Raw genomic sequence first — 71,841 nt, 5'->3', positions numbered from 1 at the left:
GAAACACGCTGGGGGGCTACAATTACCCAACTTCGCGTTATACTACGATGCGGTCATACTAAATAGAGTGGTGGACTGGACAAGGCAGAGACTGGACAAACAATGGGTCTGGATAGAGAGTTACGTCGCAGGCAAGGCCCTTAAGTTCTCATCATGGCTACACTCACTCCCTAAAATCATCCACCCGACTGTTTCGCCAACCCTAGCTAGATGGGCCAAATTACGCGCGGCTCCTCATATTTCCTCACGACACTCGCCTTTGACCCCGATATTTGACAACCCAGAGTTTCCTCCAGGACTTACTAGACAGACATTCAGATGTTGGATTGGGGCAGGACTTCGCAGGGCTGGCCAGCTGGTGGACGCGTCTGGAGTCTTACCCTTCACCATTCTCCAAGCTAAATGGGAACTACCAAATGCGGAGATTTGGCGATATATACAGCTCCGCCATTTTCTGGGGTCTTCGGAGGTCCGAGAGTCGGTGGGGAGGTCGCTTACCCAGTTTGAATCTATATGTACCACTGCATTATATCCTAATCATACTTTGTCTCTCATTTACAGTATTCTCATTGAACATGCTTATAACCAACAACCTACCTTCATTAGGGAGTGGGAAAGGGAGCTGGCTTGCACGATTCCCGAGCAAGATTGGAAAAATATCCTTTTACGCACTCAATCAAGCTCGGTCAGTGTACGGGTGGTGGAGACACAATATAAAATTTTGACTAGGTGGTATAGATGCCCCAACTTGCTGGCTAAGATGGTACCCGGGATGTCAAACTTGTGTTGGCGATGTATGTCAGCACCAGGTACTCCGTTGCATATATGGTGGGAGTGCATAGCTCTTAGAACTTTTTGGGACGCAGTTCTTTTGATTTCAAAAGAAATAATGGGCGTCGAACCACCTAATTGCCCCAAATACTGGTTATTGAATCTTAATAAATTGACCATCTCAAAATATAAAAAATCAACAATTAAAAACCTCAGCAACGCGGCAAAGGCTGTGATCCCGGTGCACTGGAGATCACAGAATATTCCTACCATCAAAGAGTGGTTTGCCCGTCTAGAATCCTACAGAATAATGGATGACATACTCTATTCATCAAGAGACAAATATAGGGAGTATTACTATATATGGTTTAAGTGGCTTGAATTTAAGGATTCACCACTATATTCTCAGTGGAATAGGTGAACCCCCCCCCCCTTTTCCCCTCTCTCTCATCTCTGATCTATCCCTCCTTCCCTGTCTGTATTCCTCTTGACCTTTCCCCCATCCCTACATGATGTATTATAGTATACTAAATGGTACTTTGTTTTTTATATACTGGTGCAAAGACACACCTCATTCGTGTAACTGTATCTTTATATGCAATGTTTATTAATGACTTTAATGCATCGTTCAATTCAAAACAGATATATTTGTAAAAGCTGTTTAATTTTCTTTCCAATAAAAAAAGAATTTAAAAAAAAAAACAAAAAAACAAGTTAAATTAACCCAGCATGGGGAGGACCGATTCAAAAGTTATGTATGAGGGAGACTTTTTGGCTTTATAGTTTAGGCACAATGGCGCCGGATTGTTTTAATGAAATGTTTAATTTAAATAAATGACATTAAAAAATTGAACCACTTTTTTTTTTTTAACTATTTATTTTTGAAAAATAACACTGATATACAAACAGGAATAAACAATTAGTACATTGCAAAAAAACAGACATAGGTAGATAACAATGCAAAGGCAAACATTCGAATAAAAACAAAAACACATTTTCAATAGGAGAAACAAATGAGGAACAATTGTTGCACCAATTGCTCAAACTCTATAACATTTTCCAAGAATATGAGGTGGGAGGGGGGGGAGACACTGGTCGTCGCCGGAAGAGGAAAATAGAGTGCAGAGGAATGTACTTCACAAGAACTCGAGAAGGGGGACAACTCCGAAGAGCAGACAACATAAGAGCCGCTCGCTCTTATGGGGGTTCACTAAGGGGGTTCACTTAAAGGGAGGGAGCTGGTGAAGCAGCTAAGGGTTTACATGTAAAGTCGGGGAGCCCAAATCTGGTCGAATTTATCATCCTTATTGTGTAAATGGTGTGTGATCTGTTCCATCTGGGCATTGAACCATATATAGGAGCGTAGGGCCGCCATAGTGGGAGACTCGGCTTGTTTCCATGACTTGGCCACTAAGCATCGCGCTGCAGCAATGATGTGGGAAGCTAATTTTGTGGATTGTCTGTCATTGTCAGTCAGGGGATAGCAGAGAAGAAAGGACTACGGGTCTTTTCGGACAGGACACGGAAGGAGGGAGTAGAGGAGGGTCCTAACTCGGTCCCAAAAAGATGATATTTTAGGGCAGGTCCACCATATATGTAGAAAAGATCCCATCTGGCCGCAACCCCGCCAGCATAATGGAACCACTTTTTGAACAACTTCCAAGTCTCCCTTATACATACACATGTATTTTCATGGTCTCTTGATGGCTGGGTACACAGTGCAGAAATTTTCGACCAATGTGGTATCAACGACTGAACAACAAAAAAAATGCAGATTTCTGTATACAAACTATACATGTTTTAAAAGATTTACCCTCAGATCTGTGCTCTTCCACTGTCATAATCGTCGGCTGAAAAGATCATGACTCTGTAAACTTAATGGAGATCCTGATTGCGAGTGCATACACACTGCACAACATTGGAAAGATGACATCCCATAGCTGAGGGAGATTTTAAATTCTGCTGAACAATCAAATGAAACGATGATCGGTACTTTGGAACGACTGTCGTTCATCGTGCAAGAATACACACTAATGCGATATCGGGTCACACGGTTGTTTATCCGGTATTTGGCCGGATAATTGACTGAAAAACCTGTAGTGTGTACCCAACCTTATCCACATATATCCTTATGGTTTTCATTGTATCTTTCATTTTATTTTATTTTTTCTATAATATCAATCTTCTGTCCATCCCTTGGTTTGGATGAGAATTGATGTTATATGATAAAACAATGGTAAATATATCATATATTTAAGATGTGGTGCATTACATAAGTAATAAAAGAGAATGAGAGAACTTGGCTTGCAAATCTTGTAATGCTTTTTAAGGGCTAATGGTGGACTAATTTGGGTTGTAATTTTGATTGGTCAATGTGAACTTAAATATTCCTCCCTTTCTCCTCACCTAAATACTTCTGATGAATCCATAATTACATGGGGAAACGCGTGACGTACAACATATTGCTACAATCATACTGCTACAGAACTATACACCACACAGAGAGACAGACTATACTGAGTGCTGCATTGAACAGCACCCGATCCTGCCAAATCAGTGTGGAGATACCCTTTATATCATTATACATTAATCAATCTAGACACAACGATATCGAACTCAATATATCAAAACTATTATTATTATTATTATCATCTTTTTATATAGCGCCAGCAAATTCCATATCGCTTTGCCATCGTGAACAAACACTAATAAAATAATACTGTATAAGACAGAGGTAAGAGGGCCCTGCTCGCAAGCTTACAATCTATAGGACAATGAGATATTGATAAATGTAAGTGCCACATTTTGCATATTCTCCAGCCAGAATGCAAAGGTAAAAAGTTCTTAGTGGGTGCAGCCCCCAAAAAAGTCCTGTAACCAGGAATGTGAGCACTCATCCTTTATGGGTACAGATTAAGAGGAATTGTTCTTAATTAATTTTTATGAGCTATTTTTCATCGCAGCTGCATATTGTATGAGATACATATATTTAGGTCTATAGGTGCACACATTCTACAACTTTTACATCTTGTTTGAATTTTATATTTTTTTAATGAAATATTCCACTTATGTAAACCATCTTCTTTCATGGGGAGAGGGATTCATCTGCCCACGAGGTGCCACGATGTGTTTCCTGAACGGTCTGCAGAGACACATCGAGCGTTTACTAAAACCTCTGCTCATTATCCCTCGTGTCCCATAGACATGCAAGGAAAAGTGAGAGATTTCTATACCGTATTGGCCGGAATGTGCATAGTGGGACACTGAGGCGGTGTGTGCGTGGCGGCACTTTGCGGCCAATTCAATTCCCCCAATGCAATTTTTTTGTAGGGGTAAAACTTGACATCTTCTTTTCAGAGATTTCATACAACTGTGGCTGCTATATATAATATAAATAAAGGTAACACAATCTCTGCAGGATATACATTATATAACACCTTATACATGATAATTGTGTACAACTATTTATCTGCTTAACTTAACTGATTGTAAAAAAAATAATGAATATGGGATGTGCTATTTTATTTTGCAGTCCATATTGATAGTGGAGTACCAGGGGATTTATTCATTGTTGCATTTCACTGATGTGTATATAAAATATATATATATATATATATATATATATATATATATATATTCTTGTATAGTTTGTGTGTGTATATATATATATATATATATACATGTATATATATATATATATATATATACCTACATACATATATACAGGCCTCCTGTAATACACTGTATACCCCACTGAGACATAAATCTATCCATATACATTGTGTGTCTGAATCCACACAAAGCCCTCTATTTAGCTCCTCAGCCAATCACGGCACAGGATAGTCACTGTGTAGCCGCCTCTTTTCTTCACTGACAGCTCCGTGCACCAATCACCTCCAGCTCACAGGCCCAGCAGACGAGGACGCCTGAAACAAAAGGGGCGCGTCCTACAGAACACATCGACCAATCCGCGTTGGCGGCGCTTGTGATTTCATCTTTAAAGGCAAAATCTTTTTTGGTCGGCCAACTAGCTACCCTCTGGCAGGGGCTCTGTGCGCTGCGCGCCTTTAACTGAGGGGGCGGAGCCTGAGGAGGCCTGAGACACAGAGGGTGTTAAAGAGCCAGCAAGAGACAATCCTGGGGTGAGATAAGCTGTTGTGTTATTATAATGCTGTGTGCAGGGTGTGTGTGAGTGTGTCCATAGGGGGTGTCACTGGTTGTGTCTCCATAGGGGGTGAGATCTGGGCCATTGCTGCATTTATATACATTGTACAGTCACTCTGCCGTGTGTATATTTATTATAGTGCAGGGATGGAGACTGCTGTACAGTTAGTTATACATAGCAGTAGCCACATCTCTGTAATAGGTGTATGTAATTATGTGTGTGTATGTGTGTGTATATATATATATATATATATATATATATATATATATATATATATATGTGTGTGTGTGTGTGTGTGTGTGTGTGTGTGTGTATATATATATATATATATATATATATATATATATATATATACATACATACATGCATATTCATCTCGCACATAGCTATGTGTGTGTATGTTGCACTTCTTCCAGGGATACCCCATTTGCTGGGTAATGTACTCCCTGCCTCTCATTACATAATCACCCATATCTGTTCCCCCAATGCACTTTATTTCTAATAACACAAACTAGCTGGGTGGAAGGTACATATAGGATTTTTGAGATCTCTCTGACATATATAACAAATCATTTATATCTCGTGTTCCATTCCTCCATCTCCCATAGAAGGTGGCTGTCACTTCTGTTTTATGCTTTGAGTCCTTGGTATGTTTAATTTGTCGTCTTGAGACTATATATATATATGTATATGTATTCATCATCACCATTTATTTATATAGTGCCAACAATTCTGCAGCGTTGTACAGAGAATATTTGTTGTTCACCTCAGTCCCTGCCCCATTGGAGCTTGCAGTCTAAATTTTATAACACACACACACCCCAAAAGATGAGCCAATTAACCTACCAGTATGTTTTTGGAGTGTGGCAGGAAACCGGAGCACCTGGAGGAAACCCACGCAAAGACGAATGACAAAGGATCTCTTTGTGTTTTTACACATTTTTAAGTTATGTTGTGCTGCATTTTTTGAATGCTGTTTGTTCCATTGTAGCGCCACTACATCAGCGCATTGTAAGCGCAATGAGACGCAGTAAGCGTTTTCATATGCATTCCCATGTGTGGTGGGCTTCAACAAGATGACTCCCTGTGTTATCACAGGAGTATGTTAAATGCAAATGGAAGGCACTTCTAAGTGCATTTAAAATGAATGTTAAACACACAAAATAATTTATATATGGTTTGACATGATAAAAAAAACACATTGAAAATGTCAATGACTGTGCCGGGAATAAGGTATAATAATACTGTACAAAGTGAGAATGATGCATGCATTTAGCCGATGTCTGCTATGGAACATGTCTACAGTAATACAGATATAAATCAGTGGTGGGTGACATCATCTACATCATCATCATCACACACAAAATTGCTATATAGACACTGAATATAATGTGCTCATCCTGTGACGTCCGAGCCACCATCAAATATTTCTAAGGCTCCTTAGTGCAGCAACTCGTACAGCAAAAATAATCATAAATAGAAACAGAACATGGATATATGCGATTGATGGAGAAGGTACAGAACACAAGACAGAGGTCAGAGAGGACCCTGCTCTTGAGAGCTTACAATCTAGAGGACCAGGAAGCAGACTAAGGCTCAGACATTACTATAGTTAAGAAGGGGCAGCATGTTCCACCATTCTGGTCTGCTAGTTGCCCACCTCTGATGTAAATCTTATAAAGCATGTTGAATCTACTACACTCCACCGGCCATGTCCTCCCCAGATTAATTATCCAGGCTTAATAAAGTGTTGTGCTCTCTGTCTGTGATATTTCTTGTTAGCTGGTTGGCTGAAATCCCTGGGGCTATGAAGTGATATAAAGGTAACAGTGAGGGTCCCTGGGGGCCTAGTAGGGGGATTTCTTCCCCTAGTGGTTGCGGTGATTAGAGTTCTCCCTAGGTTGGGTTGTCCTTTAAATTTCCTTTCTTACACATTTTCCCATTGTATTGCTTGAATATGTCCATTTAATGTCGTCTCCAGTTAGCCTCAGATTAATATACATTTTATATAAAATCCCAGTGTGAGTAACTGGCTGCTGTAGGATTTTGATCATGTGTTGGTGAGTGATGCAGTGAGTGCTCGGGGGACAACAGGCATAGGTACTGTGTAGAGCAGTGAGTCCTGGCACCTTGCCACTAATAGAAAAAAAATAAAAAATTGGTGTGGCAAAGTTTAGGACACCCCCTTTTTCTTAAGCCGCACCCCTTTTAAATCACACCAAGAAAACTGTCGGAAATAATTTATATCCCATAACTAGCTTGTTATGCGTATGTGACCATCATTCTACAGCAGGCCTGGCCAACCTGTGGCTCTCAAGGAGCTTTGAAACTACATGCCCCAGCAAGGCATGCTGGGACTAGTTTTACAAACACCTGGAGAGCTGTAGGTTGGCCAGGCCTTTTCAACAACCATTTGACCTGTATGCAGTGCCATCTGCAGCTGATCAGGTGTGCTGCAGGGCTCTGCTGTGGCTGCGCTTCTAATAAAGTGGCGATAGCAGAACCATCTGATGGCCACACAGGATAAACTGTTGATTTGGGAGCTGGATATGGCTACAGCAACAACAGCTAGCTGTAATGTGAAATACACAGCGGCAACATAGGGTTTGTATTAAAATAATTGCATTTGAAGCATAAGGAATGTGGTGGTAGGGGAGGGTGCACAGACATCACCCCGATGGCCACTGTGCACATTGCTGGCCATTATGGTAGGAATTTCTGCTAATTTTTTCAGGGCACATCTATGGGGTGCGAGTAATAATGAGCAGAGATTCCTGTAAAATCTCTGACGCAAGGGCGTTCCGGAGACCCCTTGCCCCCAAATTGAATATGTCATTCTACACAGATAATCTCCTATTACTGTATACTTGAATCTATTAAGTCAAAAATATACAACCATAATCTCCAATGGAAGAGAGCGCCTAGTATACTATTATTTGTGAAAGATGACCGGACGTGGCCTTGCTGTGTAATAACGGTCAAAACAACCATTTTTCAATTAATGTTTCAATATATTTTCCTTTTGAATGTAGTGTCCTTATTTGTGTGTGTACCTGTCACTAATTTTATATCTCCCTTTGTCCTTCAGGTGCTCCCCCACTCTTCCTGCGCTATCATGGACCCCTCTGGCCCTGTCATCCATGTGGACTTTCCAGATGTGGCCAGCTCCCTCCTCGAGAGTCTCAACCAGCAGCGCGTGGAAGGAAAGCTCTGCGACGTTTCCATCCACGCCCAAGGCCGCGTTTTCCGGGCACATCGCGCGGTGCTGGCTGCCTCCTCGCCCTACTTCCACGACCAGGTGCTGCTGAAAGGAATGAGCTGCGTGGCCTTGCCCGGCGTGGTAGATCCAGGGGCATTCGAGGCCGTACTATGTGCTGCCTATACAGGACGCCTGACTATGCTGGCCGATGAGATTGTCAATTACCTGACTGTGGGCAGCGTGCTGCAGATGTGGCACGTTGTGGATAAGTGCTCCGAGCTTCTAAAGGAGTCTCGAGGTAGTGGCAGCAACTCTGTTTGCGGAGAAGCAGCAGGGAACAGCGGTGGTCCCACGCCGCAGAAACCTCACTCCGGCAGAGCCAGTGAGAACCAGTCCCCAAGCAGTAGCAACTATTTCAGCCCTCGAGAGGCACCACCAGAGTCTTGTGCCGAGCGGAGTAGGAGGAGGAGCGATGTTGCTAGTGAGGCTGCAGAAGAGGCCGGTGGTGATGAAGAGCAAGGTGTAGGTGTAGTCTCTGTCGCAAGCTGCACCAGTTACAGACGGCCTAGCATTGTGCCACAGCGACACTGGGTGTACGTGAAGAAGGAACGACCTCACCAGGGTCTGGTGTTGACCTGTGAAGGTGAAGAAGAAGATGATGATGAAGAGCTTGAGGAAGATGAAGAGGAAGAGCAATTGAGTATTAGTGATGTCCGCACTCTCAATGCCCCAGAGGAACAGGTCAATTTCTGTGAGCCTTCAGATGGCATGCCTTACGAAGAAGGATCCGGCAGTGGCTCAGGTTACCCCCAGGGTCCTCCTCTTCTGCCGCTGGACATGCAAGGAAATCAGCTGCTGGTTTTGCCCTCAGGGCATGGAGCCGCTGGGCAAGGTGGGTCAGGGACGAGCCAGGGAGAAGGTGGCAAAATATTCCTGTGCCATTGTGGGAAAGCATTCTCGCACAAGAGCATGCGCGATCGTCACGTCAACATGCATCTCAACTTGCGCCCCTTCGACTGCCCGGTATGTGGGAAAAAGTTCAAGATGAAGCATCACCTCACAGAGCACATGAAGACGCACACTGGGGTGAAACCGTACGAATGTGAAGTGTGTGCCAAGAAGTTCATGTGGAGAGACAGCTTCATGAGGCATCGCGGTCACTGTGAGAGGCGGCACAGGGCAGGAGTAGCAGGAGCAGCAGGGGTGACAGGAGGACTTATCCCTTGCCCAACGCAAGGGATAAGTGAGGCGCCGTCTGTGTAACACAGGCAGGGGGCAGAGAGTGGAGGCAGTGGGGTGGAAGGGTACAAAAACTTTTCCCGAAAGGCCAGGGATGAAGGGGACCTGAGTTTGAGCAGGATGGGGGTTCAGGAGATATAAATTCCTGCTGAGCGACGGAAACAAAGGTGGCTTCTCAAGTGTCCATCAGACTCCGAGACTTAATTCCCACCTTTCATCCTGGAAACAGCAATATTATATCCCTCTTTTACTTCCTGCTGAATCTCCATTTTCTTTTGGCCCCCTAGACCCTCATACCCACTAAGACACAAACTGCCCCCCTCTCTATTATGACTTTTAATCCTTGAATATTTGCACCGATACAGTGATGGCCACGTTTGCGTTCTTGCGTAATGTACGTCGGTTCACAGATGATTACGGGCAGAAGCTAGATGCCCCCCCGTGTAAGGAAGGGAAATTGGCACGTCCCACCTGTCGGGGCCACAAACATGCATATTGTACAGTATTTTCAGTTTCTAAACAAGATGTGCACACACTACAGATCTCCCAAACCCCTGATCCCAGCGACCCCGCACTGTTCATATACGTTGTCCTTTTATTACAGGTATGGAAAGAGGTTTCTAAAAACTGGCGAGTAGGATAAAGAAGGTTGGTAAATTGCTTCAAATGAATGTTCCTCCAGAGATGTGACACGTGTCATTTTTTAAATTGGTGTTTTTACATTTCTACCCCTGATTCTGGCAGTGAAAGGGACGGGTTAAATTTGTTGCGGTACATTTATTATGGTTCCAAAATCAAAACTTTTTAGGGCAACAAATAATCACAGAAATAACCAGGGAAAAATGCCAAGAATAATTGGAGGTAGCGCATCATTTTTAAATGTATCATGCAGGAACATTGATCAGTTTTACGTCAGTCTTTATAAATGTCCCTCCTGGTCTTCTCTCCAGGGAGTAACTCTCACCCCTAGAACAATATATGTTTATAGGACGTACGTAGAGAAAGGGATTAGTCGTCGAACAGTGAGTGTTCGATAAATGTTCAGTTCTGGAGGATGAATCTTGGAGAAGGAGAAATCCAAGCCCTTGATTAAGACTCTATGGTCTCGTGCAGGCCAGGTGTGAAGGATGCCCCCATATCCGTGCTCTTGTGATTTGGTATTCTTCTATACGTTAATAATTGTCTCTAGTGCCACGAATGGAAATCCCCATATCATGACCTGTTAGAATGAGGTCTAATAAAATGTCAGGGTACAGAAAGAGCAACAATGCAATAAGTGACACTTTTGAAAGTGGAGGATGAAGGTTTAAAATGTACCTGTGGACTACAATGACAGCAGCCATTTTATTCCAAAATTCGGGGGAATGCCGTCAAATGATTGACAGGCTCAAAGTGACATCCCTGAGGCACATGGTACATTCTCAAGAATAATGGTTCAGCCCAAAGAATGGCTGCCCCCAGTGTGAGTGCAGGTGATGGGTACGCTTTAAAAGGGAAGTACACCAAAATCAGTTATACAGTACTTTTTTTTTTTTTTTTTTTTTTTTTTTTACTGTTGTTGCCTTTAAAGTATTCGGTTATTTTTATAGATGAGTTCTTGGAGACGATATACATTGTTTAAATGTATCTAAACTTCACTGTTGTGGGGATACTTGTTCTTTCAGGATATATTTAAGGAGTACTAATTAAGAAAACAGATTGACAAGTCTACGAATAGACGTATTAGGAACAAGGTTAGACAATTTGCAACACTTTCCATGTTTCTCTATACAGATGTTGTGCAATAAAGCTACATTATGCTTCTGTTAAGACAAGCAAATATACCGACATGTACTCTGACAATATATCATGTATACACTACCAACGGATTAGATGCAAATACGTGTGGTGGGCAAGGTGTATAAACGGAACGGGAACATAGACGGACATGTTGTGCTACTGGTGTAAAATCAGGATCAATGTAAGAAAGTATTTAGTGCAGTAATGGATTATTGCAATGGTTACAAAACACGTTTCCATGGAGACGTTTATTGGGTACAGAGAGACGGATTGGGGAGCAAAATTGTCTGTTCTGTATTGTATCCTTTATGTCTATATAAGGTATAAGTAGAAGATTGTGAATGCCAAACAGTGGAACAGCGGCCCGGTGACCCGTAATTTAGACTCTCCGTGGCTCCTCTTGTAATTAACTTTTGATCCATTCATGCTTTATTTTGCAGGCTGGGGCTAGAGATATATGTTAGAGTATGGCAAACTCCAGCTGTACTGGACTACATTACCCATAATGCTCAGCCCGGCATTGACTGGTCAACACAGGAGTTCTGCATGAGGTTAAGTGCCAAAAAAGTGTTTGCCCTGGTGCATATCACCCTAGTACCAGGATAAGTACTGGTGTCATTAATCTTTGTCTAGATTAGTGTAGGGCTTTATCTCCAGGCCCTACTCGAAAGGTAGGTCCAGTAAATTACTTTTTGTGAGTTTTAAGTGGAAAGTCTCAGTAAGGGTTTATAGATTGTATAAAAGCAAATTAACCTCCACCTTTAGCAGTGTGGGAAAAACATTGTCATGGATTTGTTTGGGGGAAAGGAAGATCCGGGTGTCTGATTGGACGTACATTCAGGATAGGTCCATCACAAAATGCCCTTTAAGGTCACACAGAGCTCTTCTTAGTACTGTGTCCGTAAATCTGCACATTTATTAACAAGATCAGCGGAGTAATTGTGTCACCTCTGATTCACTGTAAACTGTCTATGTTTTCCATGTGTGTTATATCCTCATCGTTATTGATAGGAGGTGTCTTACTTTGAGGATTGATCACAGTTTGGTGATGTTTTAGTCCACCCATCTCCTGCTCGCAGTGGAGCCTGATCATTCACTAGGAACCTGTGATAGGAATGAGGAATGGGGCACAAACTAAATGAGGAACTGCTCATTGCTGGCTAATCACTTTAGGGTTAGGCTAGACGGGCAATTGTGAATTGTGATCAGTTATGAGACCGTAGGTCATAATTGTGTAAAATAAGTCTCTTGGGGGGGGGGGGGGGGGAATTCAATTTACTGCAAGTTTTTCTTCTTTTTTTAAATTTTTACCGCAGTATTAAAAAAAAAAATATCCTGCGTGGGTTTTTAACTGCTATAGCGACTGTTTTTAGTTAACGCAGAGTTAAAACTCATGCAATTCAATTGCGCGTTAATCATTGGTGCTAGCGAATTTTTAGGGGAGTGAAGGGGAGGGTTTACATTTGCATACATTAGATTACATTACTCAACCTTTCTATTTGATAATATCTGCATACAGTACTTTAGCATATTTTTTTTTATTTCACTATTTCTAACTATAGAATCATCTATACCATATCAAAACACATTCATACATACACATTAGTACAAAAAACATACATAAATATAATTAATTAGTGATTTTCTTAAATTATTTTTATGGGGGCTTCTTAACAATTTTTTTTTTAAATAAAATCAACTTTTTCATGTTATGCATTACTGATAAACATAGTTTATCTTTTTTTTTTCATTATTACATGATTTCAAATAGTTTTCTTAGTTTTTTTTTTTATTTTTAACACACCCCAAACAGGTGCGAGATAAAACAGCATATTGACCTGTTTAACGTGCCGCGTTACCACGCTATAGTTTCAATAGACCTTCTACTAGAGCGCGATAGGACCGTTTTAAGAAAAAAAACGCTGCCTTAAAAATTGAATTGAATCGCGGGTAAAGTTAAGTCACTCGAAAATTATATAAAATTGTGTTAAAATGGTAGGTTAATTGGCTGCTAACAAAATTGACCCTAGTCTGCGTGGCTGTCTGTCTGTGTGTGTGTTAGGGAATTTAGACTGTAAGCCCCAATGGGGCAGGGACTGATGTGAGTGAGTTCTCTGTACAGCGCTGCGGTATTAGTGGCGCTATATAAATAAATGATGATTAACGCGGTGTTAAAAAAGACAACTCGCGGTCAATTGAATTCCCCCCTTAATACTATAACATTCCCATCTGTGTCGCACAGTCCGCGACTGACAGGAAAAAATGTGGCATTCTGCTTCCATCAGTCACAGGACAGGGTAACCCATGTAGGGGGCCCCTAATTTTACATGTCATTGACCCCTGGCCATGTGAAGTCAAAATGCCATGTATCATTAGACTAGAGCATGCCTGGCCAACCTGTGACTCTCGAGGTGTGGAGAAACTACAATCCCCAGCATACCATCACATCTATTGGTTGGCTATCTACTGGCAAAGCATCATGGGGCTTGTAGTTTCACCACACCAGGAGAGCCACAGGTTGGCCAGGCATGGCCTAGAGTTGCATGATAATTATGCCAGTAGCATTACATGTCTGTGGGATATTCCCTGGATTTACACACACATTCAAATACACATAAGGCACAGCAATAGAAGAAGGCTGGTATATATACTCTTTATTGTCAGGAACCTATAGCATAATCATAGATTGTCAATACATTCTGCGCTAATACATCAATTTAGAAGGGGGAACTACAGGTCTCAGCATGCCATTAAGCCTCTGCTGGCGATCCAAACTTGCCTACCTGACTTACGGACATTGGAGAAGTGTTAATCCGAAATAAAAGATAAAGGCCTCACTTTTTAGTCTGACTTTAATAACATATACCGATCTATTTGTGGGTATCCGCACAATGGTACTATCTCCGTACACAATATAATTACAGCTATATATGACTATAGTATACCGACTTGTAGCAGTAGGTGTGAGTAGATGTGTGTGACTATGTATATAGTTTTTTTTTTTACACACATATATGTATTTATATAATATTGTGCCTCATAGAGACACTAAACTATTTATAGGTGTAAGTAGACTGAAAAACGGTACATAAATAAGTATACGCCCATTGAATGAAATGCCATATCTGTTTGTATTGGTATACACATGCGCGTGCATATAAATCCACATTTATTCACTTACGTGTGCACGGCAAGACGTGTGTGTACATGAGTCTGAGTATAGAGGACTTGTATATAGAGCGGTCTACCTACAGTACTAACCAGAGGTCAGGAACACTAATGTGTATACATAATTGTACGAGTGTGCATATACACTCACCCCATCCTTTTCTATGCCATAATTTATTGTAGTGAGGGGCTTGGGCCTCGTTAAGGTGACTAATTACTGTTGGCTTGTAGAATAAAGTGCATTTACCTGAGCCTTTGTGTGTTTCTTGTCATCTGTATTTTGTTGGTAAATTGTGCATTCACCAGCATTGCATACATTAAGCAGCATTATATTGAGGGACACATCCATATATTTAATAATCAAATCTGTACACAGATACTGTCAGTTTAAGGCTTGTTAGTGAACATGACGAAGATAAATTAAGTGGAATCGAACCCACACAAAATTATTTGTAGGTTATTAAAGGAACACACAACCAACACATTATTATTTATTTATTTTTTAAACTGTCTCCTCCACCAACTGATCGGGCTGTTTGGATAAATCACCAGATATTTGGCAATATGGCAACAGCTACTTTAAATTTGGTTATTCAGATCTGACTTGCTTGTGCTGGTTGGTCAATGACACCAAGGTGTCAAATTTGGCTGTCCTAAACCTCTTGTGTTTAAGTAAATCCAAATGGTCATGTTTGGTAATGGAAGGCTCTCTGCTATGATGTGTTGGATACATTCTCTAGTAGAGTGTATCTAATAATTGCCTTTGCTTCATGTCACTCCTATGTCCTTTTTGCTTCCAAAATTTCAAAGCCTGTGACAACAAGCAAACATCAGTAGCAGTGGGGACCAACCTTATCATGAGGGAAACTGGAGACATTTAAAAAGAAGATAACCATAAGCTACACCCTTTTACACAGTGTATCTAACATGATCTAGTATCCACCCTGCAGCTTGCTGTTAGCAAAAATTACCATTTGGTTCTACTTAAATTATGTGTATAAAGTCCACAAAAGGTTGACAGGTCACTATTTTTCTTGGTGCAGCTCACGTCCCCCACAGCCTTCTCCAAACAGGGAAAGCTACAAGTGGGAAGGTCTGGAGGGTATTCCACTGATGTAATGAAGTTTTGAGCTACTTTTTCCTGTTTAGAATACAAGGAAATGGGTCCATTATACTATAATTATATGATTAGTGGAATTATGCTTTTGTTTTGTAACGGGATGGCTTCAAGGACTAAGCAAAGCTGTGCGTTATGGGTTCAAGTATAATGAAGCCATAAACTCATCAACATACCTGAAACTCTCCAGAATCGGTCATGGTGTCATGTATTCTATTGTTCTACAATTACCGTCAGATTACACAGACTGTCAGAGGCTTTCATGAAGACAACAGGTTAGTAAAAATAAATGGCAACTCTTAAATAAGCATAATGTGGATCAGTAAGTCTATAGTTGCCAATATTATCAAGGACACTATGCTGATGAGCGCACCTGAGGCATGGTACTGTCTAGATACAATTTGGTGCAATATAATTCCCATCATTTTTAAGTGACCTATTTATGTAGTTAAATACAATACTATAAAGCCAGAGAATAAGAACAAAGGGTGAGAATTGCACTCGGTAAACCGAATCGGAGGAGTTGTACTGTGTAGTTGCTCAGTACTGAAAGGTAAGAGAATGAAGAAGGTTTTACAGTAATTTTGTAAGAATGTGTAAAGAACTTGAAACATGAAGAACCCCCTCCCACCACCAAAACACATAACACACTCCCTGGGCCTATAACTGGAAATTGGACAGTGGCAACTATATAAATCACTCCTAAGTAATAAAATAGCAAAATAATGGACATGACAAGTGATTGTGTTCTAGGAAGGTGTATATGTGTGTGTGTGTGGGGGGGGGGGGGGGGTATTGAAGTGATGGGACTGGGAAACAACTTTATTTTAGACACGGAGAGGATGTCAGAAAGAATTTATTGTTTTAATTTTACTTTAGGAACTGTAAATTTATTTGGAGGTCGGTCTCTTGCACCCCTGAGTCTTCCTTCTCTCCAGCATTTTTTAATAGCTCTAGCGGCCTCTTGTCATGCAGCATTCATGCTATTTGCCTGCAGTGAATCAACCATATATAGATGCTCATGAACTTTAGCCTAAGAAGTAAATGGCCACATGTGACATTATTTATGTTTAATTTGTATTATATAAATTGTGACTTAGAACCACAGCTTAGAGAACATAAGAATATATTCCTACTGTAGAACACCTCAGGCTGAGCTGGAGATACAGGGTCCCTAAGTCTACTGTACTCTGTCACTTCAATACAAGTCAGATAATAATACTGCTAGGTGCACACATGTAATCCACACCAGACACCTCAGTGGTTACAGTACGTATTGGTTAAATAAGTCCATTTATTTCCTTAGCCCACCTTCTCCAGCACCTGCCAGTGTCTAGCTAGACCTGAGCCATTGATCCACAGTGATTGCCTTGCTGGGCCACCATAGAGTCTTCTCAGCATGGCTAGAGAGCCTATGTCTGGAGGAGACAGAAGGGTTCTTCTGTCGGACAGTAAGTTTGCTGCCCTCTAGTGATCACTCCTAGAACTGTATGGCACACCCTTGATCAGTGACTGCAGACTTATTCCCGGGGCAGCTGGAGGCCTCCATACATGTGCAGCTGCTGGTAAGGTGGGTGCAGGGAATCGGCATACATTGGGCACAAACATGGTAAGTAATGCTCTGCACTGCTTCTGCATATTATTATTATTAGTGCTTGGTAATATTGGGAGCGGCTTGAAATTGCATGATAACAACTTCCAGTCATGAGTGATGATGAATTAGGATAGACTTGGTGTGACCTGCATGGCTGCCAAACCACCAATACATTTACTGACTCTTAAAAATAAGACTAGCATTAAGTAATAATGTGGCCTGTTACTAAGCCAGCAAATTACACATTACATACACTGCACCAGTGGTTTGGAGCAGTGTAATGTGACTATTTCCAATGCCTGAAACAATTACTAGCTTGCAGATTTTTTTTTAATGTTCATATTGCATTACATTATGTCAGTTATAAGTCAATTTAATAACCTTTTTTTTTTATTGTGAGTAAAAAAAATGTAAAGTGTAGAAATAACTCTATAGGAGCACAGAACGTGCTGCTTCATACTAGGGAGTCTTTTACAAAGTTGTTTATATTGTCTGATGATAGGAGAGGATGCACATTATGCAGCTGATGGAGAGTCCTCAGGTTGGTGATGTCCCCTGTCCTACTGGTTCAGAATTCCACCGATCACAATATGAGCGCCTGAGGCAGAATCCACCATTCTGCTGGTCTGGGGGATTTCTTAGTTACCACCAGTCTCCAAATACCAAGAACAGGTTTGGAAGATTCTTGCTCCTAATAATGTTGTGGCTGAGACTGTCCATTACTTCTCCTCTTCTGTCTGCTGGATGTTGTATTTTTGTATCTAACCCTATCCTGTATACTACACAAGTTATATTAGTTGCCCATTTTGGACTATCCCCTCTCTTTCTACTGAGTAGTGATTTGTGATATTTCTCCACAGGACCTCTCAACGTTCAATCATTCGCCCCACACTGTTATGGAAGAGAGTGCCCAGCACCCAAACTCACAAATTCTGGAAGTTCTAGAACCAATGTGACACCAGTTTCACCAGGTCAGGTACCACATTTACGGAGAGTGGGTGTAGCAGGGCTGGAAAGTCTGGTGACTGGAAGGTATAAGGGGGATTACCACCTAATGACTGTTCATGGTGTTTTTTATACTCCTTTAGCGTTTACTAAAAGAGAGTTTTTAAAATAACTAATAGACTATTGCTCAGGTTCAGAGGTCAGGTGATATCGTGAGTGCATAGAAATTGCAGTGCGTTACAACTACAGGGATGGGATCATTCACTTAGAAACCTGTTATCCAGAAAGCAGAAAATCAGAATTGATAATATTATTCAGCGGATCATTAACACCCCCTCCCAGAATCATTGTGTGGGAGCGCTGCTATATGTTTAATGAGAGGACAAGCAGCCATACAGGTCATTTTAAATGTAATTTACTATATTTTAGGTATGTTGCTACAAATTGCCAAAACCTATTATCCATAAAACCCTGACTATCAAGTATTACAAATACCTGTATAGACTACTATACCATTTACATGCACTTATTTAATACTAGTCTGCTTCATATGTTGTCGTCTTAAAGACCGTAAAACTAAAAAATGTCAGGAAAACAAAATAAAAGTGTTTGTTTAATGGGGAATTTACAAATGTTTTTTTTTTTTTTTTCAAATGTCTGAATTGTCCTTTTTTTTTCTACACCGTTTAAAAAAAAAGGCCCCAAGAGCTACCAACGGTTCATGTTTTCAGGATTTCTTTAATCAAGCACAGGTGAGTTAATCTATTTTTCTTGGTCAGTAATTATCCCACCTGTTTCTACAGACAGAAATCCTGAAAACATGACCTGTTGGTAGCTCTGCCGTTACAGTACAGTTAGTTGTTGATAGTTTTGCAAATTGAGTAACCGTTTCTTTTCCATGAGTCACATTAAGCTTTAAAAAGTTGACATTTGAACAGAACAAACAGCCATGAAGTGTATTTCTGTTGCTTGGGAATTTGCAAATGGTTTAGCTGCAATACTATATATATATATATATTGCAAGCTTGTGAGCAGGGTTCTCTTACCTCTCTGTCTGTATGTATTACCCAGTATTGTTTTATTAATGTTTGTTCCCAATTGTAAAGCGCTACGGAATTTGCTGGCGATATATAAATAAATGATGATGGTTTATATATCTATATCTATATATTCATATATATATATATATATATATATATATATATATATATATATATATATAATTTTATAAGTCTGATCCAACTGTAACAATGTAAGAATGCAGATGGGTGAATAGAAGACACAACTTAACGACACGGGGAAATGTACAGAGGAGCAGTTTTGCATGTGATTTGCAAAGTGCCACACATTTATTAGGGTGGCCATATTCATTTATTATTCAATTCCAGGTACTAATAATTATCAGATTACCATTATTACCGGGGTCACTACTCATTTTACTTCCAAGGGTCCTCTGCTCATTATTTGATGTCTTCAGGGCGTTACGTTTAATTTTTCTGTACAGGGGGCGTTACTCATTATTTTATTAATAATGGTGGCAGTAATATTTCTTTTATCACTAGTGGGTGCTTGAGTACTTAATTGAGTTCAAGGAGGGGCCCAGAAATATTTAGCATTGGGCCAGGACCCTCTAGAGGCGGAGCTAGAACAAACGTATTGGAACGACTGATGGTCAATAGCGCTGGGTTTATAGTAAATTGAAGGGAGTTTCTTTTAAAATAACTTTATTTATATTTTCCCCATTCTGACAAACTAGACAGCTCATACAGCATGTGGTTTGAATCAATAGGTAGTTGGGCGCTCATTGACTTCCTAATGTAATAAATAATATGATATGGACTCATACATAAATAACATAATCTTGACTAAATGTATGAATATGTTATGAGAAAAGGTGCGAATGATAACCAAATAATATGACAAATATAAACATAAAAATAGCACATTGGTTAAAAGCAATAAATTGAAATGAAAACAAATGGAAACTCCTGATTGATCTCAGTTAAAATTCAGATACCCAAAACACAGATAATAATTGCCTAAATAAACAAAGGAGTCCAACAACATTCAATAAAATGGCTTCTCCATATACTTCCAGGAATAAGTTCAAACAATTACCAGAATGTGTTGAACTGTACTCATAAATGATGACCGTCAAAGGATATTATGTTCCATTATCTAGGTTGATATTGCTGGCAGCTGAACTATATAAAAATAGACTTCAATAGTCCAATTAATGGGAAGCATCAATTCAATAATGTTCCATTGATGTGGCGGATAAATAAAGACAGTACTTGCGCGTAGGGAGTTTGGAGAGAAAGATAAACGACCTAGAAGAGGAACAAGAGGAGGTGGTAAATTTAGAGGCAATAGAGAAAAACATACTAAACCATTAGGAATATTCCACCTAAGCAGTTACCACCTGTCCCATCCAGAAATACAAGTACTAAACAAGGGTTTCATTTTTGCCCCAAACAAATCCTTCAACAAATTTGATACATTTGTGAACATCCATCGCTTCATTAGGAAATTAACTCTGAAAAAATACTTTACTAAGTCTACACCTGAAAAGTAATATTCACAAGATAGGAGTCAATTCAAACATACTGAATTAAAACAGCCTTCCACATTTTGTCCAAAAAATGTAAAGGGCAATCTTATTAATACCTTTGAAACCGCGGTATTATCAGATTTAGAAAGATTACAACCGTAGAAGTTTCAAATGACTGTTAATCTAACACCAACAGAGATGAAGGCCCTGGAACAATTAAAGAGTCAAGAACATATCGTGATAAAACCAGCCGATAAAGGTGGCGGTATCGTGATTTTAAATTAAACTGAGTACAACCAGGAAACTATAAGACTTCTGTCCAACACTTCCACATATGAACAATTAGATACAAACCCGACGGAAGTTTTTCCAAACAATTAAAAGACATATTAGATCATGGTAGAGCAACAGGTATTATAAACTAACAAAAATACCAGTACATACATAATCCGCAACCAATTATACCAGTCATGTATTTTTTACCCAAGATCCACAAACATGCCACCAAACCACCAGGAAGACCTATTATATCCGGAATTGGCTCAATAACAGCAAATCTATCCCATTATTTAGACACTTTTCTCCAACCTTATGTCAAAACACAAAAGGCGTTCCTAAAGGACACTACACATGTTTTACAACAATTGAGAGACATGTCCTGGAACAATGGTCATTGGTTGGTCACATGTGATGTGACCTCCCTATATACCATTATTAAACATGACCTAGGTGTCAGATACTTCCTTGACCAAGACCCCGAGATTAGTGTGGAACAGTCCAATATTCTAGTCACAAGTATAGAATTTATCCTTAATCATAATTATTTCTGGTTTGAAGAGCATTACTATCTACAAAAACAAGGCAAGGCGATGGGCACCAGGTTTGCCCCCAGCTATGTAAATCTGTACATGAGTTTCTGGGAGAACAAGTACATATTGGAATCAACATATTTGGGAGGCGAACTGGTACTTTGGAAACGTTACATTGACTATGTAATTATTATCTGGGAGGGTTCAGAAACATCCCTCAACCAATTCCTTGAGTATATTATCAAACAGCTGCTACGGCCTTGTATTTACAGCCAAATACAGACAAAATTCAATACAGTTTTTAGATTTAGAAATATTAATCCATAACACTATAATTGCCACCAAAACCTTTAGGTAATCTGTCGCTGTTAATAGCTTTATACTTGCAGACAGTCATCACCATCCTCACTGGCTGCGTAGTATTCTGTTTAGCCAGTTTACGAGAATAAGACGAAATTGCACAGATATCCATGATTTAATTGAACAAGGAGAATTGATGAACATACACTTTGAGGAGAAAAATTATTATTAAGACATAATAGATGAAGCATTTACCGAAGTGAATAATATTGGACAGGGAGGACCTCTTAAGATATGAACCGTCAGCAAATTCCGTTAACATCAAGAAACAGGGCTATGATAGCAACAAAATTAATTTTATATCAGATTATAGAAGTGGGGCATACCGACTCAAAAAAGATTATTAACAAACATTGGCACATACTAAAACAAGATGAGGTCTTGGGACAAACTCTACCAGATCGTAGTCATCTTCAGGAAAGCCCCAGACCTCAAGAAATTCTTGGTCAGTAATCATATCCGCAACAAATGGAATTCCAACATAATGAATTGGCTAGGCAGGGTGTCACAAACACCCAGTTTTTATCACTGAGGAAGGTGTGTTAGCTGCAGAACTAAATATTGCTAATACTAAACCAATCTATGAATACCAGGCAACATTTGATGGTAACTTCCATAAGATCAAGGAATTCATCACCTGTGACTCTACAAATGTGATCTACCTCATCCAATGCCCCTGTAACAAGTAATACATAGGCTGTACTACCAGAAAGGTTCGCATAGGTTAATTCAGAGGAAACAAGATTTATTTACAATATGCGGCATGTTGCCGTACGATTTAGCAAACTACTGCTTAGTAAATGGGATGGTTTTAGTGAATTGCACATCAAAATGGCAAAACCGTTGCTTAGTAAATCTGCCCCAGATGTGCATTGTGTCTTTAAATATAACTTGATTTTAGTTTATGAATTTGTCCCTTCTACACCTTTATTTTATGATGTGACTGTCTTCTGTGTTGAGGACAGACAGCATTTATTTAGTAATCCTCTCTTGCTGATTGATCCATTGTGTACAGAATAAATGTGATATTTCTGCTAATGATTGTCTGTGTATGGTATAATGAAGTCCCTACTGTAAATATAGGGATAATAAAGTAGCAATCCCACATAGATTTGTTTTATTTTATAAAAATAGTAAGTTATGTATCTTTTAATCATTCATTTGTCACTTGTATCCGGTTGGCAAACATACATTTCTGGAAGGCATAGACACAATCAGTCTGCTACACAGACACAGGCTTACAGCTCTCAGCAAATCATGCTATGGCCGAGGGTGAAGAAGGAGGATCTCACGGTACAAAGCTCAGAGTGGTGTTCCAAAGCCTCTATGCTCACTACATCGTGTGCCATTTGACTGTGGTTGCCATGGTAATCCAGAATCCTAGATCATTAATAACAGCATGAAGGGGGGAAAAATGTTAAATACCAACATTTTTCTTATAGCTTGCCACAGTGATAAATGTTGAAAAACACAACTGATTTTTATCATGGGATTGCTTCTTTAAAAGCCTCTGACTAACTTTGTGACCTCATAAAGAGGGTACATTACTACTTATAATACACAAGCTTCTATTTGAAACAAAGCACGTTTCTCAGACTTGCCAGCTTCTTCTAGTTGGCGTCCGGGAGGTGCTGGGGGGAGGTGGGCGTGCGGGGCTCCAAAAATCGCATCATTATGAACGTGCCCCCTGTGACCTAATGACGCAAACACGTCATTTTACACCGTGGGGGGCGGGGCCAAATGCCACGATTCCCGGAGGATTGCGGCATTTTGTGCCGAATTCTGCCCACTTCACTAGGAAGTGGGCAGATGCGGGAGACTGCCATACTCTCTGGGGCAGTCCGGAAGACCCCACGAAATCCGGGAGTCTCCCAGACATTCCGGGAGAATTGGCAAGTATGACGTTGCTTATATGAAGTGTTTATATGAGGTGTTATTTGGCTGACTGTCCTTATAGTCCCTGTCTTTCTGAGGCTTCTGAGAATTTTGCTCTCAATTTAAAAACAGATGAACATATGACCCCCATATAGGTACTCTCAATGCTTAGGGTTATGTCCATCCTATTAGTAGAAGCTTCTCATATTTTTGCAAATGTGTGTAACTAAGACTTCTGCATTTTATGTACAAATCAGAGGTCATTTTAATTAGTCCTTTCTACTGGCAGTTCTGGGGTATGTTGTGTGATTATTCCCAGGTAACCCCTCCCTCTCCAGCACCTGTTGTTACATATATAATGACTCTTGGTAGCGCTGTCTGTGCAGGATGTGTAATATGCCTTGTGCAGGGCTGCTGATACTGTAACACAGGCTGCAACTTGGAAAGTGAAAGTGAAAGAATTGTGTATACAAAGACATCATTACAGTTGGGACGAGGAGGCAGCCAGCAGCGACACAGGGAGGCTGTGAACAGAGCTCGGAGGGGGCTGACAAGGCAGAAATAGAGAGAGGGGGGTACACGGTGGTCCCACAGCCCTGTAAGACGTCTCTGAAAAATCCACACAGCCCACAGAGGTTCTGAGTCTTCTGTTTTGCCAGGATGATGCCTTCTACCATCTACAAATTATCTTTTCTTGCTGCACTTGGTGAGTGACACAAACACACTGTCTCATACTGTCCCCCTGTCCGTCATTCTGTTTTTATTTCCCTCAATTCTATCTCAGTTACATTAATCCTCCAAATCTTACTTAGCCTCCTCTTTCTGCACCTCTGCTACTTCACCCTCGTCCCTCCACCCACAACTTTTCTTCCTCTCTTATCCCTCTATATTAATCTTTCTCTCTCCCCAGCCCCACTTATTCCTCAACGCCCCTTTCTGAATTCATTATAGTCCCGGGACTTTCCACTCATATTACTTTCATTTTGCACGTATCATCGAGTTGAGTGTGTGTATATATCTGTGTACGTCTTGTACAGTTAATGTGGCGTATATGCTGCAACGTCAATCCACATTAAAGGAAAACTGAACCTGAATCTGTTATTATTTTGTGACCACGGTGAGACTTATGTTTCCCCGGGACACCGTGCTCCAAGCTTTGAAATTTGAGCCTCAGGAAGCCATCTTGATTTTCACCCAGAAGCTGGTGACATTTCTCATGGCTTCCTGTTCTGCGACAGTATCTCATAAACTGTGTGTCTCCCCGAGCGGGAGATCCCCCTCTCCCCCATCGTTCTGCTAGATTGGTGGAAGATGGGGGTGATAGTATTAAACTTTTTTTATTTTTTAAAACTGAGACTCCACTTTTACATACGCCACTTTAATCACAGCATAGAGATACTAAGCATTTCACGTAGTAAGCTGAATATGGGAAGTTGTACTGTGCAGTTGAAGTACGTTTTAAGTAACAAGTTATCTTGTAAAAGGACGTGTGGCGTCATGCACCTAGTTTTACACAAACGCGATTATGTTTTTTTACAGGTAAGCGCATGGAATTGCAGGCCAAGGTAGAGGAATCTATTGGGGTGCAAAAGTTTGCAGTTTTCTGACATGAGGAGCAGGGTGGATCGAGAACCTTCCTCGCTGAGTGGAGAAGAGTTTTGCACTGAAGCGGGAAAATTAGATTTTATTTTGTTGGATGGGATTGTTTAAATGAGCTGGCAGGGGTGGAGAAGGCAAATTTAAGGAGGCGTTCTGCGTGTTACGGGTAGGCCCACAGCCTTTTTTTCCTCCTAATTACTCCGGCTCGTCAGAGGTGACGGAAACCTGACCTTGTCCGTAATACTGTCAGTGGGACACATTTTGCACTTTCCAGTCGCACTTTTGCAGAAATGGATAGAATATGTGTTAGATATAGAACAGGGTCATTTTAAATGACCAACAAGGCATGCTAAATATGAAGGAGGGCCGCCTCCCACCTCACAATCACTGCGTAGATGGCCCGTGACATCGCTCAATGTTGAGACATATTAACATCTTGGGATTTTATTGTATTTCTTTGTTACCATAGTTGTTATAATGTCCTTCTGGACATAATAATGTATTAATATTCTGTTTCTTCCATTTGTCACCCGTCTGTCTGCTCTTTATCACTATGACGGTTACTTGCAGCCGCCGTGTTCCTCGTGGCTTCCCCTGCCCACGGTGCTGAAACTCTGTCCTGCCGGTTGGTGGAAGAAGTCGGCGTACCCCGCACCCTGCAGCAGACGCCGGTCCTGCTACAGTTTACTGACTCCACCAGTCTGACGACAGATTATCCAGAAACCGTCGAGCCGGGCACCTTGGTCTTCTATGTATCTGGTGAGATATGAAGAATGACGTAGATAGAAGTATTATGAGAAGGTCTCTTGTCCTTCGGGAACATTTTGGAAACTTAGACACAGAGATGGTTAATCGATAAGAAGAAGAATAACTTGAACTAAGTGGAGATTTCAGGGGTCCCAGCTACTAAATAAAGAGCATTCAGTAGTGTAAACCAAAATTGTGAGTGTTTCATACACTTTTGTTCTCGTGTGTAGTTGTGTAACCAGGTTGCGGTACTCTCTGCATTTGCACCTGTTGAATCCCATTGAAATGATAACTTGACGAGATTGAAAAGTTAAATCAGGTGGTACATATATTTGTTCAAAAATAAAAATCATTAAAGGGGTTGGATCACCACAGTTTTGTATATATTAAAGAAGAACTCAAAAGAAAATGGACCCTCTCCCTTAAGTTACTCTAAACTGGCACCCATTGCCTTTACCTTGCAATCGCCACTTGGTGATCACTGGAGCGACCATCGTCAGGAGGTGCTAGAGAGGTAGATTCATCAGGTAAAACTTAAACCATTTTCAACTAGGAGTGTGTAGTGAAAGCGGCACCTGATTGGATCATTCACTGCACCAATCAGACGCTACTTTCACAGTGCACATTCCTCATTACCGCTCCACCTTTCTAGCGTTTGTGGGGGCTCCTAGCGGTGATTGTAAAGGAAGGGAAGCGGTAAGGTAGGGAGACTTAAAAGTTAATCAATAACTGTAAAATATGTTCATTGACTTATAATGTAAGCTGTTACTAAGAGTGGATGTTCGTCTCTATGGAAAGATCTAATCAGCTTAGCAGATGCAAGAAAGGACTTGCTTATATAGTGTCCCCAATGATTCTCACCCTGTGCAGCCATTGGCTGAGCCTTAGCAAACTAGATCTGTACGATCATGTTTGGTTTCTCTGCAGCATCCCAGCCTCCAGTGTTCACCAGCAGTGTGCTTTTAACAAGCCCTCCCTATGAGAGGGACAATGGGCAGGAAGCTACAGTGACAGTGAGCAGGAGCCCTGATTTTTATACTGTGGTCCATTCACTTTGATACTTTTCATCATTTTTATACTCTTCTATCTTATACTATCTTTTATACCCCTGTTTAAAGGTAAATTAGTATAAAAAAATCTCCTTTTCAACCTAACCTTTGGTTGATCGCTACAAAAAGTGGCATTTCTTACTATTTTATTGATGGAGCTGCAGCTGATTTTACTGTCCTCCATGATAATTAAATCTATTAATAGACCCCTGCTGTCCTCAGTCTGAACACTTGTCACTGTTTCCACAGCGTTGCACTCAATATAATTGCAATTGTAGAGGCAGAAATAGGTCTCAGTACAGACCCTGATAATTCCCTTAATGCAAATATACAATCAGGGTCACAGACTGTTGTTTCGGTGCAGATATTCTTTCCCTCAGGCTCAGTGTTCTGTGGCAGGTCATTGTACTCCAATCCGTAGGTACTTACTATAGTCACTAATGACAGTATTTCCTATAACCTGGTAGTGTGAGCCAGCTACCTGAGTGAGTAAATAAATTAAGAAATATCTTGAGGTGACCTCTAGATGCTGATCTGTTGACGCGCTGGATCTGTACACACAGTACCATTTGTGTTTTTCACCAAAGCAGAATTGTTTATTTTCATCACATTGGTTACGACACAGAACTGCTCTGTGAGTACAATTGTAGCCCATGCAAAGGGCAGAGCTGGTTATTGTCTTGTCCAAGGGCATCAACAAATAAACTCAGCAATGATTATATAAAGGCTTTATTGAAAAACAAACGGTAAACATGCAAAATAAAAAAAAATGCATCAAGTACAAGTTTGACTAAAGTTGTTGTAGCGCAAAAGAAAACATATAAACCTATCTCACCGATATCTTACACGTTCGGTAGTCACCCGTCCACTAATTGTACGTCTCCCCTTGTCTAGACCCCTCTGGACAGCTGCTGTCTTCTGAGTTCACTTATTGCGAGTTGACCTATCACTTACCGCAGGAGGTGGAGCTAAACTGGGTGCGGTCTCTCACCCGGGAGAAACGCAGCCCGCCCTCTCTCGGCAAGTCCTGGTACAGCCTGTCCGCCAAGAGTGATAAGGATGAGAAGTCTGTGAGTGCCGTGCTGGGCCCGCGGGGAGACCAGAAGGACCACTTGGCAGGTACGGCCCAGTTTAGGGGGGGGACACTACTCTTCAATTCTGTATGTTCGGGTGATGTTTGCAGGAAAGTAAATGTGGGATTTTATTTCAGACTTCTGTAGTAAAAGACATTTCTGAAAGAGCAAAAAATGCGGAAATGCAGATAATGATGTTTCTTGCTTCTGTTTATCCTCATTTATGTCTTAAATCATCATCACTATTTATTTATATAGCGCCACTGACTCCGCAGTACTGTACAGAGAACTCACATCAGTACTTGCCCCATTGGGGCTTACAATCTAAATCCCCTAACATACACAGACAGAGAGAGACTAAGGGCAATTTAGTAGCAGACAATTAACCTACCAGTATGTTTTTGGAGTGTTGGAGGAAACCCACGCGCAAACGCACAGATAAGGCCATGGTCGGGAATCAAACTCATGACCCCAGTGCTCAACGGCCGGGCGTACCTCCTCAGAGTGTATAATTAAAGTCCTTTGTGGGGAGAAAATTTACACAGGCCCCCCAAATGTGACTTCTCCACCCCTCATTTTAATATCTTGTCTTGCAAAATAATAACTTGCACATTCATGCACCTCGGAAGGAGCCCCCCGATCCAGCTCCTCCCATCAGAAGATTTTTGCCCCAGCTACAGGTATCTCCCTTCCTTGTATTGCCACCTCCTGTCTCTCTTCAGTTGGCCATACATGTCTGTACCATCCAAGCCGTGAACGCTGTGAACAGATAGACCATCATCAGTGCAGTAGAACGATGACGCAGTCAGATGCTGTCATTGTCTGACCACATTCACCGCCCACCAGATCTGACACCTGATAAATTCTATGTAGGATCGATGATGATTTTGGACCATAAAGGGTACGTACAATTTGCAGCTAATTAGGACTAAACCACCCTATTTTACTATGAGAAATACAGCGTGCGTTCTCTGTATGTTCATGCAACTCCGTCATGTATCTAATAGTAAATCCCGTTACGTACAACAGTACGGAACATGGCGCATTATAAATAAAATGTAATGTTAACAGTATGAACAATATAAAAATTATTTAATATATAATATATTTTATATAGGTAACATTTCCTGTAGCATGTTGACGTTATATGTAATTTTTTGCTCAGCAATTGTCCTCTGTTATCAGCCATTTAAGCTCAGAAATGCTCCCGAAAGTGTTTTTGCATAAGTTTGCTGACAGGAAGCCTGATGTGCGTAGGAAAAGTGTCTCCCCCAAATGACGATAATCATCAAATGTCTTGTTTGAGATCACCACTCCTGAATCCCCATATACATCTTCCTTCATCTAACGTCCTCTGTCCCCTCAGTGTCCCTAGCCGTGTACTCCACCTCCGCCCTGGTGAACGCCGTGCTGGGGAAGCCTCTGTCCTTATCCTGCGGCATGTGGCGGGGGCAGCAGTCTCGCTTCGCTGTGGAGTGGCGCCATCGCGCTCTGGGAAACGGGAAGGTTCTGTACGCTTATGACGGATGGCAGGACAAGGTGGAGGAGGAGCTCCCGGGTTATCGGATGAACTTCTCTTCCCTGCACAAAGAGGGCGATGTGTCGCTCTCGCTGGAGAAAGTGGACGTCAAGCATCAGGGTACCTTCCTGTGCACGGCCTACCTGCCCTACGTGAGGGCCCAGAGAGACATCCAGCTACAGGTCACAGGTGAGAGATTGGAACGGGGCCATGTCGGCACAATTGCCAACATCTTCACTAATGTTTGAACATACTTTAACTAAACACATTACTATAACTTCCTGGCCTCTTTCCCTGTTGTTCACCCATGCCTTTATATAATCAAGGAATTGTTTATGTTCATTGTCCTTGGATATGTTACAGATTTCTTGTGCTCTGTCCAGCATTTGCTTGGATTGTAATCACAGAGCTGTCATGTGTCTTCTCAAAGGGCAGCACCCTGCCTTAGTCACATAATGGACTTGGTGAAAAACACAGACATATACCAGAAAAATAATAGCAGTGTGCTTAGTAAAATTTGCATTAGGTTGTCTGAATGTGGGAAATCATGGATAAAGATGTGGAGATACTGATAATCTGTGCATGGTTACTTCCCAACATGACCTTTCCTCTTTGTTCATTGTCCGTCCAGCTAAACCTCAGATCTCTCTCCTGCCGGCCCGTCTCTTCGCTCGGCCTGGTGAGGAGCTGACACTCTCCTGCGAGATCTCTCACTTTCACCCTCTGGAGATCTCTGTGGACTTCCTGGTCCAGCTTCCAGGGGAGTCACAGTCCTCCCTCCTGCCTGGGACTTCCCTGTCCCCCCACGGCCACAACCAAGATGGCACCTACAGCATCACCGCATTCCAACGCATCACCGCTAGCCACGATCTCCACGGTGCACGCTACTCCTGCCGCGTCAACCACGCCAGTGCCGCTAACGGGATGTCCCGCATCCAAACGCTGCAGATTGCAGGTAAGTAGCCACAGATGAAGTAGGTTCCTCATGTTGGAATATCCAGCACATATTTGCATCATTCAGCACATTGTCACCTTTGGGATCCATGATCTCTGCTCCCTATATGTTTTTTCGGGTGTTCACCCCATGGTACACGTAATGTTTCCACATGACGGTGAATACTTTCTAGTGGGACCTTGGGGTGAATAAAAGCAGTGTCTACAAATATATTGTGCAGGCCTGGCCAACTTGCGGCTCTCCAGGTGTTGTGAAACTACAAGTCCCGACATATCCTGTCGGCTGAGAACCATCTGATAGCTGGCAGGGTATGCTGGGACTTGTAGTTTCACAACACCGGAGAGCTATGGGGTGGCCAGGCCTTATATAAGGTGTCCACACTCCTGTGCAGTAAGGAGATGGGAGGGTGGAGATCCCAACATAAATTCTCTTTGCTTATTAGCTCTATACAGTAAAACGCTAATTAATGAAGCGGACAAGTTGTTTCTTTTACTGTGTTTATTGGATCATTGACTTCTCTGTTATTGAGTAATAAACCAGATAGGGCGCAGTAACTAGCACTTAATGGTTTATCTGTGCAAGAAATGTCTATAAGTTGACATGAGATAATACACGTTATAGTCTGTATGTGATGTGATATTGTAATAATATGATGTTATACTTCACAGGAGTATCGGGATCATCACTGGAGGATTATATGTATCTCTTCCTGACCGCACTCTTTCTCTATGGGTTTCTGAGCTACGTGCACAGGACAGGTGTGTATATATAAGGGGGGCGTATTTAAGTGGCATATAAAGGGTGGCATTAACGGGCAACGTGTTCTATGATTCCAAGCTGCCATGATGGGGTATTGAAGGATAAATCGGGACTGTGAGCAGCATTTGTTATCACAGCTACAGACAGGTTTTCCCCCACTAGATAATAGTTCCTGGAGCAGTTCGCCCCGCCAGCGCTAGTAGTACCATGATGCAACGGTGCAAAATATGCTCCTGTCCAATCAGTGGACAGCCAGTTTCTGCAGCAGTTTACCGTCAGACTCCAGGTTACGAGCCCTCGAGCATCATGGGAGTGGAGCCGCTGGCAGGAGTCTGCGGGGTCCCCTGGGCATTTTACCTCTGTCATTTTGATAGTCCTGGGAATTTATTAGTGATATAAAAACTATACTTATGAAATTCTTCCTCTAAACTACAAACAAAACCCAAAAGCTATCAGGCTCTGTAGAGGGTCTGACAAATCGTGGGGTACACTACAGTACATCATACAGGGAGTGTGACACAGTGCGGGGTACACCAGGTATGTTACAGTATATCATACAAAGAGTGTGACACAGTGCGGGGTACACCGGGTATGTTACAGTATATCATACAAGGAGTGTGACACAGTGCGGGGTACACCGGGTATGTTACAGTATATCATACAGGGTGTGTGACACAGTGCAGGGTACACCGGGTATGTTACAGTATATCATACAAGGAGTGTGACACAGTGCGGGGTACACCAGGTATGTTACAGTATATCATACAGAGAGTGTGACACAGTGCAGGGTACACCGGGTATGTTACAGTAGATCATACAGGGAGTGTGACACAGTGCGTGGTACACCGGGTATGTTACAGTATATCATACAGAGAGTGTGACACAGTGCAGGGTACACCGGGTATGTTACAGTAGATCATACAGGGAGTGTGACACAGTGCGGGGTACACCGGGTATGTTACAGTATATCATACAAGGAGTGTGACACAGTGCAGGGTACACCGGGTATGTTACAGTATATCATACAGGGAGTGTGACACAGTGCGGGGTACACCGGGTATGTTACAGTATATCATACAGGGAGTGTGACACAGTGCGGGGTACATCGGGTATGTTACAGTATATCATACAGGCTGTGTGACACAGTGCAGGGTACACCGGGTATGTTACAGTAGATCATACAGAGAGTGTGACACAGTGCAGGGTACACCGGGTATGTTACAGTATATCATACAGGGAGTGTGACACAGTGCAGGGTACACCGGGTATGTTACAGTAGATCATACAGGGAGTGTGACACAGTGCGGGGTACACCGGGTATGTTACAGTATATCATACAAGGAGTGTGACACAGTGCAGGGTACACCGGGTATGTTACAGTATATCATACAGGGAGTGTGACACAGTGCGTGGTACACCGGGTATGTTACAGTATATCATACAGGGAGTGTGACACAGTGCGGGGTACATCGGGTATGTTACAGTATATCATACAGGGTGTGTGACACAGTGCGGGGTACACCAGGTATGTTACAGTAGATGATACAGGGAGTGTGACACAGTGCAGGGTACACCAGGTATGTTACAGTAGATCATACAGGGAGTGTGACACAGGTAGAGGCTATTGATGAGCACATATTATACAGTACTTTATCTGTTTGTTTCTGCTGCTGTCTCTCCTGTCCCTAGTTATGTATAAATGTTATAAGACACACAGAGTAGTAACATCATGGTGTATACTGACTCTTCTTTCTGTTCCTCTCTTACAGCTGTATCGTTCTTTAGGACCCCGAAGGAGGCTAATGATAGAAAGGTAACGTCCATCTGTACAATGTACATAGACTGGAGTGTGCAGCCGGAACATGTGTCATGGTGTTGTGTAGAGGAACAGCATGGGAAACACTGGTCTGTTACAGTATATCATACAGGGGGTCTGACACATTTCGGGGTACACCGAGTCTATTGTTAAATCACAGCATTAGATGTGCCTGACACTATTTAGGTTTAATTGCTTATTTTCCTTCCATTGCAGAGCAAACCAGAGTAAGAAACAATAGAAGCTGAGGAAAAGACCCGCAAACCAGTTTGTGTGTGCAAAGTAGTGCGAAAGATGTGTTTTGTGTGTGAGACAATGTGTGTATGCAATGTGTGTCACCCAATGTAGCCCTATTAGACACAGCTGGGCCATGTGACCAGATCCTATTAGGCGAAGTCAGTGCGGTCCTCCAATGAATGCCCGTCTCTGCGGATCAGTCATTGGCTAACCGGATTTTACGCCATTCTAAATCCCCATCTGATTTGATATAAACATACTGGTAGGTTAATTGGCTTCTAACAAATTGACCCTAGTCTGTGTGTGTGTATGTGTTAGGGAATTTAGACTGTAAGCTCCAATGGGGCAGGGACTGATGTGAATGAGTTCTCTGTACAGCGCTGTGGAATTAGTGGCGCTAGAAAAATAAATGGTGATGATGATGATGATGATCAGAATTGTTTGACCTTTTGTATCGTAGATAAAGCTATTTGGGTCCAGTGTGGCTAAATTGCTGTGTATATGTGCTAACGCTGGGTGACAGGACATGGGTGACTAGTGAACGCACGGATACCTTGTGATAGTGACCTGCGGTGGGCGTGTCGTCCTACCACTATCTATCACTTTGTGTAGGTGTAAACATTGGTGCTGGTGTATGTGACTGTGTCTGACAGTATGTGTGTAATATCTGACTGTGTATTTTAAACACTTGTGCTTTACCCAGGATAAATGTGTTGATTGTATCGATGCTGCATAATTTGTGACATTACGGTATCTTTAAATCTTATACCTTGAATTAAATGGGAGATTCTGGTAAAACGCACAGTGCAACGACCAGCCCCAGACAGGCAGTCTGGCATTTCTGGCATTGGCTAGACAGTCCGGTGTGCTTTAGAGTATTAGTGGTCTGGCCTGGGGTCCCACTGGCCTTTAATAACATTTTATTTGCCACAACAACAGCAGATTCTCCACCACGGCCTTCGCTGTACTGAATCACTAGCGGCACCAATAGACAGACAGATGTATGCCAGTAAATCGCGTTGGGCATGTACACAGACGCGCTTTGTATCCCGCGTTTGTGTCTTAGCCCCAGTCTTACCCAGGTCACGATTGAGTGTCTATAAAAGAATCACAAATAATAGTATCTTCCAAATAAGTATAAATTATTATTTGTGACAAAGACATGCAAAGCAGGATCTATTTACTTGCACATATCTACAAAGTAGCTAAAAGGTAAATTGCCACTAGCCATAAAATACAAATTATTACAGAAAGACAAAAGAACTCAGGGCTAAAGAATTAAAATCAATTCAATATTTAAAATGAAGAATTAGTGGTATGTAGTGTATGGTTATACAGCATATTAAAGTTTAATTTTATACAGTGGAACAAATGATTCTTCTGATAAAACCATCTGAGACAAACTAATATCTATTGAAATTGTAAAATAATAATAATAAAAAAAATGAAAAGAAGATTATAAGGTGGTGTAGTAATTTATCTTATGATGGGTAGGTGGAAAAACCAGTGTTCACTAATACAATAGTCCATGTGTTAGGGAATGTGACCAGGATTATTGATGAATACAGCAGCATAACACAAGGGGCCTGATTCATTAAGGATCTTAATTTGAGAAACTTCTTATTTCAGTCTCCTGGACAAAACCATGTTACAATTAGAGATGAGCGGGCTCGGATTCCGCTAATCCGAGCCCACCCGAACAGTGCGGATCCAAACGGGATCCGAGCACTGTTCGGATATTTCCGGCGGGCAAAAAAATGAAAACGAGGCTCTGTCGTCCAAGTCTCGCGTCGAATCTCGCGAGGGGTGGGAGGGAGGGCCCAGAACAATTCCATCTTGTACCTCTTTTTTTGGCATTATGTGCTCAAGCTACCTCGGTGCAACCTTTTGGCCTAAAAACAATATTGTGAGGTGTTCAGAATAGACTGGAAATTAGTGGAAATGATTGTTATTGAATGTTATTGAGGTTAATAATAGTGTAGGAGTGAAAAAAAAACCCACAAAACTGGTTTTTAGCACTTTTTATGTTTTTTTCAAAATAAATCCGAATACAAAACCTTAAACCTGAACCAAAACCTTTCGTCAGGTGTTTTGCGAAACAAATCCCAACCCAAAACCTCAAGCAAATCCGAATCCAAAACACGAGACACCAAAAGTGGCCGGTGCACATCCCTAGTTACAATGCAAGGGGTGCAAATTAGTATTCTGTTTTGCACATAAGTTAAATACTGTTTTTTCATGTAGCACACAAATACTTGATAGCTTATTTGTACACTGAAATTTAAAGTTGATATTTGTGTGTTACGTGACAAAACAGTCAGTATTTAAGTATTTAACTTATGTGCAAAACAGAATACTAATTTGCACCCCTTGCATTGTAACATGGTTTTGTCCAGGAGACTGAAATAAGAAGTTTCTCAAGTTAAGATCCTTAAAGAATCATGCCCAGGGATTGGAAATGTTACTTTTCTCTCTGGTCCTTTTACCAGTGGTAACGCTGGATCAGCAATTATGAGGTCCGGGAATCTGGGCCAGGATTGACCAGCAATAATCCAGCATAGTTCATGTTGCACAGATGCAATTCTAGAGCAGATTGGTACCATAAATCCAGAGAATCCATAAATGTTAAAGACTATACGGGGGGAGTTCATTTCCCCCACATAAAACTGCGGACATCACAACCAGTCCGACTGCGCTCGTTTCCGAGTACTGCGGTACCCAACATCGAGGATTTACCTGCACACCTCTATAAGGTGTGAGGACGAATCCATGATGTTACATCGCTGCAGTGTTTGTTCCGAGCCCCCTAGGTGTGACCAATTCATGTACTGAGATATCCTACTTGTTTTGGAAACGGCGGTTGTCTTCATCAGGGGTAAATAGGAATAGTAATTATGGAGGTGCAGTTTGAACTACAATTTACCACCCCCCTCATTTTTACACAGCTGTTCACCTGGCCTGGTATAGAGGTACCTACAGGCATCTTATTGTCTCCATTCAAATAATAATCCCTTTGTAGCAGGTAGTGAGACACTGAAAATGCAAGAAAATATGTTGGCTGACTATTGTTATAATTATTTTGCTTTTATATAGCGCCGACATATTCCCTAGCTCGGTACAATAGCTACACACCAAAACAAGGGAAGGACGTGCTCACTGAACCTTATACTCTGCACTGTATTGGGTGTGCTTGTATATAAGCCAGAATTCACTTAGGAGTAGATTTATCAATCCATCTGAAAAGGAGAAGTAGAGGTGTTGCCCATAGCAACCATTCAGATTCTAGCTACAATATTCTAGAATGTTGTAAATAAATTATAGATAGTATCTGTTTGGTTGCTATGGGCAACTCCTCCACTTTTCCTTTTTAGAAGGTTAGATAAATCTACCCCTTAGTGTCACCATTGATATCCAATGGGTTTGTACGCAAGAGGCTGGAACAGAGTTTTGTTTTTAAAGTAAGATTTTAAAGTGACTTCCTACATAAGTTCCCATCTACCACTTATATTGTCTTCCTCCTAATTGTGTGCATTACCCCCTCCACCTCTATAGAGGCCCACTATAGCCCAGAGGGGGGGGTTCATGTACTTTTGTTTTTCTTTCTATTATGTGAATGAAATAATTGTGATCTATCTCCTGTGCGCAGCGTCTACACATCTTTTGACCCCACTGAAATACAAGGGAAAGGGAATCACATATAGTAATAGTTCATCTGCAAGATTGCTTTACAATTAACCGATTGCATTTATGTTTTTAGAAAGCTTTTTTCAAACATTGTTCATTCAGCTCATGAAGAGATTCTGCAGCAGCTTTTGTGTCGGGACTTAAGTCATTTTCATTTCTTTGTAAAAGTTGTGCTTCTTGTTTTGCTACCAGATACATTTTGAATCCTTTGTTTGTGTTCACTATAATTTAATTAGGTAAATGTGACGTTTAGTAGCTGCTAAAACTGTGACCTAAGTAAGACATGTTGCCTTTTTTTCGTCAATAAAATCAACTTGTGAATAAAAAGTACCAGTCTGCATTATTTTGTCATTAAAATGTTTCTTATATTTTGATTGCCATTTATTTAAAAATTGAATAATTGGTGCAGATAAAAATGTGGTGTTTCTCATAGCAACCAATCAGATGTTGGCTTTCATTTTCTAAACAGCACTTGGGAAAAATTAGCTAGAACCTGATTGGTTGCTGTGTGCTGGGTGTTGTTGTATAGAAGAGATACTGGAAGTACAGGAATCTAGTACCTGTAGAGCCATCCTGGCTCATATCTTCTCAGAGTCCCTCTGAGAACACCTGGTACATTATATGCCTTATTTCTTATGGATAAACCTATGCAGTTTGTTTCTTTTTTTCTTGCTTGGTAAACAAACGCCACCCGGTTGGAAAGAATATTTCCAGTAATAATCATTGCGCCAGTACAGATTGCTAATTGCATAAAACTTTGCTCAAAGTGCATTGTAAACGTGCTACAAATTCAATAACTGCCCTTGTTCAATACAAAGGCATTGAAATTCGGCTGTGTGTGCTGATAAGTCAGCAGCCTCCATCATTTCCTGTACAGGACCATAATTATTGCTGTACAAGGCTGTAGCGTATGTACATATTAATTTATATACATAATCCCCTATCTATTAGACTTAATGCATTGCTAAGAATATAAACCTTAGTGATGAATTGCAATGATTTCAGTAACCTGTAGGGGTGCTGTACATTATGTTGCCTGTATAGGAATTACCCTGCTTGATATATTCCTTATAAAGCACACAGTGACACAAGGGAACAGCGTCCGGCAATCGCTGGCTGTCCAGACAGGGTCGCCGAGAGGGATTTCGGGCCCTGGTACAGCAACTTCTTGGGGCCCCTTCCATAGCCCTTGAAGGGGTTCTGGTCACACCAGGTTGGTGGCTCCTCCCACTACAAGGACAGGACAGCCCCACCCTCTCGTCGCCCCTGTTTCCAGATGTGGAACTACAAAGCCCAGCATTCCCTGCTCAAGTTGGCAGGTCATGCTGGGATTTGTACTTCTACCACAGTTGGAGAGTCATCGTCCAAAGGATCCCACACTGCAATGACGTCATTAAACGTGACAAATGTGCAGGATGTTTTTTTGACGTTGCTCGATGAAGTGACGCAGCAGATTGAAGATCTTTATTTATAAATTGTGAACGACATACAGAGTAATTGTCTGTTTTATAAAGAGGAAGTTCCCCGAAGTCTATTCATATTTGCACAATAAAACCTATTCAGAAACGAGAAGAGGAGTTCTTGGAAGACGGTTTGTCTAGTCTAGTAGTTACTGGTGTATAATACTATGGTGCCACTTATTACATGGATAATATAGCACTATAGAGGGACAATACTTGGGTACGGAGCGCTGTCAAGATGCAGGAAGCACTCTCTTGCAGATTTCCTGAGTCTCTTCCTGCTGTCCAGGATATGACACAAGTCTCAGGACGAGGTGAGGCTGAGAGGACTTCATAAAACATACCTATTCTGACTGCGAGATTTCCCTTATCGCGATCAACTTTTTACAATATAGAGATGTCACCAAGTGCTTAAGACTAAGTCTGATTTGAAAGAGAACTTTTACGGAGAGACTTTGACGGAGAAGTCTGTCAGCTCACTTTTTTTTTTTTTTCCATTAATGAGACATCTTCACCTGTAAGAGACTCTTCAGACCCCAGATCGGGAGCAGCGGCCCCTGATGTCTCGCCTCTCTCTGCCACCCCAGCCGACCCTGTGAAGGGGCCGATGTTGTGTCTCTATGACAGTCACAGATATTTACTGAGTGGGGGTAAGTGAAGCCACAACCCAAATATTTCACACTTGTTTATGAAATGCAGAAAATAGAACAAGGGTTTTTCTTTGACCATGGCAACCTGTGTTAGTATCCGTGTGTCACGTACTGTGTTCCTGTCGCGCTGTGCCAAGTCGAAAAAGTCAGTTTTGTTGTTGTTTTGTTGCGTTTAGCCTCTGGTTACACACATGATCTTGCGCACACGAAGGACAGCGCTGGAGGAGGAGAGACGTGGTCACAGACCGAAACAAGAGTCCAAACATGATCAGAGCGAGGTAAGAGGACACGTAAATGATCTGCTTTAGCACGAATACAGACTTTCCGTGTGTGGGAAGTTATTTTACTTATATAAATGGTGAAAATGTGACCTATTTTTTTTTTTTTTTCAGTCTAACTTTTTTTTTTTTAATTTGTTAACGTTTCTCTGTGTTCCGTAAAGCACCCGAACAGTTGTTGTTCTAGTTGTAGAATCTTTTTTTTTCCTGCTTATTGGTATTTTTAAATAATACTCAAATAAACCTCTGCAAAAGGAGGAGGGTGATCTGGAAAATGCTATTTACATGACCGAACTGTTCCTGTCTGTTTTGGCCTCATCAGTGCAGGGCAGGTTCTGGTCAGCCACGTATACAGATTCCTTGTTCTAGTGAGTCTATGAATAGTTGTGATCACAATATGAATGTAACCTTAAAGGTGCAATATGCCTATTTTTCTCTCCTTTGTAATAGTTTAAGTATTATGAGAGCCACAGGTAATATGTTCGTTCCACCAATTTACTGAGCTTACAAAAGTTATTCTAACACTAAGCAACCTGAACTGTGGAAGTACAGATCCATTGTTTATCTTTGTCTCATTCTTATCTCCCCATGAAACACTCTCCTGGCAGTCCTGAGGACGGCAGAATGCGTGGGGGAAGTGAATGGTATAATAGGGCTTGGTCCGTCACCCAGTAGAGGGCAGAGCTTTGTCCGGCACCTAGTAAAGGGCAAAGCTTGGTCCGGCACCCAGTAGAGAGCAGGGCTTGTCCGGCACCCAAGAAAGGGCAAAGCTTGGTCCGGCACCCAATAAAGGGTAGAGCTTGGTCCGGCACCCAAGAGAGGGCAGGGCTTGGTCCGGGACCCAGTAGAGGGCAGAGCTTGGTCCGACACCCAGTAGAGGGCAGAGCTTGGTCCGGCACCCAGTAGAGGGCAGGTCTTGGTCCAGCACCCAGTAGAGGGCAGGGCTTGGTCCAGCACCCTAGAGAGGACAGGGCTTGGTCTGGCACCCATTAGGGGCAGAATTTAGCAGTTTTGCTTCTTACTTTGAGGACTGAAGGGGTGTAAAGAGGAAAGTGATGTTAAAGGAATATGATACAAACAGGAGAGCATGGGTTATGTATGTATATGTGTTTGTGTGCATACATGCATGTCTTTGTATGTATGTTTGTGTGTAAACATTCTTGTCTGTTTGCTGGGTGTGGGTGCCTTTCTGTGCATCCATGTGTCTTTTTGTTTTTTGTATGTATACGTGTGTTATTGAATGTATGCATTACAAATTGAGAGCCATTACTTACCAGACGAGGTTACTCCTTTGCAGAGCAGGTGCTGTCTGGCAGGATAACCTGTGATACAATTTGCCAACTTTGCTTCTGTAATAGAATTGTATTATTGCCTGCATAGCTTTGTCTTTAGTACTCCTTTGGTTGCCTCCAGCAGTGTCTTAATTGCTACATTAGGCATGTTAATATAAATGGCATATTTAGATTGTTCAGTGTTATAAATTATTAAAATTGTGGCATGTGTGTAAACTATTTAAAAGTGATTTTTACCTAAATGAATTGTTTAATATTAAACCACCTCCTAACAACTAGCATAATTTTGGGGGGAAATATTTGGGACCCTTTTGCTCTGGGGGTATACTCAACCAGTGAGTCTCTGCCGTTTTGTTAGTTGATAGTTGACAGTTACAGGCAGGGATTTCATTGTTAAATATTTTGGTTGGACACTTCCTCCAGCTAGGAAAATGTCATCCTCCACTGTGTTGTTTCTTTAAACATCTATGCTATTGAATTTTCCAAAACAGAGTACATAATTCAAAAGAAAACAGTCACAACAGCAGATAAAACATAGATACAAAGTGATTGCATACAATGTAAAGACAAAGGGCCTGATTCATTAAGGATCTTAACTTGAGAAACTTCTTATTTCAGTCTCCTGGACAAACCCATGTTACAATGCAAGGGGTGCAAATTAGTATTCTGTTTTGCACATACGTTAAATACTGACTGTTTTTTCATGTAGCACACAAATATCAACTTTAAATTTGAGTGTACAAATAAGCTATCAAGTATTTGTGTGCTACATGAAAAAACATGCAGTATTTAAACTATGTGCAAAACAGAAAACTAATTTGCACCCCTTGCATTGTAACATGGTTTTGTCCAGGAGACTGAAATAAGAAGTTTCACAAGTTAAGATCCTTAATGAATCAGGCCCAAGATTATCAAGCTATTGACAAATAGGAGTAGCTGTTGTATACAAACAGCTGTTCCAACCGAGGGGATTCTGGGGGAAAATCAGATATTACAAATCATAAAACTAAATCAAAATACCTAATCTAATAACAGGTAGGATCCCAGCAGTTCACCCAGTTACACAGCTATAAGGGGTACTGAAGCAGGCTAGGCTCGCAGTGTATTTTCCAGAATGAACGCAGGCTAGCCAAGGGTCCCTTGACAGTGTACACTGGGGTTAAGGGGGGGGGGGCTGAGTTCTAGTGCAGCTGTCCCAGACTCACCATACAAGTAGAAGGGAAGAGAGAAGAGATGAACAGAAGAACAATCAATAATTCCCCAGGGATCGACACAGGAACCAAGTGGTGTTATGGAACCTTTTCAGGATATTATCACGTAGATCCTAATGCAAGGATTCTATGTATGGGCCCCATTTAGCATAAAATTTAAGTACCCCTTTCTCAATATCCGGAAGGGCTGCCCCTCTGTCAAAATAAAGAGTGTCCAGAAGTTCGGCTCCCGAGAGAAAGGGGGGATAGTCCAATGGCGAAGAATTATTAGTTTAGCAATGGTGAGAACAACTGTAAGAAACGGTTTAACATCCTGGATCTCTCCAGGAGGGATGACCGAGATCCAGTTGTCGTGATTACAGAGAAGGACGGCAGCCAGCTCAATGGCTAAGGAGATGCCTAAAGAGGAGTTGAGAACGCAGGACTTTGTTCCAGGATTTCTGAATCGTCCGGCATGACCACACATTATGGAAGAAAGCGACCGGTACTCACACTTGGGACTCATCCCCGTCTCTTCCTCCACATAATGTTCCCCTTGGGAAAAGTAGGCTCTGTTTAGTATTTTTAGGTGAACCTCCTGTAGTCTGGTAGGGAGCAACCACTTCATTATATTGTCATGATATTTAATGGAATCCACTTGGCGCAGGAAGTGATAAGAGTTACTTACTCAGGCGTTACTGGTGGAGATCCAAAGAGCTGAGACATCTGGGGGGACTAAGTCAGTTCAAAGGAATCTAAGCCTAAATTTCTGTTTTTTTTCGAAAAGGGGTAATAGGTTATCCAAAGCACTAGGGGCAGGGAGAGTCAATTTACGGTCTGTGTGTTCCTCCACTTTGTTTAACCAAAGGGTAAACTAAGAACCTCTGCATTCATCTGTAGCAGGTAGTGAAAGTGATTAATGAGCATTTGTGTCTCTTTAGTGTGGGAGGGGAATTTGCTGTGTGTCGGTATGAGTATGACGTGTCTATGAATGTGACACCGTCTGTCTCAAGTAGTTACAAGAAGTCATGTTGTTGTTCCGAGCAGCTAGTGAATGGCTGCTACATTCTGCAGGGCTGCCAGCTCCAAGGTATTAATCGCGATATTTAACAGAACAGATGAAGAAAGTAGTTAAAAATTGACTATAAAGTTATATATATTTTTCATTTATAATATTCTTATTTATTATTGCTTTGTAATACTATTTTTTGCCAGTTGTATGTTGCTTATATGACATTCTAGAAACTGCTACTGGAAACTTTAATGCAATATTATTATTATTATTATTATTATGATTTATTGATATAGCGCCATCATATTCTGTAGCGCTGTACAATAGGAAACAAACAAACAGTAATAAAACAAGGATGGGTATTACAGACAGAGCTATTGGGGGCTGCTCACAAACTTACATTCTTTAGGACAGAGATGCACCGTTTAGTATACCTGGCCTTCTACTGTAACTGCATAAATTATAAATATGGATAGCAGGAACCGGTTTTACAAGTTACATGCCTGTTCATACATTATATGTGCGTGTGTGAGCATAAGTGTGTTTCCGGAGTGAAAAATCCAGACACCAGGAATAGAGATCTTAGTCTATCTGTCCTCTCCACCTGTGTTTTTTACTCCTTAGACCCCCCCCACCCCGTGTGTTGTATTTATGTGACCTGTATTCCTTCAGCTATCCTGCATTAGATATAACTTCTTGATGTCTCTCAATGACGCCCACTCTGTTTATATCCAGCCTCTCCCAGCTCCACTTTCTCTCTCTCCTCAATAACTAGCCCTCTCCCTCTGTCTCCTGCCGCTCTCTCTCTATATCAGGTGCCCTTTCTATGAGTGTGGTTCACAATTTCTGTCTGTCATGGGGTAATCCCTGTGTCACCTCCAAAACCAAATGCTACCGCCTGCCTGCCAAGGTGAGGAATACAACACAATGTGTGGGTGAGAGAGAGGTGATGGTGAATGAGATGGTTTGTGGGGTGAGCACTGTGTGCCAGTCTTAGGTGCAGAGCCCAGACTCCGCTTTGTGCTATGAATTCATGTGTTTCACTTGCAGACTCTGCACTATGAAGGCGAGGAAGAGCAGGAAGGTGTTGTATACAGCGTGTATCTACGCAACACAAATACACAACAGGTAACACAACCTCTGCTCCTAGTAATATTCATTGCTTTGCACACTGTCATTTTGCATTTCCGTAGTTAAGGACCTCTGGCTCTCCAGCCGCTGTCTGTAATTCTAGAAGGCTCGGTTATTGGAAGCTGCAGGTTGCTGAAAGACTACATGACAAGTTTTTAATCATATTGTTAAATCTGCCCAATTTAGTGACTGGCGGAGCTGTTTCTGAGTTGCAGATTGTGACATTATAAAGTCTCCATACATTGCTGTCTGTATATTTTAAAAAAAAAATTAATTGGTTTTGGTAAATAATCACCCAATAAGCTCTTACCCCAAATCAGGGGTAAGAGAATCACGTTATAACATTATGTGACCATTCTCCTGTGAGACTCGAGACTTCTGGGTGCCTAGTGAAGTGGCGGTATGGGGACTTCATTGACGCAAATTGCCGCTACTCATGTCATTTTGGCATTGACGTGATTCACGGTGCCACACTATCCTCCAACTTTTTTACACCTGCGCTAGCCACTTGCCCCCCCGGAAAGTTGGCAACTAGGCCCCACCTTTAGCTTTGTGCTGTTGGGGAACCCTGTCCTTTCTCTCAGTCTAGTACTTCCAAATCCCGCCTTATATTGCCACACTGCCCCCGACAGATTCAGCCCTGATCATAAACTCACACGAGTGCATACCTCTCAACATTTAATCACAGACAACTGGGACAAAATACCGAATCCTCTTCCTCTGACCCACCCGAATCCTCCCCAAAATGCCCAATTTTGGATGAAACTCTCCCCATTTTCGTACCAGCTCTGCCCCTTTCGAGGTCTGTGATTCGGGACTGTGTCGCCATAATCAGAACATTTGGGAGGTACGCAAGTGGACAATTCCCTGCCTCCCGCAAGATCAGCGCACTCGGCTCCTGAAACACTCTGTGCTACTGTCAGTATTCCAGTCAAAAGCGCCTAAAAATTGGAGAGAAGAAATATAAGGGAGGAATCGGAGGTTTACAATTTTATAGAGTAAGGGGAACGCATATACTGATAAACATAATGGAGTTGGGATAGCAGGGACATGTATACAGTACAAGAGCCCCAGTCTTTGAGACGCGGTTCAGTAATCAGCGGTTACATGAGGCAGGGTGTGTAGGTGTGTCTCTGTGCACTGCCAGTGTCAGGGCATGTTAGTGATTCACAGCTATAGCTGGATTTATCATGTTGTCAGTAATTATGACCTGTATTATATAATATGCATGCCTCATGTCTCCTCAGCCTCCAGTTAAAGTGTTAGCTCTGCGTGCTGGGACTCTTCCCAGGCTGGTCCTCCATCTTCTAGAAGCCCGGATCCTAGGGGACACTACCTTCATCCCAGCATTCCTTGCAACATATCGCACTTTCACCAGCACTCCTGAAGTTCTGAGGATATTGCTGGACAGGTTGGGTTTCCCCCCAGCAAAACCTGATTTATGTCTTGGTTTTCTGACAGCTGTGTTGTTTTTGGGTGCCCCTCCTCTGTTATCCTGGTTTGTCCCCTGGTCCTCATGTCCAATCTGCTTGTCTCATGACTTACCTTTAATTAGAAACTAATATTGGTTAGGACAGGTTGTGTAAATCAATAAAGGACAATAATTTTTCAAATAATAATATTTAAGTCTTAGGAGTAGATTTCCTAAAACTTCTATAAAGAAAACTGGAGGTGTTGCCCATAGCAACCAATCAGATTCTAGCTCTCATTTTCTAGAATGTACAAGATAATTGAATGTTAGAATCTGATTGGTTGCTATGGGCAACACCTCCATGTTTCCTTTTTAGAAGTTCCAGTAAATCTATCCCTTAAAGTTTAATCAGAGCAAACCTTCAACATTTAACGGGCATTTAGTGATGTGAAAACTTGCAATGATTTGTTAGGGGGGGTAGGTACAATCAGTTACACTTACATCAGTCGATATTTAAAATTTGAAAAACTTCACTATTCTTATTTCAAACCTGTTTAACCTTGTTATCCATTTCCAGTATTTGTGTGCTACCAATATTTACCCTGCATGCAAATATAAATAAATGCATTGCCCCCCCCCCCCCCCCCCCTTTGCTGTGCAGTTTGGTTTGTCCATGGGCAAATTTGCTCTCCTAACTCTTAATGAGGCCCTATATGTTCACTCCTGTCTTCTACCTCCCCCATCCTCTTCCTTGTTCCTCAGTAATTGTGTCTGGTGTTTGCAGGTTAGAGAGTGATGGTCACTCACACACCCCCGATAACTCACATGGAGGGAAGGAAGACGAGTGAGTATTAGTATTTTTCTTGCTTCCTTAGTGCTTCTTCTCACTCACCAAATATTAATCATAAAAGTCTGCATTTTTATTATAACAACTAGTAATAATAATAGTAATTATAATATTAATAAATAATATAATATTGTACCAGATGTTTCTCCTCCTAGCCGACCTCATCAGTAGAACTCATTTACTACTTTCACTACTCTCAACAGCTTCTGTTTAATTCCGCACTCTCTCTTTCCAGCATCAGCAGTCTCTTCTGTGGCTGGATGTCTCAGTATCCCCAGGACTTTGTATCACTTGACCCCGGCATGAGAGCTCAGCTGTCTCACTGCTTTTTGAGACTGCAGAAAACGAACTTGGTAACACAACTACAGGAGCTTGGTGGGGGGGTGGAGGATGGGGCAGGACACCCCCCTACGGCGGGAGAGGAGACGGGGCAGTCTGACCCTTTAGAGATCCTGACATTCCAGGCCGGAGAAGTAGCAGAACAACTGACCTGTTTGGAGGCAGTGAGTATAAAGACTGTTGTTTTATCAGGCGATCTCTTTGTATATTATTATCTGTATCTATCGCTCTAAGACTCTGATCTACCAAATGTCCCCTTTCCTCCTCTTTATGGGCACTCTCCCTGCGGTGATCACGTCTCTCTCTCTCTCGCAGTCTCTTTTCTTAAGAGTCGTCCCGTACGAGTGCCTGGGATCAGTGTGGTCTCGGAGAGACAGGGGGGTAGACCACTGTGACCGGTGTCACTCTGTCAGAGAGACCGTCCGCCACTTCAACCGCCTGTCGGGGGCTGTGACTGCGTCTTGTGTTCGAGACCCCCTACTCAGGCCGCAACAGAGAGCTCGGGTCATTGAGAAGTGGGTGAGAGTGGCTGAGGTAAGCGTCTGTCTTGACACCACGGAGCTTAGTTATCAATGGGTGGAATGTGTTGTAACCCCTGGTAACCAATCAGATGAGAGCTGTCATTTTAATAGCACATTTGGGAAAATGAAATTAACATCAGGTTGGTTGCCCTGGGTTACAGCGCTTTGCACCGTGTGAGAAGTCTCCCGACTTCCACAGTAATCATTCTGCTTTGTCTCTCTGATATTTTGTCTTAATGACACGGTTTCCCCTCTACTAGGAGTGCTGGACCCTTAGGAACTTCTCATCTGTCTATGCCATCCTCTCTGCCTTACAGAGCACGGCTGTCCACCGTCTGAAGAGAGTGTGGGCCGAGACATCCAGGTAAGAAGGCGTCTAATCAACTTGACAAGCTGTTGAACCACAAGTCCCAGCATACCTGGCAGTTCTGAGCTCTGCAGCAGGGAACTGTCAGCCAGATGCACAACACGGAATCTTAGGGAAATGTGATATTGGGAAAAGGAGAACACAAAACACATTACACTTCAAAAAAAAGAAAAGAAAAAATAAAGCAGATATTTAACTGTGTTTTGATGATGTCACACAGGGAAATCCTGCGCAGTTACCAGGAAATGAGCGAGGTTTTTTCTGAGAAAGACAATTACTCCCAGATGAGAGAGTTGCTCTTCAAGGTGAGGGATTGTTCTGCACCTGTGTTATCCTATAACCAATCCAGACTCTAACTCCGGCGTCTTTACCTTGTCTAGTCCCAGGACCCAGCTGATGGAACCTCAAGAAGAACCCCCCCTCGCACCAAAGACCCACGAGCCACAGTAAGGGACTAACTCTCCTCTGTATTGCACAGAAGTAGATCTGTTTGTAGATCTCTCTTCTGTATAATCTGTTGTTATTATACTCCTAACACTCAGACGCTTGTTCTTGTTCATCAATCTTTGCTTCATCTGGACATTTTTGCAGACTTTTTATACTCTATAATAAATGTCTAATCTCTGTCCAGCACATTCTTATTCTACACTCAGCCAATTACCTTCTAATGTCCCCTAAACTCTTGTACTACTCTAACCGGTCATCTAATTATTGATCACTTTGCACTTTATCACAGCTCCATTTATCAGGCAGACTCTTGTCTTATTTCTGCTACTTTCATCGTATTTTTCAAACAATCCTCACGGTTTCCCCGCTCTCCCAATGATCTAGGGGGTGATCCCGTACCTGGGAGTATTCCTTACCGACCTCGTCATGTTGGATTCTGCCATCCGAGATCAACTAGAGGTGAGAGGTCTTGCTCTTATGTGATCTATTAAATCCTTCTAGGTAAAGTAACAGCTCTGTGTATTTAAACCCTGGCAAGTGATGGGCAGACGTGTGGAATAAATATCTCAATAAATGAAGTATAATAATATACAGCCATCTTTATTGCTTAAGTGTGGAAAAAGTGATTGGAGTATATACAGTCCATAGCCTGCTCTTATAGGTGGCAGGGAGGTTGATTTGTATAGATGCTAATTCATGAACCTGTAACGGAACTACATGTACCAGCATGCCCTGCACATGGTGAGCTATGTAGCTGTACAACAGCTGGTGTCCTGTCTGTTGTAGGCTCCTCAAGCAGTGGGGTATTTAAGGTGAAGCCATGGTCTAGGATTGCACGGATTGCTGGGGTAGTGTCAGGACTGTATTTCTATATTTGCTATCACAATCTCTGCCTATTACTTAATGCCTACAGGTCAGTAAACATGTAAGTAAACATGCCTTTCTGTCTCCCACTTAACTTCCTACCTTATCTTCTGCCTCTGTTCCCCTACTCTCCCTCTCTCCCCTGCGTCTCTCTGTCTGTCCACCCCTCCCCTTAGATTGTACGCTCCTCTGAGCAGGGCCATCTCTCCTCCTGTTTCCACCACTTCTAACTCTGCTCTCCAGCTACTTAGCCCTCCTCCTCGAGGGTCCTCCACCCCACGTCCACTCTCGCTCCCTCCTCCCCCCTGGGGATCTCCCTGTCTTCCGCGCCCTCCTTCTTGGGCCCCGTCATTTGCGGATCCTCCCTCCCCCTTCCCCGCCCTCTCTAGATGTGCATTGAGCTTACTGAGTTACTGTTTACTGTACTGTGCTGTCTCCCATTGTATTGTAATTTGTTTGTCCCTGTACGGCGCTACGGACACCTTGTGGCACCTTATAAATAAAAATTAATAATAATAAGTAAGATGATTAAACACAGGCTTACCAGGTTTACAGTCCTGATGTAGAACGATCGAGCTGTGTACATTAAAATGTATTGAGGGTAAAAATATGATTATGTTTTGTTACACAAGAATGTTCTTTTGCTTTCAGAATGGATATCTAAACTTTGAGAAGCGCAGGAAGGTGAGTGTTACTGTTGTACTGCGAAGCTTTTTCTGCACAGGGCCTTTAAAATAGTTTTTTTTGTTGACAAGTCAGCGTTTGGTACATTTATACATTACCTACACTCTGCCTATATCCTGTGTTCATTGCATTTCTACTGTCCTTTCTATAGGTTGATGTTTACAGTAGGGGAGCAATTGGCATTTTTCCTTTAGAATCTTATCCCAGTATATCTAATGCCCAAATCCCCAGCACCCTGCATTTTCATGGCTTATACCACAGGGTATTACATGAGAATACATTGTCATTAATAAAGAGGTAGAGTAACCCGAGTAGAGGGCTGTAGGGGGACCTATCTGAGAACAGATAACGGTGCTGTAATTCATTCCAAAAATCTAATGTCTGCAGACGGTATTGGAGAAAGGACAGTTATCTAACTGGCTGCCATGGTTACAGCATCTTTTTGCACAACTACCAGTGCACCAATTTTTACAACGCCGCCCCCTTCCTTGGTGGTCTGATGTAAAGAACGAGACAGTGAAGACTTGGTTAGGAGGCGCAGTTGTAAATGAGTTTATAAGAAATGCCACAAACGTGGGGCCCTGGGTGGACTAAGAGCGACTTTTGAAGATATTAAAAAAAATGCTAATACAGAGTTGTTCAATTTTATTTTATTGTTTCTCATCCCCGTCCTTGTACCGTAATGGTTCAGGAGTTTGAGTCACTTTCTCAGATACGGATCCTGCAAACGGTCTGCCTGGGATATCGGTTCAGTTCTGATCCGTCCTTTGTCGGCTGGTTCCTGAGACTGCGTCCGATCAGCGAGGATGAGAGGTGAGCCTGGGCTCTACATCCCTACAAGCGGAGGCCGACACTTCGTGGCTCCACTCATGTGATGCCCACAATACCGTACTTTATATTGTACAATTTATATCTGACCGTCGCCTTTTGCAGTTACCGGTTGTCGTGTGAAATTGAACCAACGCAAGACGCCACTGCTGTAACACCAGTGAAACCGACAGTGATCATCACACACTGCACCGAGTGAGTAGACCAAACATTCAGCTAAATAATGTCACCGACAGCAGCTTGTGGGGTCAGGGTGCTTATTGTTCTAGCAGAGGACAGGGAAACGTGAACAATGTGAGTTCACAATGACCAAATAATAAGGACTTTCCAAGAACACAAGTCATATGTGGTGCGACATTCCGAAGCTATATAATATTCAGCATTAACTGTGGTATGTGGATAATTAAAGGTTTCCTCTTTTCCATTTATTTAAGACGATCACTAACCCACCTCCCTTCACAATAATAATAATTTGGGTCTCTACAATCACATACATCCGGCACCTCTGCCAAACATTTTAAAAACCTAAAACAAACAACCAAACCAGTTTGGTTTTCTGCAATAGATAAGGGACATATTTGCCCGATAACTTAAGCACCGCTCTCCATAAATGTGCCCAGCAGACCGCTGTTGTGTATACGGGTTATACTGCTCCGTAGGTCAGCACAGGTTAATCCAAAAAGACTAAAAGTCAGGCTTTATAGGTAGTCATGGAGAGGTCGGATACCTCATCCCCGGGTGGCTGACAATCTCCTCACACAGTGATCCATTACTCAAGGGTCCACTACTGGCACTTAGTGAATGTACCGCCCCAGAGGATAAAGCACACACTTTATGGACGCATTTTAGCTTTGTCTCTACATCACCAATCCCCCAGACTATTTGAATATCTGATAAATGGTACTGAGCAGTCTAATGCTGACCACCCACAGGCCAATCCTGCTACTCAGCCCGGGGGCCAAGTGGTCAGTATGACATTTGGACACACACGTAAGTGACCAAATTGGATGAGATCTGGACGTTAGACGCACACAGACCAAATAGGATCAGCAGAGGAGCACAGACACAGGCTAATAGCAGTAATCTTCCAGTTGCACCTGTCAACATGTACATTACCCATCAGATCAATTGTATTTGATTATCATTTCAAGGTTACATGATGCAATAAGGAACTTGCATACGACCAGGTCTCTGATCAGTGCCTGAGAAATTCCTGCTGCCTCAGTTTGTACTCATTTCTCAATAGGTGCACAGCCAACAGGCTGCCAAGTTCCATGTTATTATTAAGCTTCTCACTGCAGGTACGTTGTATGAGACGATGACCAATCTATGTTTTTGCACCAACAGTCTATTGGCTTCCATTGCTGCACCATTTGGACCCAGCATGCACCTGGTGGCTTGGGATACACCCTGCAACCGACTGATGGCACCTGGACTGACTACGGTAGGGACCATCCTACCTCTGTTCTTTTCTCTAAGGTCATTTGTTTTTCCTCTGTGACTTAAGCTTACTCTGCATTCCGGAATCCTCCTTTCCACTCAGTGCCATAGAGGTCAGCGGATCACAACCAATTATTTGCCGTCCTCTACAGCACCGATTGGTATCTAAAACATTGGGTGGGTAAAACCAATTTACGCGACTGCCTTTTCTCTTAGCAACAGACACGTTCTTCCCGCTTATCCATGACTCCGTTTTCTGCAACTCTCCCCACTAACAGCAGCATAAAAGCCCATCGGTCCCAGCGCTGGACATACAAAGTTCCCCAAGGCCACCTCACAAAGGATTCCTTGCCCCTGCTCTCGGGAGGGGACACAGACGTTCCGCCTCTTGCGGCAGCCCCATACACCCTGCCGTGCAGCACAGATCTTCCGCAGAGAGCCTCACGGAGACCGGAAAACTTCCCGATCCAACGGCAGATCATCGTATCATCCGGGCACGTGTGGAGCCTGCGGAGGAAAACAGCGTCTACAAGAGTGTGCGGGTTAGTACACACAATTATACAACGCCAGCCCTCTAACAAATGGTCTCTTCTTAGCAATTCTTATTCTGTATCTTAGATCAGCAGTCAGGAGAAGGTGCCTACAGTGATTGACCGAATCTCTAGGAAACATCACACGTGTCCCCTGGGGCCTCAGGAACTGGTCCAATTACTGCCTGGAAATAAAGGTCAGATATTCCAATGTTTCATGCTGTTGACTATCATTACTCCAATATCTCTCGCTTAACTTCTACTATTGTCCCCATGAAGCTCTCCAGTCTTTCTTGTGAAGTCACATAAACTATATCTAGTCGTATATAATGAGGTCACATTTGAAGACTTCCTTCTCATAATAACCTGTAATCCTACAGAACTGGTCATTCCTGGAACAGCCAACGTGTTCTACGCTATGAGCTCTTCCAGTCTGGATTTCTTGGTTCGTCCACAACACGTCGCCCACACAGCCCTTGTGCCTGAAGTCCGACCTCATCACAAAGCACACATCAGTGCCACCTACCCCAAAGTCAAGGCCAAAGCTGGGGATTTTGCCAAGTCCCTCTTCTGATTTCCGTTTGTAGGACCGACGCTACACAAAGACATGGTCGTGTTGGATAAAGCATTCCAGGCACATTGTCAGCAATGCAGAGACTCGGAAATCCCCAGCTCAGGATGTGTATTTCTGTAGTCATACATTGTCGTTGAACGTTACTCCACAGGGGGTGATTGCACCATCGGTGACAAGAAGTGACACTAAGCCCTCGGGCAGGAGGAACTGATGCAACAAAGCCGTTCTGTACCGTCTGCACGTCCTTCTACAGCCCAGGACCTGCCGTCACGCTGCAACTTATAAAATGCTGCTCGATTTTCTATACACTATTGTTAAAGAACACTATATTGTAATGTTGGAACTGTATGTATTTCTATGTTACATCTTGTACACGTGACTCTCATTATTAAAAGAGAGACACCCAAATACTGTGCAAGCCTCTGACTGTAGCGCACAGGTAGGGAACCTCCTAGTTCCACAGCGGCTGGGAGGCAAATGTCCCGGCCTGGCCTGAAGATTGTGATGCTTCCACGTCCGCACACACATAACATGGTTATTCATTTGGAAAATTTACTGCCACGCAGAATGTTGTGTTTGGTTAGCATGTTTATTAGCACATATATGTATAATACAATCACCCATTGTGACAGGACACAGAAGGACACCCGTTGAGCTTGATATCCTATGGAACCAGGAGACTGTTATAAGTTATTGCGGGGTAGGTCCTCCCTTATAAGTACATAAATATTGGTGTGTTGGGGAATCCCTTCTCAAGCCTTAACCGGGGCCTTGCCCTGCGCCCGCTGGTATTCTTGCTGGAGTTTTGTAAGGGTAGCGCGTTGCTGCTCTGAAGTCTGCTCCATGTCCTTCAACAGGGTTTCATATCGTTTGCTAAAACAAAGTAGAGAGGTAAGGATAAACAGCAGGTAATAGATATACATGTACACCCGGGTGATACAAGCAACATCACTTTCATTATACATACAAGGCCTTGCACAAGTATTCAAACATGATAGTTTTCAAATGTAAACAAAAACAATTAGTATTTTATAGGAAACTCCTTGCTCAAAAGACAATTTTTTTTAAAGAAAAAAATAGTTAGTTGACAGTAACTATCTTACAGGTCATTTACCTCAATGAATAATTATGCTGGTAACTACCATTTTACTGAGATAACTCCTGACACTTGAAATAGAAATTCTGTCTGAAATCACCTGTTGAAATTTCAGAAACACACGGTTGCCATTTGATTAAATGATATATAGCAACAAAGGTAACCGTGGAAACAGCTTTCATGTTGCTAAGACAGAATGCATGATTACACAGTCACACATGGAAAAACAGTAATTGGTTGCATATGTAAAAAAAACAAAGCAAAAAAACCCCATTCAAATAGTGGTTAATTAAAATTAAGGTCCATAAGCGAATGACGGTAGACCAAAACAATACCCACAAAGAGTCTCCTTACATTTTAAAATCTACATGTAACATTATACAGTACAAACCGTAAACCACCAAAACAGACCCCGCTATTCAACTACTCACATCTCTCCATTTATATATTGCAGTCTCTTGTCAACCGTGGCCTTTGCTTCTTCCAAATCTTGTTTTACCAGCACAGGTCCGATCAGTTTATACACTGTGTTACTGTCATCCAGCACGGCCAGCTCCTGCAGGTGTACAACATAACACAATTCACAGTTTATTGGTATTTGTGTGCCCTTTGGTGGTTCCTCTAAATGGTTTGAGGTATGCCTGGGGTGGTTATTAAATGTATACAACCTAAATGATAAGATGATTGGAAATTGTTAAATTATTTTTCTCTGCTGTCCAAAAGACGTGGGAGAAGCTTCAGATGTCCGAAACGGAGCAGGGTGATTCTTTACACTAATACAGAAGGTGACTGTGACTCTGAACACTGTATTGTACCTTCAATGTTTAGATATAAACATTTTAATTTTGCGGTACAGCAGCTTGGAAGACAGCGACCCTGGGGATCAGAAAACCCTTCTCTGTGATCTCACACATTTTAACGTGAATCTGTACAGCCCCAGACACTCTGAAACCAGTAAGACTAGTACAATGAAGTTTCCACCTTAGAAAACAGGAAACCGAGCCATGGAAAGAAAATCTAATGACAGAGCCGCCTGCATCCGCCAAGTGGTAATTATGTGTCACACAATCCTTCTATTAATGAGTCACTGGAGACTCCACAAAATAACCTGTATGTTAAGATATAAATACAGGAAGCTGCGCAACACACAATGCATCAAAGAAACAGTACAAATAATTAGAAGAGAGGGAAGCAAGCGGCATCTGTAAAAGCAGAATATAGGGACATCGGGGGTGGAGGTAGTCCAAGCATGGAACCAGGAAAACACCTAATGTGTGTCCAAGTACTGTCTGTGTCACTTACTTTGGTCCCAAAAGAAACTTGAATGCCGGTCAAGTTTTGTTCTGTATTCATTCATAATACAATAATTTGAGGATTATTAATCAATATTTCTGCTAACCCCCTCCAATCTCACAACTGTGGTTAGCAGGTGCAAAAACGGGCCGGGAAATACTCCTGGACCACATGGTGTTCAAAATGGAAAGACGTTTATAGAAAGAGAAAGCCGAGCGACGACATGTAGGTATTACTACAAGATCCATCCCGCTATTTTCTTGGAGCGTCCTTATACAGAAGACTGGGGAGCAGGACAATTACTCTGAATTCTTCTCCTAGCTCCACAACTTCTCTTAGTTTGGTTTGTCCTGCCATGGAGCTAGGCCCCTCATCTCTAGTGTTCTATTCCATTAGCTTTATTTTATATCTGGGGGATCTGCTGTCCCTTCCTTACTGCTTGGACTGGAGGGTACCCAGAAACGACAGCCCTTATTCCTGTAGCTAGGCCCAGGAGGTCAGAAAACCCCTTTCAGGTGAGCTGTCCTTGTCTCTGTACTGGAGTACTAGCGGTGTGACAGAATGTCTGATGCCCACCTACCTCTAGTTGATCTCAAGACTTCCAGTCCTTTCTCAGAAGTCGGTCTCCCCCATCAAAATGGGAAAATGACACATGGGGTGTTTTATTACTTGGTATTCTAAGGAGAGAACCACTGTGTTTGCAGGGCACACTTGGGGAAAAAAAAAGCTTTAGTGGATAGTATTCAAAGATTTACTTTGCCTGGAAGAAGGATGAGGGCTACCATATCCCTGCTGTGGAGTGGCGGAAAATCAGCATTTTCAAATTCAGGTTCTCAATGGCGCGAGTATAGATTCTACGTTAGTATGTGTCACATACTGCATCCCTCCATCTGTCTCCTGACACATTATGGAGTGTGGTGTAGCCGGTGATCTATGTCCAAGCTTACTATGTTTCGTGCTCACAGTAGTGTGGCGTACAGCTGCTCGGGCCATTAGGTGCCTTAGTCTGTACATGCCATTTTAGCGGAACAGAAAGATCAGGTGCCTATATGGTAGTCCCTCAGCCCTGCGTTTTACAATGTCCATGTGACCACCTCTCAGTTGGAGAGATCTGCAAGCAGTTTCTCCTAGAAAAACCTTTTTTCCTTGTTCGACTTTTGAGTGGCCATTATTGTTATGGTTCCTGCCCTTTCTACATTGAAGAACTTGGGAATTCCCACCTCGGTTTGTATTCTGCGATGATCATTTTACTCCCGCCGCCCCCTTACCCCCCTCGCCTTTTTTCCTGCATTATCCTGGCTTTATTAATAAAAGCTAAAGGCTACTTTCTGTTGCAGCGAGTCTAAAGCCAGGTTCAGTTTACATTCTAATGATTGTCCTACCTCCCAGGGGTCAAGGGACAGACACCCCCTTTTGCTTTGCTGGACTCTAGTTTGCATTGAACCTATTCGTTATATAAATAGGCAAAACTTATTTTAGCCTCCTAAAGGCTCCCCCAGGTTAAAGAAGAAAAGGAAAAAAAACCAAAAAACAAGAAAAAACCCACAACAACATATTCTTGTTTCTGTCCCTATAACTCTCTAGGGTCTTGGTTACGGATATACAAATTTGGCATCATTACCCTCAGTAAAAATTGGCAAAATATATTTCACATTCATTTTCTGGATTTGCTCTGAATATGTTGCCATGGAAAACCTTATGGAAAGTTTGTGATTTGTGTAATGGATCTAAATAAAAAAACAACAACTATATAATTCAATAAGTAACCAAATAAACAAATGGTTCTGGCCATAAAGTTCACCATCTCCATCTCCATTTATTTAGCGTAAAGTATATTTATGTAAAGTTGTTTCTAACCCATTTACATGCAGTGCTGGAGATTGAAATGATTCATAGCTACAGTTTGAAAAGATAATGGTCTGAGATTTCATATCCCTCCATTTCCTGCTCACTACAGTATCCCAGGCAGCCAGAAACACCATTCTCTTTTTATTTTATTGCTGCATCCTGGAAAACAGTCGTCCCTTAGTGCTGCAGAGAACGTGATCAATTTGAAAACTTGTTTTTAACTATAAGCCAGCAGAATGGAAGTAACAATGTTTGCAAATCATCCTATCAATTGGCAGGTACAGACATTTGTGAAAGCTAAATAAATTATATTGAAAATTAAGTTCCTTGTAAAGTATTCAGACCTTAGAAAACATGCTCCAGGCTTAGGTCTACAATTTTGACAGATAGACATTTAATTGTGTCACTTGCAAGTTTTCTTCCAACTTACAGGCTGAACTAGAAAACTAAATACATGAAACACTGCAAACCATTTCAGTAGGGAACTGCACGCTACGTAGAAATGCATATACAATTCTCTGTACAAAGGGAATAATTACACAAAGTATATGGTGAAAAGTCTCTTCAACTGTAAGGACACTGAATATAGTCTATAATCTTAATTTTGCTTCAACATGCCCATGCACAGTATGATTTCTGTTGGTCAATTCAACTAACCCAGCCTTGTAAATGTAGTGGCCCAACTATAGACAATCACAATCCAACTAAATCGGGGCTGACTGACACCATCAGCACAAGTGTTAGACCACGGCCCATTCTGAACAGTAAATGATGATTGCATCCTACTGTATATGTGGTCATTGTCTGCCTGTGCTAATGGTGCCTTAAGGGATTCAGCTTTTCAGCCCGATTTCCTGGATTTGTTATTAGTGTGTATCCAGCTTACCCGCGGAGGTGCAGGTATAACAGGAAATGATATTCTGACCCAGAAGCAATACACCGAGACAAGACTCACCTCTTTCACAATGTTGTTCTCAGTGAGTTGAGCTTCTAGTTTCTGTCGGGCTGACATACTGTTGCTGATATCTGCAGCAAGAAATAGTAGCCAAATTAAAATCGAGACTGCCAAAGATCAGGAGGTGTGAAATGGGCAGACAGGTATACAGAGATTCAGATGAGGAAACAGCAAACAGTCTAAAATTTACAGGTGAGCATCATGGGCCAGAAAATGATTATAACAGGCTGTAAAGGCTGAGTGCAACGCAGTGACAAATGTAATTACAGAAGTTCTGTTATGGTTTCACCCCGTAATATACATCACTGCGATCATCATCATCAACATTTATTTATATAGCGTCAGCAAATTCCGTAGCGCTTTACAATTGGGAACAAACATTGATAAGACAATACTGGGTAATACATACAGACAGAGAGGTAAGAGAACCCTGCTCACAAGCTTACAATCTATAGGACAATGGGAATTTGAAACACAAGGGCACGTGCTACATCATATTGCACAATGAACCAGCCAGACTGCAAAGGTAAAAGTGCTGAGTGGGCTGTGTGTGTTGGAATGTTGGTCAGAAGGTTGTTGTCTTGCGTTAGCAGTGTAGAGGATGGCAATAGGGTAATCTAGGGAAATTAAGATGATGGTTGAGGAATATCATAACCTTATACAACCAACAAAACTCGTGTAAATCGCACCAGGAGTATTCTATACCCTTCTAGGTTATGGTTATTTAGTTGTTTTAATCCATATGATTAATATTTTTATATAGTACCATGTAGCCTGAAGGTGGTGCTCATACACAAGATATCAATGAGTTAACTGCATGTGTTATAGCTGACAAGGTCACACATTGCAGGAATTACACCAGCCTCATTATAGATGCACTAATGTGTATAGCTGCTGTGAACAGTGTCCATCACAGAGACTGTATATAAACTAACCTATACCAGGGACATTTTTTAGTACCACAGAGCTATTACTGGCAACGAGCCAACTGCATTTATCACTGCTGACAAAGTCACACATTGCAGGAAGCACACCAGCCTCAGTATAGATGCGCTATTGTGTAGTGCTTCATACTGTCAATAACCCAGAACAAGCCTTGTATTTAAAGTTTACCAATATCACCATACAAGCTAAGACTACTTTGAGCTAGGGGTTTCCCCTCATTAAATCCACGGAGATCAAGTATCTCACTCCGTTATCCGCCTGCTACATTTGTCACAGTGGTGACTAGAAGCCTTATAATACTAACACCATAAGAGACACGGTTCTCATTCACTCTTTAAATCATTCTGTCTTCCTACTAACCACCTCCTACCAGTAAATGGTCTGTTACCAAGGATTTATACAAGATATTCTCTGTATCCACCAGACTATTCCTTTATATAATAGATCCCTATCAGTTGGTGTTTTTGTTTTTATCACACATGTGTATGTGTGTATTTGTAAGTAATTTTTAATATATTTCACCTTGTCTTCCGGGAGGATGTCATTATTAAACAATAATCATTAAAAGTTATATTTTAATCAACATAAGGAGTGCTAATTCGTCCTTCTAATATGAACCCCTGTTCATTATTTTTTCTGTCTTAATATAACAGGACCAGCACCCCCACATGCTACATGTTAAAGATTGATATCTTGTCATATACTGCATGTGGATGTTTCCTTCCAATCCCTGTGCAGAGCATCTCCCCCCCTTAGTTACTTCAATTTGTCAATTACATCTTTTAATATTTCACTACTCTACTATTTACTATTTTTGATGATTTTATTTTAATGCATATCAATAAAATTTAATATGTTTTATATTGATTCTATTCTATGAGTGCCCCATCTAAACACATTGGTTCTCTGTCTGACTTGAATATCATAACCCTGTCTGAAGAGGTGGGTTTTCAGTGAACGCTTGAAGGTTTAAAGACTAGAGGAAAGTCTTACTGTGCGTGGGAGGGAATTCCACAAAGTAGGTGCAGCCCGGAAAAAATCCTGTAACCGAGAATGGGAGGATGTGACGAGAGTGGAATAGAGACGTAGATCTTGTGCAGAACGGAGGTGTCGAGTAGGGAGATATTTCGAGACAAGTGAGGAAATGTATGTCGGTGCAATTTTGTTGATGGCCTTGTATGTTAGTAGAAGAATTTTATATTGGATTCGTTGATATACAGGCAGCCAATGTAGAGACTGACAGAGTGGCTCAGCAGAGGAATAACGGTTTGTAAGGAAAATCAGTCTAGCCGCTGCATGCAAAATAGATTGTAGGGGTTCAAGTCTGACTTTGGGAAGACCAGTAAGGAGGGAATTGCAATAGTTGATGCGGGAGATGATGAGTGCATGAATTAATGTTTTTGCGGTGTCTTGTGTCAGATATGTGCGCATTCTGGAAATGTTCTTTAGGTGTATGTAACATGATTTAGATATAGAGTTGATGTGGGGAATAAACGACAGTTGTGATTCAAGGATTACACCTAGGCAACGAGCTTGCGGGGTGGGATTTATGGTCATGTTATCGGCAGAAATAGAAATGTCAGGCAGGAAGCTTCTGTTCTTGGGTGGGAATATTATTAATTCAGTTTTTGAAAGATTGAGTTTGAGTTGGCGAGAAGACATCTAAGATGAAATGGCAGAAAGACAGTCAGTAACGCGAGACAACACAGAAGATGAAAGATCAGGAGAGGATAGATAAATTTGTGTATCATCCGCATAGAGATGATACTGAAATCCAAAGGAGCTTATTAGTTTTCCAAGAGAAGTGGTGTAGATAGAGAATAGCAGAGGACCTAGGACTGAGCCTTGTGGAACTCCAACTGATAAAGGAAGCGGAGCAGAGGTGGATCCAGAGAAATTAACACTAAAAGAGCGATTAGATAGGTAGGATGAGAACCAGGATAGGACAGTGCCTTCAAGACCTAGGGACTCATTGGCCATGGGCTCAATTCCAACCAGGGGCCTGTCTGTATGGAGTTTACATGTGCTCCTCATGTCTTTGTGAGAGTCCTCCCACACTCCAAACATATACGCTTGGCTGCTGTAAAAACTGATCTTAATAGGTGTGTGTGTAAAATAGAGAATTTAGACTGTAAGCTCCACTGGGGCAAGGACTGATGCTGATGATTAAACATCCTCTGTACACTGTGTAATATGGAGGGGATATATATATACATATATATATATATATATATTTTTTTTTTTAAAAATAAATAAAGGGGGGATAATACAGATAATAGATGTGTAAATACTTAACCCTCTGTATGAGCATGATAAGAAAACGTCTCTCCACCACTAACATACTTCTATACTCCTGTATGTTACCTTTCTGGACTTGCTGGTATTTGGTGACTTCGCTCTGTAACTTCTCCTGTAGTTGTGCTGCCATCTGTAGAAACATATGAAAAGAACATGAAAATCACCAGCGTTACAATGTGGGTGAAAGTACAGCTTAGTGATGTTGTTCCATAGTTAGCTAGTGTTGGATTTTTACTCCGAAAAGTCTGTTCCACCACATGCCACAGCTACTGGATTGTATTGATATCGGACGGCTGTTAAAGACACTGCATGGAGCTGTATTTGCAGTCATTTTACTGAACCATTCTAGGCCCTTCCTAACCTTCTAGCATGGGTGCTATCTTGTGCAAAGGCACATTCATAGACTAGTATGTCACAGCCATGAAAGGGATGAAACTTGATCAGCAACGATGTTAAGATATGCCATTGTATTCGAACATTGCCCTAGACCAGGCTTGGCTAACCTGTGGCACTCCAGGTTTTGTGAAACTACAAGTCCCAGCATACCCTTCCAGCAATAAGATGCTATAAATTGGCAATGCATGCTGGGGCTTGTAGTTTCACAACACCTGGAGTGACACAGGTTAGCCAAGTCTGTACTAGACCCATCAACAAATGCAATGTGTGCCATGAAAATAGAACGCGCACCATTACATCAGAACCACAGACCTCAACAGCCACCAGACAAATCTAATGCATGCACTCATTTGGTTTTCGTTATATCCTCATCCACCCATCAGGGTAAAGCAGTAACCGAGCCAGGTTTTCCTAGTCCTTCTGTGTTATTTTGCACATTGCAAAAATTTCTTGTGTTTTTCACCGAGAAGAGCAGAGGGGTCACCAGCTGCCATATGCCAGCCATGACAAGCTGTGTGTTCTGATGTGCCTCTTTCACCAACACTGTTAGTTGACTGACTGATTATAGATATCTACACAAGTAATATCAGCCTATGTCTGCTCCTTCATCATCTTTATGTCTCAATACACATAGATCACACTGGCAGAATTATTTGACAATTAGTAAATAGTCAAACAACTGTGATGTGTTATTAGTACATTTTTGGAAGGCTCCCTCTTACTGTAAGTGCCCCCACAGGTATAGTAAATATCCCTCCATTACCTGAAGCTGGGAGCCAGAGCGGTGGCACTTTAAACAAATTCATTTTCAGCTGCAGCATCACCGCAGAGAACTGCGGAATTTTACAAATAACCCAATTCTCATCAATGGAGCTGTGTTATTAGTATCTATAAAGCGCTGACATATTACACCATCCCCTATACATTGAGGAGATCATAATACAAACAAAATAAGCTGCAACAGAAAGTAAAGACGGCTACTGAAGAAGACTGGACAGATTACTGTCATCCAGCAATGTGAGCTTAAGGTTAATGGTGTCCCAGAGAGATTGGCAACACCCACATACTACAATCAGTTATGTAAGAACCAGGGAAGATAAGCACCAATAGACATCAAATATAGAATAGATAAAAACAGGCACCAGCGTAACATGTCAGGTCCACAGACTACCTTGTTCATGGGATTTCTGCAGTTCTAGCTACATGGAAGGCGGGTTATAGTAAGAATGGGGGTGCCCAGAAGATGCTGTCACCGACTGAGCAGCCCATGAGCATTGGAAAGACTGGGGTGTCTAATAAACCAGAGACTTCATGTTATGATGCAGCTGGGAGTTTCCTACCCCTAAATATATATATATATATATATATATATATATATATATATATAGTTGACTGATATTATCAGTACATATTTCACGCAATGTGCAAACATTCTTGTCTTGTAGGAAACCACAATATAAATAAATGGTAAATGTAGGTGTGTACAAACCTGTCCAGATGCATAATACATAGTAACAATAATACACCATTCCTGTATAGTGCAAGGAACTGAGCATAAATTCTGAGGTGCCATACCGGTAACATAGTAGAGATATATATATATATATATATATATATATATATATATATATATATATATATATATATATATAGAGCCACAACTGCTGGATTGTAACAATGTCATCTATGTAGTTACAATGTGCAATTGTGTCAGTGATTGGCAAATACACATATGTTAAAGATAGATAGGAGCTATATCGTGTGGAACTTCAGGCCCCAGCATGTCCCTCAGTGGTGTCAGTCTGTAGGGCATGCTGGGACCTGTAGTCTCTGTCAGCATCAGACCCGCATTACCGTCTCTCTGTCCCCAGCAATAACGTGCGTCCGTACAACTGTAACCCGGAAACAGATCTCCACTACTTCCGCCTCCAACTGTTACCAGGTGACCCCACCCAACCGTTTCTATGCAGCCCGCGCAACTTTATTCACAGGAGACAGAGAGACAAAACGCCGTCAGAGATTCCCAGCGCAGCCATAATACACAGGTATGTGCCCCGGGATATGTGAGTGCCCAGAACAGGCTACTCCCTGAAGGGTGCCACCCCAATATCTCCTAATTACTTCTTCATTACACACTGACACCACATTACCTCCTCATTACACACTGACACCACATTACCTCCTCATTACACACTGACACCCCATTACCTCCTCATTATACACTGACACCCCATTACCTCCTCATTACACACTGACACCCCATTACCTCCTCATTACACACTGACATCCCATTACCTCCTCATTATACACTGACACCCCATTACCTCCTCATTACACACTGACACCCCATTACCTCCTCATTACACACTGACACCCCAATACCTCCTCATTATACACTGACACCCCATTACCTCCTCATTACACACTGACACCCCATTACCTCCTCATTACACACTGACACCCCATTACCTCCTCATTACACACTGACACCCTATTACCTCCTCATTACCCACTGACACCCCAATACCTCCTCATTACCCACTGACACCCCAATACCTCCTCATTACCCACTGACACCCCATTACCTCCTCATTACACACTGACACCCCATTACCTCCTCATTACACACTGACACCCCAATATCTCTCTTACCCTATCTCCCCCTCATTACACTGGCACCCCAATACCTCTCTATTACCCTGTCCCCCATCTCCTCTTCATTACACTGACCCCCCAATACCTATTATTGTCACCCCTGTACCTTCTCATTACACTGACACCCTATTACCCTGTCACCCCACGTCTGTACAGTGTTCACTCCGATTGTATTCTCCATAGGATTCAGTGGTACTTCACCAAGCAGTAAACACAGGTCAAAATAAAGCACCCACGTGTGCCAGCTTACACTATGCGATCTGACAATCTTCACATAGTTTCTCTTTATTGATATTGGCACTTGCTTCCCATAAACTGTAGATGTTAATTAGTCTGAGTCATCCCCTGTGATCATTAAGGACTCCGCTGTTGTGATGTTCACTGCAGTGTAAGAGCTTGGCACAATGCCTCATTGTAATCATAACTCAAACAGAGAAGCTGGTATAGTATTAAGGTGTTACTACAGTACATGCAGGAAGCTAGCTCCAGCTGTAGGCAACTTGATCACTATATTGGTGGCATAAAGCAGTGGTTCCCAAATTTTTTAGTTTGCGGCACCCTTAGACTCTCCATAATTTTTTCTAGGCACCCCTCCAAAATAATTACAGAGCAGTCCTGTTTTATAAGTAGTTGGGTCAAAATAATGTAATAAGTATTTAGGTCAGGACAGTAAGTACTTTGCAAAAATAATACACATAAATCCAATGGAAAAGAATATTTTTATATATATTATTTTTTTCAATTATATTTCTTTCAAAGAATAATTTACAGCTAACATTAAGAGGAATAAAATCAAACAAAATAAAACAACAACATGTACAAAAATCATCACACTCCGCGCCCTTCTTCAATCTTTTTGCCCCTCCATTGCTGTTTCCTATCACCATTTCCCCTCCGTTTCTTTACTTACCATACTTGGCCTTCTTTCTTCTATTTCTTCTATCTTCTCTTCTATTTTCTTACCAAACCGGCGGCGCCCGGGAGCCAGCATCCTCCTCTCTTCTGCCGCTGCTCACTGAATATGTCAGACGTGATGACGTCACGCCCGACATTCAGCGAGGAGGGAGGAGGATGCTGGGTCCCGGGCGCGGCCGGATTGGTAAATTTTTTGTCTTGTTTTTTTCCCCTGGCCACGCCACCCGTGATAGCGCCACGGCTCCCACACACTTTCGGAACCGCTGGCATAAAGTTTATTATGCTCTTGTATCTCAGCTAAGTGAGCTTTACAAGTCCTAGGCAGCTGAGATCGAAAGGAATGTGTATATAATTGACATCTGTACCAGATTGCTAATTTGATTGTTTTGGTTTGGACAGGCCCCCCTTTTTCTATATCTCCTTGGGGGGGGGGGGGGGGGGGGGGGTGCCGGCTACAAGACTGCAACTGTCCATAATATTCTGTGTTAAGGAAATAATGCAGTTGCTGAATCTGCTGTCTCCTGTTTTACAGTCTCTTCAGTGATCCTATAATAGCATCCCCAGCACCAGCCTTTCTGCTCTCAGGATGTCTCCACCTTTTTGTGAAATAAGACCAGTGTGTTAACTTGTAATAAACTTTGTGACAGAGGACTCTGAGCGTCTGTGCGGGCTCAGTTACCACTGGTTAAGGAGTCTTTGTGAACATTCTGCCCTGAACGGATTCAAGCAGAGACGAGGGTAGAAGACCAAGTTTCCAACCTCCACACAGCAGCGCAATGGAACTCTTGTAGAAAAAGATGGAGACGTGAATGTCGTGATAAACTGTGATTCGGGGGAAGTAAACGATGAACTCTGTATTATCATTTATTAAAACAAACCAGACCTAGATTTCCATTCTCAGCCACCATGCTCCCAGCTGTTGCCGCTTGCCTCCGCTTGTTTCCCGTCTATCGTCGGCGCTGGCGTGTCTTCGTCACAGTCATTTCTCTCGCTCTGCTAATTATCTTCTTAATTTCTGGGCATTTGGAAGAGCATTTGTCTTGGGCACTTCCCATCTTCTACTCCGCTCCTTCCCATCTGTCTTCATCACCAATTTTAAACGTTCCTGTACCCCCTTTCCTACTCTCCCCTGTCAAGGCTTGCTTGTCACCGCCATTACTTCTCATTTTAGTCTCCAGTGCACCTTCACATAGAGATCGGAGGGATGCGATCCGCCAGACGTGGGGTAGTCTCTCTTCTTCCACCGAATTTGCTTCTCTCACCTTGTTTGTCCTGGGAGTCCCGAAATCACCAGTTGAAAGAGCTGCTCTGGTACATGAGGCCGTGACTCATAGGGACATCATTCAGGCGAACTTCACTGACTCTTACCAAAACCTGACCCTTAAAACCCTGACGGGGTTATCATGGGCATTGGAAAAATGCCAAGAGGCTCAGTACTTGCTCAAGACTGATGATGATGTCTTCGTCAACACCCCATCCTTGTCAAAGTTTCTTAGGGAACATAATGGACTCATGTACCTGGGTCGAGTTCACTGGCATGTTAGCCCCGACCGGGATCCAGAGAGCCGTCATTACACATCATATGAATTGTACGCCGGTGACCATTTCCCACCCTATTGTAGTGGCACGGGCTATGTGTTATCTCAGGCAGCAGCTCGACACCTGTTGCAAGAGGCCGGTAGTGGCCCATGGCCTACAGTTGAGGACGTGTATGTCGGTATCTTGGCACGGGCAGCTGGGATTGCCCCGCGACATATTGCAAAGATCGCCGGTTCCATTATAGTGCCGCACAACAGCTGCTGTTACCGAACTATGTTCACGTCTCACAGAATTACTCCCCGCCGCATGCAGGAGGCCTGGTATATGCTGAAAGAGGCAGATAATCACTGGTGCCCCCCACTAACACTGCTCTACTGTAAATTAATGGGGCAGGGGGTGGAGAATGGAGATGTGTATGAACCACTATTGGAGAACAGGTGATGTCGGGGACGGATAGTTCATGATACAGGTGTCCATTGTAATAATAATAAGAATGGGGGGAAAACACTGCGCTCAAGAAATCGGAAAGACCTAGGGGTATATGTACTAAACTGAGGGTTTAAAAAGGGGAGATGTTGCCTATAGCAACCAATCAGATTCTAATTATTTATTTAGTACATTCTACAAAATGACAGCTAGAAGCCGATTGGTTGCTATAGGCAACATCTCCACTTTTCCAAACCCGCAGTTTAGTAAATATACCACTAGTCTGGTAGAGCTGCAGTTAATTAGCAAGGTATCCCTCCTTGATCATAAACAATACAGAACAAATAATTAGCTGGGCTCATACCAGATAAATCAATAGAAGATATGTTTATAATGCTGTATAATGTTCTGCTCTACAATGTCAACCCTAATAGGGACTAGTGTAGACGAATTACAGGGCTCAGAAGTGCATGAATAGAACAATATCAATCCCCAGTCATAATAGATCGTATGAATAAAACTAAGAATTGACAATAGTCTAACACAACCACATAATTAAATGTCTGATAACGTTGTATTCAAGAGAACTTACTTATTATTCACACATGAACAGAAAAGGGGGAAAAAAACCCATCAATTTAAAGCAATCGATCAACAATGAGTCTGATAGTTTTTGATTATCCTTCTACGTGTGCGCTGCCAGTAACGGTGCATCTATTGTTTACAGATAAATAAACAGAATGTCTAGTGTGTATAATTGACTGAGATTGTGATGTTTAAGGTGAACAGTTTGTACATATAACCAATATTGTACAATCAATCATATGGATCTTTAGATTATCGAATGGTGCTTAGACACATAGATACATGCATAATTATCTAGATACTCTAGTAATACATGGATACACACATAGGTGTTTAATTCCTCTAGTAATACATAAGCACATATGGTATCATGCATTTAAAGTAATCAAAAACGAGGGCTTGAGCTAATGAAACAAAAAATAACAAATAACCATTGATAAATTATGATTTGACTAAACGATTCATACACGTAAAGTAAAAAAATCCCACATGGAAGCCAGGAATGTCAGGACTGGGATTATGACTTGTATTATGTATAATCTCCTTCAATCATGCCTGCATCCATCACATATTAATATTAAACATTGTATAATGCCATCATTAACACACATCGAAAACAATATAAGGAGGATCACTTCCTCTGAACCCATCTGTATCTTGTATGTAATAAGTGTTGAAAATGTATGTGATTGATAAACTAAGATCATGCATGTTATCTAATAAAAGAGTGCTAACATAAGGGACTTATTAATTAGTGTGTGTACTGAACTAATTGGAATGGTTTAATGTGGAATAGTTATGTGCATATACCAAGATGAACATGAAATGTACTTGTAGTTACCATCAACAGCATATGTTCCCCTTTCGAGATAAAATGGCGAATATAATAGATCTATCTTTTAAGATCTATTATTAAAAATAACATGGCTCTTATGATGAATCTTGATTAGTCCGAGATAGTTGTTGATGTACGACATAGGTAAAATGATACAATCCAATCAATATGAAGTTGGAATATTTGGAGGTCAGTGCGTTCACATCGGTGATGTCAGACTTATACTGGGTACTTACCAGACCTGGGGAGGAGCCCCCTCCTTACGGACCACAACCATGAAAATGTAGTGAGGAATGGGGAAGCTGATTCTACCGTACCAGAGGTTACCAGGTGGTCCCCAAACCTGTTACTAGTCTGGCTTACTCTGCTTAGCTTCCAAGATCGAACGTTTTTGGCTGTACCTAGAGTAATATGACCGTAGAACCTCAAGTTTCCACCCATTAACATGTACCTCCATCTACACTACAGTCATAGGCAACTCCATCCCTTAATGGCTGGATCACTTATTAATAACTTTTTTGTGGCTGTATCATGTAAAAATAATTTATTGTAGAAATGTGTTTCAAATTAGTGTGCAGGCACCAATGTATATAATTGCAAATGCACTTATCGTGTTACATTGGGATGTGTTTTATATGTTAGTGTCATTATTTGGGTTTGTAACTTTGCTAGAGGAAGTCCGTTTGCTGATAGCAAGAAATGCTAAGTAAGTCTTTTTGTGAGGTGACAAACACCTGTTTAGCCTGTATACCCAGCAGAGGGTCACTGCCTTTCTGTCTGGCATGGCTGCATGTCAGATAATGCAAGCATCAAGTTTTAGCACATAACAGAGTAGTGTAAATATTGTTAGCTTTGCATTGCATGTAAATCCAAGTTTGGGAAAACACATCGTATCCTAATACTAAAAATAGCTCAGACATTGCGGAACCATCTCGGATCAGGGGGCTGCCTTACCCCTTGTCAGGAGTTATGTCAGAACTGTATAAAAAGCGAGCTGTTTGAACATGTAATGTATCATTCTTGTACCATCTATACTTCTGGAAAGATCGCTAGTACCACAGACCGGCGTGTGAACTGTCCTTGTTAGGACTGCTTGAGCTAATAAACAATCTTTTGCTTCAAGAACCTGTTGGGGTACCGAGGCTTGGTGCCCCTCTGATCAACCTGATAACAGCATATCTGGAAGTCGACTGGAGAGTATGAAATGAAACTCAAGACATGTAGTTATGTTTCAGAGTCGACTCTGGCTGCTTTCCAGCCCTGCTCATTTATATATACACAGAATTAGGCTGTTGTCCAATAAATGTAAAGCATAGCTTATAGCTGCTAAAGTCCATATATGGTAAGAACGGTGAGTTTTCCTTATCTAGTTTGGAAGATGATTAATCTAGGCATTGGCTTGTAATGGTAATGAAGATGGGTGTCCTTATCTTGACAGCTCAATGACTGATCTAGGCGTTGGCTTTAGATCCCTGTACGCAAACAGAAATATATCTGCTCTTTATTGTTTAAAGTTATAGCAACATTTTATAATTTACTTATCAATAAAGAAAACAATTTTCACTCTCACAAACCTGCTATAAATTCCTGTGACCTACAGATTAAACCTAAATCTAATCCATTCTCTGGTTGATCTGAGTTGGACCCAGCATTTCAGTGCCAACGCTTTGTCCGCTACCTGCAGCTCTGGCCAGGAGGGGACCATCCACAGCAACATTAACATATTAATAAGAAGGAAGCCAGATGCATATACTCTTAAAACTTTAGAACCAACAGGCCTTAATGTGGATTTTGAAATAGCATCAGTAATGTAGTTCCCTAATCCCTTTTTGTTCAAATAAGCAGATGTGTATAAACCAGCCATTAAGGGATGGAGTTGCCTACGACTACAATGTAGATGGAGGGTATATATTAATGGGTGGAAACTTGAGGTTCTACGGTCATATTACTCTAGGTACAGCCAAAAACGTTCGATCTTGAAAGCTAAGCAGAGTAATCCAGACTAGTAACCGGTTGGGGGACCACCTGTGAACCTCTGGTGTGGTAGAACCAGCTTCCCCATCCCTCACTACATTTTCAAGGTTGTGGTCCGTAAGGAGGGGGCTCCTCCCCAGGTCTGGTAAGTACCCAGTATAAGTCTGACATCACCGATGTGAACCCAGAGGATGAGATCCTCCTTATATTGTTTTCGATGTGTGTTAATGATGGCATTATACTATGTTTAATATTAATATGTATATTTATGTACAAATATATTACTATGTGATGGATGCAGACATGATTGAGACAGATTATACATAATACCTACATTAATCTACAAGTCAATCCCAGTCCTGACATTCCTGGCTTCCATGTGGGATTATTCTACTTTACCTGTATGAATCGTTTAGTCAAATCATTATTTATCAATGGTTATTTTTTATTTCATTAGCACAAGTCCTCGTTTTTGATTACTTTAAATGCATGATACCATATGTGCTTATGTATTACTAGAGGAATTAAACACCTATGTATGTATCCATGTATTACTAGAATATCTAGATAATTACACATGTATCCATGCACCATTCGATCATCTAAAGATCCATACGATTGATTGTACAATATTGGTCATATGTACAAACTGTTCTCGATCTCAGTCAATTATACACACTAGACATTCTGTTTATCTATCTGTAAACAATAGATACACTGTTACTGGCAGCGCACACGTAGAAGGATCAGCAAAAACCATCACACTCATATTGTTGATATTTCTATTGATTTAATTTGACTTTATTTTTTGTTTTGTTTGTTTCCCTTTTCTGTTCATGTGTGAATAAGTTCTCTTGAATACAACACTATCAGACGTATTTTTAATTATGTGGTTGTGTTAGACTATCGTCAATTCTTAGTTCTATTCATACGATCTATTATGACTGGGGATGGATATTGTACTATTTCTGCACTTCTGAGCCCTGTAATTCATCTACACTAGTCCATAGTAGGGTTGACATTGTAGAACAGAACATTATACACCACTATAAACATATCGTCTATCGGTTTATCTGGTATGAGCACAGCTGATTAATTGTTCTGTATTGTTTATTGTAATAATGTTATACAATGTTTCATTCCCTCCATCAGCTTGTCCCGATTGGCTCTAACTCACTTTTACATCCATCAACTTCACTTGTAACA

The 71,841-nt window shown here is 41.8% G+C and overlaps 5 protein-coding genes across 8 annotated transcripts; 4 read left to right on the top strand and 1 right to left on the bottom strand.

Moving 5' to 3' along the window:
• The first annotated feature begins 4,848 nt into the window (after window positions 1-4,848).
• On the top strand, window positions 4,849-12,122 carry ZBTB22 (zinc finger and BTB domain containing 22). Its single transcript, XM_075186446.1, has 2 exons — window positions 4,849-4,913; window positions 8,025-12,122. The coding sequence occupies exon 2, from the start codon at window positions 8,052-8,054 to the stop codon at window positions 9,396-9,398; it is 1,347 nt and encodes a 448-aa protein (XP_075042547.1). The 5' UTR covers window positions 4,849-4,913; window positions 8,025-8,051; the 3' UTR covers window positions 9,399-12,122.
• Window positions 12,123-24,016: 11,894 nt separating this feature from the next.
• Window positions 24,017-33,751, top strand: TAPBP (TAP binding protein). Its single transcript, XM_075186445.1, has 8 exons — window positions 24,017-24,278; window positions 25,742-25,930; window positions 27,862-28,086; window positions 29,407-29,748; window positions 30,191-30,514; window positions 31,183-31,272; window positions 33,043-33,086; window positions 33,306-33,751. Exons 1-8 carry the CDS (start codon window positions 24,233-24,235, stop codon window positions 33,318-33,320), a joined length of 1,275 nt encoding a protein of 424 aa, XP_075042546.1. The 5' UTR covers window positions 24,017-24,232; the 3' UTR covers window positions 33,321-33,751.
• Window positions 33,752-38,539: 4,788 nt separating this feature from the next.
• On the top strand, window positions 38,540-53,283 carry RGL2 (ral guanine nucleotide dissociation stimulator like 2). Of its 3 annotated transcripts, XM_075186442.1 has the most exons (18): window positions 38,540-39,120; window positions 39,297-39,398; window positions 43,943-44,020; window positions 45,271-45,434; window positions 46,219-46,278; window positions 46,517-46,784; window positions 46,936-47,154; window positions 47,402-47,505; window positions 47,729-47,813; window positions 47,889-47,954; window positions 48,340-48,414; window positions 49,471-49,503; window positions 50,195-50,316; window positions 50,437-50,526; window positions 51,679-51,775; window positions 52,050-52,313; window positions 52,390-52,498; window positions 52,682-53,283. In XM_075186442.1, the coding sequence occupies exons 2-18, from the start codon at window positions 39,312-39,314 to the stop codon at window positions 52,873-52,875; spliced, it is 2,115 nt and encodes a 704-aa protein (XP_075042543.1). In that variant the 5' UTR covers window positions 38,540-39,120; window positions 39,297-39,311; the 3' UTR covers window positions 52,876-53,283. The 3 variants fall into 3 exon arrangements, with proteins under 3 accessions (XP_075042543.1, XP_075042545.1, XP_075042544.1); XM_075186444.1 differs by lacking the exons at window positions 38,540-39,120; window positions 39,297-39,398 and adding an exon at window positions 41,554-42,970; XM_075186443.1 differs by lacking the exons at window positions 38,540-39,120; window positions 39,297-39,398 and adding an exon at window positions 43,120-43,802.
• Window positions 53,284-53,445: 162 nt separating this feature from the next.
• Window positions 53,446-63,665, bottom strand: PFDN6 (prefoldin subunit 6). Of its 2 annotated transcripts, none has more exons than XM_075186441.1 (5): window positions 63,561-63,665; window positions 61,377-61,440; window positions 58,068-58,138; window positions 54,403-54,527; window positions 53,446-53,748 (listed from the first exon to the last, which is right to left on the bottom strand). In XM_075186441.1, exons 2-5 carry the CDS (start codon window positions 61,438-61,440, stop codon window positions 53,628-53,630), a joined length of 381 nt encoding a protein of 126 aa, XP_075042542.1. In that variant the 5' UTR covers window positions 63,561-63,665; the 3' UTR covers window positions 53,446-53,627. The 2 variants fall into 2 exon arrangements, with proteins under 2 accessions (XP_075042542.1, XP_075042541.1); XM_075186440.1 differs by lacking the exon at window positions 63,561-63,665 and adding an exon at window positions 63,196-63,246.
• B3GALT4 (beta-1,3-galactosyltransferase 4) lies at window positions 63,645-67,377 on the top strand. Its single transcript, XM_075186439.1, has 2 exons — window positions 63,645-63,751; window positions 65,809-67,377. The coding sequence occupies exon 2, from the start codon at window positions 66,183-66,185 to the stop codon at window positions 67,254-67,256; it is 1,074 nt and encodes a 357-aa protein (XP_075042540.1). The 5' UTR covers window positions 63,645-63,751; window positions 65,809-66,182; the 3' UTR covers window positions 67,257-67,377.
• Window positions 67,378-71,841: the final 4,464 nt, after the last annotated feature.

The sequence above is a fragment of the Mixophyes fleayi genome, chromosome 9 (genome assembly GCF_038048845.1).
Source record: "Mixophyes fleayi isolate aMixFle1 chromosome 9, aMixFle1.hap1, whole genome shotgun sequence".
NCBI lineage: Eukaryota > Metazoa > Chordata > Amphibia > Anura > Limnodynastidae > Mixophyes > Mixophyes fleayi.
This window is presented reverse-complemented; position numbering and strand designations above follow the sequence as displayed.

What these genes read in the sequence shown, in the direction of transcription:
- B3GALT4 (XM_075186439.1), top strand. Translation starts at nt 66,183, where the DNA reads ATGCTCCCAGCTGTTGCCGCTTGCCTCCGCTTGTTTCCCGTCTATCGT.
- RGL2 (XM_075186442.1), top strand. Translation starts at nt 39,312, where the DNA reads ATGATCTTGCGCACACGAAGGACAGCGCTGGAGGAGGAGAGACGTGGT. An exon ending in CCATCCGAGATCAACTAGAG is followed by an intron (nt 48,415 to 49,470) that starts GTGAGAGGTCTT and finishes TTTTGCTTTCAG; the next exon opens with AATGGATATCTAAACTTTGA. An exon ending in ATTACTGCCTGGAAATAAAG is followed by an intron (nt 52,499 to 52,681) that starts GTCAGATATTCC and finishes GTAATCCTACAG; the next exon opens with AACTGGTCATTCCTGGAACA.
- TAPBP (XM_075186445.1), top strand. Translation starts at nt 24,233, where the DNA reads ATGATGCCTTCTACCATCTACAAATTATCTTTTCTTGCTGCACTTG. An exon ending in CCAGAAGGACCACTTGGCAG is followed by an intron (nt 28,087 to 29,406) that starts GTACGGCCCAGT and finishes CTGTCCCCTCAG; the next exon opens with TGTCCCTAGCCGTGTACTCC. An exon ending in CATCCAGCTACAGGTCACAG is followed by an intron (nt 29,749 to 30,190) that starts GTGAGAGATTGG and finishes TTGTCCGTCCAG; the next exon opens with CTAAACCTCAGATCTCTCTC.
- ZBTB22 (XM_075186446.1), top strand. Translation starts at nt 8,052, where the DNA reads ATGGACCCCTCTGGCCCTGTCATCCATGTGGACTTTCCAGATGTGGCC.
- PFDN6 (XM_075186440.1), bottom strand. Translation starts at nt 63,216, where the DNA reads ATGTATTATGCATCTGGACAG. An exon ending in TGTATTATGCATCTGGACAG is followed by an intron (nt 61,441 to 63,195) that starts GTTTGTACACAC and finishes ATGTTTCTACAG; the next exon opens with ATGGCAGCACAACTACAGGA. An exon ending in ATACCAGCAAGTCCAGAAAG is followed by an intron (nt 58,139 to 61,376) that starts GTAACATACAGG and finishes TTCTTGCTGCAG; the next exon opens with ATATCAGCAACAGTATGTCA.